We start from the raw sequence: 62,408 nt of genomic DNA, 5'->3' as shown, positions 1-62,408 counted from the left end.
TTTCATTCTCCTGAGTAGACAAAAACCCTGCCCCAACCCTAACTTTGGGGAGTTCTTTTTTTGTCAGGCTATATCTTTTTTAAGACAAACTGGTTTTTGGCGACAGAACATGTAGTATCTTTTAATAAAACAATTATTTTATTTTATTTTCATGCCTGATCAAATGAAAGGAATTTGTTAGTTTCAGAAGTTAGTTTGGGTTGAAAGACTGGCACCTCTTCTAATCAAGGGGTCCCTCCTGTTCAAATCTAATCTTTATCAATTTTGATGGTATCCATAGCTTTTCTTCTTATGTGGAAACAAAAGCAAACCCTCTTCCCCAATGTAACAAATACCCTGGTTTCCATTCTGAGGTCAACACATCCTTAAAGTATACATTTAATTCAGCAAGGTTTTTTTTTCTGTTATCCAACGTCTCTTCACAACTGTTGTTCCTTTTTCACGAGCATTTCAAAATTTTAGAGCATTGTATAATCTACCTGTGAGGGTTTTTAAATTACCCCTTTTTGTTTATTAAGTATATATTTTAAAGTGCAATTAGATCTTCCTATACCTGCTTGTCCTGTAGAGTTGTGTAGACAATGATGAGCAGTTGGATGCTGTACTGGTTGGATTTATGCGACTTCACACACACTAGAGTAGGAAAAAGCCTCCGTTGAGAAAATGCCTCCAGCAGTAAGGCATTGCCTCAATTAGTGATTGATGGGGGAGGGCCCAGCCCGTTGTACATGGGACCATCCTGGGCTGATGGTCCTGGGTTCTATAAGAAAGCAGGTTGAGCCAGCCATGGGAAGCAAGCAGTACACACGCTTCCAAGGCCTCTGCATCAGCTCCTGCCTTGGTTCCTGCCCTGAGTTCCTTCAGTGATGAGCAGTGCCGTTGAAGTGTAAACCGAATAAACCCTTTCCTCCCCAACTTGCTTTTCCGTTGTGGTGTTCATCACAGCAATAACAACCCCAGCTAGGACCGACATATAGGTCAGGAGCACAGCATTCGCCTGTCACATACAGGGCTCTGACCCAGAGAGGATGGGAGAGGGCTCTGAACCTTGTGTCTTTAAGGGAGGGGACTTGCTGGAGGCCAGCATAGCACAGGCATTCGAAGCTTCCTCTTGTGCCAACCTGAAGTCTGCGTCTTCGAGGCCTGAGGACCACCAAAGTAACAATACCCTGGGCCAGTGAGAGAGAGAGGGGGTACAAAAGGCCTGCCTATACCCTTAGTAAATGAGTCTGCTTTAACTAGTCACCTGACTCCCGGAGTCTGCGCTGTTGATTCCGTCCCTTCTCATCCCTCAACCCTCCCACCCCAGGAGGCTACCCGCTTGGACCCTTCCCCTGCAACAGGGACTCTTACACAAGTAAAGGAGCAAGCACCACACCGTCCTCCAGTCCAGTCTAAAACCTACAGGTGGAAACAACTGCTTCTGAAATACAACCGTACTTCCCAGTGCCACCTGGGCACGTCAGCACAAGGCTTCACCTTAGAGTCCTGCTGTGCTGAGGTCTGGTACAGGTGTTACCAGGCTCAGACCAGTGAATCACGCAGGAGGTCCATTAAAAAATTAAAGCTGGCTTTAGAGTCTCCACCACCAGACTGAGGCTGAGTCAGCCGCCGTCCATCTGTCTGCTTCCTTCTTTCCTGCTTTTTTTTTTTTTAAGGTCCTTGGTGGTGTGTCAGGCCTTCCTTCTCGAACGGGTCCCAATTGACATGACTGAAGCCATCCTGAGTCATTACAATCACCACGTCAGCCCCACACCCCGCATTCACCCCTGGCTGTGTGTCTTCCTGCACAGTTCCCTAGCAAACCACCGACAAGATCATTAATCACACTCAAGGCTCCACGGACGTGCCTGACCCCTCCATATTAGGATAAACCAAGTGCGTTCCAGCCACAAAGCAGTTGAGTTTTGTTCTAGACCATTATGTCTGACCACTAGGCCTCAACCCTGGCGCATTAATAAGTACCTGTGGCAATTGGATGGCGCCCCCTTGAAGCAGATATGACTTCAACTTCTTGGACCACCTTGCAGGACCAGAACAGCGATAAAGACGACTTAGGCCATCCCACCAGTACTGGGCATTGAAGCTTGGACTGGCGTATGTCTCTACCAATTGGGCTACCTCTTGTTGCCTGTCCCAATTCCTTTCTCTGCGTCAGTACCCTGACGACGGAACCCTTTATCTTTTCCTCATCGCAGTATGCCATGCTGATTAAATCTTTATTCTCATTGCCTGTCTCTTTCGTTATTTATTTATTTATTTATTTTTGGTTTTTCGAGACAGGGTTTCTCTGTGTAGCTTTGGAGCATATCCTGGCACTCGCTCTGTAGACCAGGCTGGCCTCGAACTCACAGAGATCCGCGTGCCTCTACCTCCCGAGTGCTGGGATTAAAGGCGTGCGCCACCAACGCCAGGCTTCTTTCGGTCTTATGTCGCCCAGACAGGCTGACCTCGAACTTGCTGCATACAGAGCCGAGGGTGGCCTCAAACTCCTAATCCTCCGGCCTCCACCTGCCGAGTGCCGGGATGACGGGTGTGCACCGCCACTCACCGTGGGGATCATCAAGCCCGGAGGGGATGGGGGGCTTCATGCTCGCCCTACCAGCACCACCACGCCCATAGCCGGTTATCTGGGCGATGGGAATTAGGATTCCCGCGGCACCCGACAGACAAGTTCTCTAAGAGTGAGCGGCCCCGCCCACCCATCCCACAGACCCCGCCCATCCATCCCACAGACCCCGCCCCATCCCAAGACCCCGCCCCCTGACTCCCCGACTTACAGGTGAGCTCTCAGCGGTCCCTTCCGGCTCCCGCAGGAAGTAGGGTTCGCAGGCCGGAAGCGGCGCGCGGGCGCAGCGATGGCGGCGGCGGCGGAGGCGGCGGCGGCGGAGGCGGCGGCGGCCGCGGCTGCGGCCGCGTCCGTATCCGAGCCCTGGCCGGAGCTGGAGCTGGCAGAGCGCGAGCGTCGCCGCGAGCTGCTGCTGACCGGGCCCGGGCTGGAGGAGCGTGTGAAGGCGGCGGGGGGACGGCTGCCGCCGCGGCTCTTCACGCTGCCGCTGCTGCACTACCTGGAGGTGAGCGGCTGCGGCAGCCTGCGCGCCCCGGGGCCCGGCCTGGCTCAGGGCCTGCCGCAGCTGCACAGCCTGGTGCTGCGGCGCAACGCGCTGGGGCCCCGGCTGAGCCCGGAGCTGGGGCCGCTGCCGGCGCTGCGCGTGCTCGACCTGTCGGGCAACGCGTTGGAGGCGCTGCCTCCCGGCGAGGGCCTGGGCCCCGCCGAGCCTCCCGGGCTGCCCCAGCTGCAGAGCCTCAACCTCAGCGGCAACCGCCTGCGCGAGCTGCCCGCCGACCTGGCGCGCTGCGCCCCTCGCCTGCAGAGCCTCAACCTCACCGGCAACTGCTTGGACGCCTTCCCCGCCGAGCTCTTCCGGCCCGGGGCTCTGCCCCTGCTCAGCGAGCTGGCGGCCGCCGACAACCGCCTGCGGGAGCTCAGCCCGGACATCGCGCACCTGGCTTCGCTTAAGGTCAGGCGAGCTTGTCCCCGTCCGTTCCCCCCGCGAGGAGAGGGTGGGGGAACGCGTCCCGCTGCCCACCCCTCCGCCCCTCCTTTGGAGGATGCCTCAGCAGCCGGTCGGTCCATCCCGGATCACGTCTCTCAAGACCCTGAGCCTTGCGGGGTGGGGAGGGTGTGTCTCTGGACGTGGGGCGGTTTTTAAAAGTTGTTTTCAAACCTGGGCTTGTGGCGCGGGAAGAAGTCCGAGAACAGGCAGGGAGCCGGGTCCAGTCGTGTGTGATTGCGACCGATCGGGGTTTCCAAGTAGCGGTGCATCCAGCCCGAGAAGGCACACACAGAACACCAGAGGACTGGGGCTGGTAGATTGAGGTCTGTACAGTGTTCGCCCTAACAGCAGCCTTCGGAGAAGGCCAGCCCGGGACGCGGCTTCCGTTCCTCAGAAAGCTGAAGTGCTTACCCGAAAAGCCAAACAACAGTACAACCCCAGAGTTTTCCTCGGGACGGCCTTTTGTGCAAGTGACTGGTTTCTTGTGGTTTGTGGACGCGGGCTCCCGCCAGGCTTGACGCCCACCAGGTGCTCATGAAGTGTGTTTGAGTGAGGGATGGGAAGGCAGAAGATGCAGAACCACTCAGCCAGACCTGACTCCAGTCTGGGCTCTTCGACACACACACACACACACACACACACACGTATGTGCGCACATCCTTGGCAGGGCAGGCCTGTGTGTGTTGCACTTGTCATGCTTGAGTTTATGCAGACATTTCACAATGAAGGTATATCGGCATAGCAAATGTGTCTGTATGTACATATAAAGACTTGGCTGTTGATTGTGTGTGTGCTTGCACACATGTGTCAGAGAAATGGGCCAGCCACTCTGGAGAATGACAGCTGGTTTTTGGCATCTCCTGCAGGAGGCTGTGGGGTGTGACTCCCTGAGTCATCCCCCCTGTGGCTTAGGTGGGACACGGGCTGTACGCTCTGCCCTCCCATGTAGAGGATGCATTGGTTTCCCAGGGTGCTGATAGTGGCTGTAACACGGTGCCCCTCTTTATATCAGCCATGGCCTCACAGGCTGCATGCAGTTCAGCTGCCACTGGGGCCGAGCTGAGTAATGACGGTTGTCTGCGTGTCATCCGTCTTCTTGGAACCCCCCATACCCTTCACCTAACAACTCGAAGCAGTGTTGTCAGGCATCTTAAGGCTTAACCTCTTGCCACTAAACCACATCCCACTGGTTGGGAAAACACAGCCCAGTACAGGCAAGGCCATGGGCACAGAAAGCAGCGGGCTCATCTCCTCACTTCAGGAAGGAGGATCAGAAGCAGGTGCCTTGGCCATTGCCCAGGAGCTGCCACCACATCTGGCCCCACACCAGCTTGAGGGGCTACCAACAGGACCACCAAGCCCTAATCTGAGGGAAAACAATAGGAAAACTCTGGAGTCTGCTATTTAGGCATTTGGGGCAAGGAATGCCAGGAGCTGGTCTCCCCTGTTGACTGTGCTTATTGGGACATGGGTTCATTGCTCTCTCTACCTTAGACCTGTGTGGCTTGGTTTCCCTTTCGGGGAGACCTGTGACCCTAGAGTAATACCCGTTCTCTTCTTCTGGGGTTCTGTGGCCTCTTAGGACTCATATGTGACATCGCTCCGGCCTGCTTCTGCAGTGCCTGTCACCCGGACTTGTGCTCTCCGATTGAGGCTGATGAAGTAAACAGGACGCCACCTTAGTCATCAAAGATGTCCCCTTGGTGCTTGTTCCCGGGCTAGGATCAGTCCCTCCCCGTAGCTCACACAGGGACCGGAGAATCTGGGGTAAGCAAGTCTACCCCGGTCTTTGAATGGAGCTGTAGCCAGAAGTAACCAGATTCACCTGGGGGTCCTGCTAAGCCCAGATTTCGTCCAGCAGCTGTTGCCACTTTCGTGGTTTCTGAGATTGAGGTGGTTGGCCCTGCGCGTCTCCCACAGACGCGGTCTCACGTCTCCCTCACCGCTCTGTTGTCCCTTTCCTAGAAGGCGTCTAGCACAGAGGTGGCTTCAGCTGTCACTGTACCGGTTAGGGTTTGTGTTCCCCTGGGAGCTCTGGTGTCAGATGTGCATCCCATCCTGCAAGGCATCCAGATGCCCCACCCACAGCTTCCTCTAGCACTGGGAGGCTAGCGCTGACACCTGCCCTGCCTCAGCCTGGCGTCGTTACCTTCCACACAGGAGGGCCCCCATCTGTGCTTACCCAACGCAGCTGGAACCCAGGCTCCACTCCCATGACGAGGCAGCCACTTGAGAGCTGACTCAACGTGAGCGAGCGGTCACCTTTCTCACACGGAGGCTTCTCCCTGTGGCACTGTGTGACAGGGCCCATCAGCCTCTCTCTGACTCATCCTTCATCTTAGCCTCTGTCCGCACAGGGCCCCAGGCAGACACTCACCCGGTGTTCAGGCTGTTGCTTCCTGCTCTGTCCTGCCCTTAGCAGGTAGTGTCCCTGAAAAGTGCCCCCCCCTTCTAATGACTCTCTTTGAGGCTGTGCTGGACACTCAACCCTGCCACAATCCCCCTCCCCCTCTTATTGCTCTCCCAGGTCTTCAGTAAGTTGCATTTTAACAGCGGGAGCATGACGAGAGCTGCGGGTCTCAAGAGGCTGTGGGAATGTACAGCAGTGACAGCTAGTGTTTAACAAGTCGGCCCACTTGGGGAGCCCCACCTGGCACAACTGTGTGGTTATTGACTGCAAATGACTGGTTGTTTTCTGTCCATAACTTTCTTCTACACCTCCCTGATAAGAACAGCCGAGAGGCTCTTCCCACAGCCCGTTGGTGGTGGTTTTTTTAACACTTGTTGGGCACTCATATAGCTGTGGGTGGTCAGGAAGATGATTTCTGCTTCATCTGTATACTTCTGATGAATAGAAATAATACTAGGATATTTTTACATTACTCAGACCGACATAGGAGAATTCTCAGTCACAAAGACAACCTTTTGCACAGACAGCTAATTTTAGACTCCAGAACAGATTCAAAGCAGACTGGTTACCCCTGGAGACAAACACATGAGGCCATTTTCCCAGGTGTTCCTTGCTGATTCAAGGTCAGGATAGAAACAACCTCGGTGGACGTAACTTTGCTGCAGCAGGTGACTCTTAGCACGCAGTCGCAGACCCAGGCTCAACGTTCATCCAATTGTTTGCCATCTAGGAATCCTCACTAATTTTGAGCTGTGTGCAAGGCCAAGTGTTGCTTACTGGCAGGTCAGCAAGACCTCCCTAGCCTCAGAGAAACTATGTAACTCATATTATGAGAATGGGTCAGGACCTGAAAATATAACACGAAATTGTCCAGAGTTTGCCTATGGCAGTAGAGACAGGTGGCTGTGCGTGCTTGCGTGTGTGTGTGTGTGTGTGTGTGTGTGTGTGTGTGTGTGTGTGTACGCGCGCGCACTGAGTGAAGGGTGTGGTTGAGAATGATGTAGGAGTGTGTGTGTGAGAGAGAACTGCTGCTACACGGGCCGTGTGGAGATTTGTAGCTGTGGAGGTATAACTGTGTAGAGAGATTGTCAAGAAAGATATTTAAGTTGAAGTAAAAGAAAAACTCACCATCAGGAGAGTGTGTGCTTGTTTCCTTTTCCCCTCAGAAAAGTCTAGCGACCCTCACATAAGAATTTTCTCTAAGCCCTTGCTACTCTGAGGCCTTCTCTTTGCCACCCTGAGCGGATCTGGGAAATGGCCTTTGTGGGAGCTGCAGTACCTGAGAAGGGGCCGTGTGGATTGAGAAAGGCTAAAGACGTTAAGACAAAAGGCAGAGACATATGATATTGTCGGGAGGGCAAATTCAGTCCAGTTTATTCTTCAACATTCTTCAGTACCCAACCAAAAGTGGGGACAATGACAAGAGACTTCTATTATCATGTACAAGGGGCAAACAGACTTACTTCCCTAAATCCTCCAAGTATTTGGTAGCCACACCTGCCATTCGGCCTTCAGGGTCAAGAGTAAATACACCTGAGCCCAAGTCTGTTACTTAGATAGCTACCAAGGCTGAAACATCCTGCAGCTGCCAAGCTTAGTCTTATAGGTCTAAGGACAGTTTTGAACTCTGATCTTGAGGCAAGATGAAATGGACCCCTCTTTATGGGCCCCAACAGGCTTTTCATAGTCTACTTCAGAAGTAGGAACACTTCATTCAACCCAGTGTTTGAGAAGTGTGTTTTCCACCCAGTGTAGTTTGGGCAAAACTTTTTCGGGGAGCACAGAAGCCCCCATGTCCACACCCACAGGACTACAGACAGACTGTTGCAAACTGACCGTCAAACAAGGCCTACACTCAGTCTCTCAGGCTTCCAGAGGGCCTGTTCCTCTGGGCTGGTGACCTCACAGCGTCAGGAAGAGTCTGGCTCACACCCAGCACTTGGTTCCTGAGTGTCTTAGTGGTCCTCTTTTAGAGTGGTTGCTGGGGAACCAGCTAGGCCGAGGCACAGTACAGATCTGAAATGCCCCAGACCCATCTGAGCACCAACATGGCTGCAATGTGGGACCTGCCAGCCCAACTTTTATGGGGTCAGAGTCAACACATTAAAACCTCATGAGCTTGCTTCAGGCTGTGAAGCAGCTGAGCCTTGTGCTTCAACCTGGTACCTCCCCGAGAGGCCTCATCACACCCACACAAACTGAAAAAGCTGAAAGTTCCCGCCCTGCTCTAAGTACATTGGTGGAGGGGCACGCTCACAGAGCCTCTTTCTTCGTCGTGGACACAGGCAGCAGCACCGCTCTTGGTGACTCCTTGCTGCAGGGACATCCGCACATGCAGGACAGCCTGGCCTTTCTATCCAGCCGGCCTCGCTGTGTCTGGCCTCCTCCTTCTGAAGGGCATCTGTCACTTCTTCATGCTTTTCTCCTTTGGCTTTTGTAGCTGCCACCTGCCGTGTGTGTCGGGAGCCCCTCTGTGCTGTCTTCTCTCTTGCTTCCTGAGTTGAGGCTGAGAAGCTCCACCATCCAGAGCAGAGGGTGTTTCAGTCCTTTCCCTGTGCTGTCTGTCATCTACCTGTTTCCAAGGACTCAGCTGCCACCAGACTACGGCTGAGTACTTGCTGCAAGCACCTGCATGGCTCTAGATTCTGAGTGCAGAGGTGAGGTGTCACACCATGGTGACTGTAGACCTCCCAGGCTCTTCTGAAAGATGCTTAGAGCAAATAACAAGGCAGCCAGAGTCCCCACCAACCCTGAGAAATGGTTTTGGGGGGGGTTCGACACAGGATTTCTCTGTGTAGCCCTGGCTGTCTGTCCTATAACTCAATCTGTAGAGCAGGCTGGCCTTGAACTCACAGAGATCCTCATGCCTCTGCCTCCTGAGTGCTGAGATTAAAGGCTTGGACCCCCACTGCCTGGCTTCTGAGAAGAAGTGTTTATGATTGTCAAAACTGCTCTCAAGCCAGGCATACAGCACAAGATATCTGTTGGCAACAAGGCACAGACAGATGGCTCTTGGTAAACACTGTCCTCTGGACAGGGCAGCCGTCATCTTCATCAAAGCAGCTGCAAGAGACCCAACAAGCTTATAGACTGTTGATGTTCCTCCACATTGATCACTGTTGCTCTGTAAGGGACGGCAGACATTTGTTTGTTTCCGCAGAGAAGGAATATTTGACTCCAGCCTGTTGAGTGCGCGCGCGCACACACACACACGCGCGCACACACACACACACTATGACTGTGTGGTGGCTGAAGGACTGCACACTCTTGCGTGGTGTTTGGAACGGCAGTATTTGTCCGTCAGTAGGATATCAGCAGGATTTCTTTTCCACAGATCACTAGACTGTGTGTGTGTGTGTGTGTGTGTGTGTGTGTGTGTGTGTGTGTGTGTGTGTGTGTCTCGTGGACACAGTGGCCCTACTGCCTCCCTCTAGCCCACCTCCAGAAAAAGGAACAGTGGTGAGGCAATGTCCCACTAGTGATGTCACACTTGGTATGGGGAGAGGGTTTGCTGGTGTTTGTTTTTGTTCATTAAACTCAAGAAATAGTGGAGCGCCGTTTGAGGAGCCTATTTCAGATTGGAAGGAGTTCTGGTTTGTCCCCTCGCCTGCTGACAGGTCTGCGTGTTTGATGTGGTGTTGGCGGGCCTGATGCGTTGAGTTGGCGAGGCTCTGTGGATGTGGGGGGAGGGTGCCAGTTATGGCCATGCAGGTAACTCGTGGGGTAGCCTGGCAGTGGCTCCTGGGCCTGGACCACAGTAGAACTCATTGTCCACCTGGCCTGACCTGGACGTGCGTCTCTCCTCCCCTTCTCACCCAGACACTAGACCTGTCCAACAACCAGCTGGCCGAGATCCCTGCCGAACTGGCAGACTGCCCTAAGCTCAAGGAGATCAACTTCCGAGGGAACAAGCTTCGAGACAAGCGCCTGGAGAAGATGGTGGGCGGCTGCCAGACCAAATCCATCCTAGAGTACCTGCGCGCTGGCGGCCGCGGCGGCCGGAGCAAGGGCCGGCAAGAGGGCTCCGAGAAGGAAGACCGAAAGAAGAGGCGTGAGCGGAAGCAGCGTCGGGAAAGCGGGGAGGGTGAGGATGAGGTGGCAGACGCAGCCCGGCTGATGCTCAAGGTCTTGCACGTCTCTGAGAACCCCACACCCCTGACGGTCAGGGTGAGCCCAGAGGTCAGGGACGTACGCCCGTACATCGTGGGGGCCGTCGTGAGAGGCATGGACCTGCAGCCAGGAAATGCACTCCGGCGCTTTCTCAACTCCCAGGTGGGCACTCGGTAGGCAGACTTGGGGGATTGCATGCCGGAGGTGGGTACATGGTGGACAGACTTGGCTGCACCCTGGGATGGGCGTGCATGCAGCAGGCAGATTTGAGGAGGCTGCATGCTGGGTGTGCATGTAGCCGACAGATAATGGGGAGTCTGACTGCTGAGTGTGGGGACTGCATGCTGAATGCACTGCTGGAGCCAGCAGGCAGGTCAGGGACAGGAGGTGCAAGGTGGTCTCCATGCCTCGGTCTCCCTGCTTCAGTGGTAGTGTAGCAGGTCCTGGTTCAGGGTGTAGAAGGTCCATCACCCATCCCCAGCAGATCCCCGGTTTCCAGAGCACACCCTTGTCAAGGATCTGCTGGACCCGGGCTATTGGTTCCCTCACACAGCTCTCACATGTTACCCGACTTCAGACACAAATTAATTGATGATGTTTGATACCAGTAGATAGTTCTGATTTCTGCAGTAAAATGCACAGCTTGTTTTCTGTGAGATCATGTTACAGTTGCTTCTTCTTGCCAAGCATGGTAGCTCACACTTCCAATCCCAGCAGAGGCAAAAAGTTCTCTGTGAATTCCAGGCCATTCTAGTCTGCATAGCAAATTCCAGACCAACCAAGACTACACAGTAAGGTCCTGTCTCAAAAATGAATGAATGAATGTAAAACTGTCCCTTCTCAGCAGCACATTCTCATGGGAGTCCCTGGGTCTGCCTGACTAGACCACTCCCTAAGGTTTCTCCTCTGCCACCTGCCTCCCTTGTGGAATGAAAAACAATCTTTGCATTTTGTGCCTAACAGAGACAGGGCAGCCTTGTGCAAGCAAGGTCGGGGTTGCTGTCTGAGACTTCCCTCAGCAGCTCAGGGAGGAGGCCATTAGTGCCCCACCCCACCCCCACCTCCAGCCTAGCAGCAGACCTGCAGTCTGTCTCGTAGATGGAGTAATAGACTGAGATGAAAGTTCTAGCATTAAAGAGGAGAGAGAGGCTGCTGGTGACCAGATAACTACACGGTTGGGAGGCGGGGCGGTGTGGGAAAGGGGCCACTTTGTGACGGGACGGTGAGCTTGCAGGCTGGGGGGGTACTGCAGGCCACTGGCTTCGATGCAGGTTCCTCCTTGGACAGCAGGAACTCTGAAGCCCATTACTGTGCTCTCATCTGTAGACAAAGCTCCATGATGACCTCTGTGAGAAGAGGACAGCAGCAACCATTGCGACCCACGACCTCCAGGCAGTGCGCGGGCCCCTGCTGTACGCAGCCCGGCCACCCGAGGGCCTCAAGGTGCCAATCGCTCTGCCCCAGCTGCTCTGCGCTTTTCCTTAGGAGACTCACAGGCTGGGGTTGGGGCCTGGGAAGCTTTACCTGGTACTTTTCGGGCAAGTACACAAGGGATGTGATTTCTGCCTTTGCTCTGGGTCACCGTGCATAGCCATGCAAATGCTCGTGATGAGGGAGGCTTTGAAAGGTTACTTCCTGGGCTTACTCCGTAGCCCTGTCTGACCTGGAACTTTCTGTGTAGAGCAGGCTGGCCTTGAACTTGGAGATCTACCTGCCTCTTCACCAAGTACCGGGGTCAAAGGCGTGTGCCACCATGCCCAGCTAGCTCACCAACTTTAACCAAAGATTTTGCTTTATGTCCCACTTGCAGAGCACCTGTAGTGTGAGCTGAATCACCAGGTTGTTGCTCTGGGCTGTGATTTCCAAGCTTAGATTTGGCATAGAAACCCAGAGGGAGGGATTTAGGTGCTGCCAGCTGTTTGCCTAACTCAGCCAGATCAGGCGACTACTTCCTCTTCCCCCCACTGCTGAGCAGTCACGTGTTTTTAGAAACACAGGCATTTATGAGTTCAGAGCTTTGACTGTTGTGCGCCCCTCTCCAGAGGGATCTCTGCAAACGTAGCCAGCCAGTGTGTTACATGTGATGGGCCTCAGTCTCTTGCTTTCAGATTTGGAGACTTGGCAACCCACTCCCCGGCTAGAGAAGGTAGAGAGAGGTGCATAGCATCCCTCATGCTCACGGGTGGCCTCGGTAGCACAGTGAGCAGTGGGCTTTTCTGCCCCCACAGATTGTGCCCTTGGGGCGGAGAGAAGCCAAGGCCAAGGAGCTGGTGAAGCAGCTGCAGCTGGAGGCCGAGGAGCAGAGGAAGCAGAAGAAGCGGCAGAGCGTCTCAGGGCTGCACAGGTCGGTCGTCTGGCAGACAGAGGTCTAGGCACGCCACCCGCTGCAAGGCAGCCCCATCGCTGCCAGCCCTCCAATGCAGCCGGATAGGGAGGGACTCTCCTCCGCACACTTCCTTCTAAGGGAGTGATTACTCCTCCCAAAAGGGAAGAACTCCATGGTGGGGGGGCTGGGGGAGGGGTGGTCCTGCTCCAGGCGGCCATCAGGCTCTCAGCAGTAGGGTCAGGGCTGGCGACCCGAGGCCCTCTGTTGAGCGTCACCTCCTGGGTCTCTGGGCAGACGAAAGTGCAGGGCCGGAGCAGCTCCGGTGTCACGCGTGGGCTCTGGTGTTGCGCCTGGTTCTTCCGCAGAACTTTGCCCCTGCTTGGCTTTATCGTAGCTCACACTGTGCCGTCCATCCCCTGGACTCCCTCCCACAGGTACCTTCACTTACTGGACGGGAAGGAAAACTACCCTTGTCTCGTGGATGCCGAAGGAGACGTGATTTCTTTCCCACCCATAACAAACAGTGAGAAGACGAAGGTAGGCAGCGTCTGAGGCGTGGGCACGTCCTCTAGGCCGCCCCACCGTCCAGGGCCTTGTGACAGACAGACAGACATGCAGAGAGCTGGGACAGGGCCTTGTGACAGACAGACAGACAGACAGACAGACATGCAGAGAGCTGGGACAGGGCCTGTGACAGACAGACAGACAGACATGCAGAGAGCTGGGACAGGGCCTTGTGACAGACAGACAGACAGACATGCAGAGAGCTGGGACCCTTTGCTTCTCGGCATTGCTGACACCTGGTGCCACCCACCTCTGCCAAGTCACCACTGTGCTGTCCCCCAGTCTGTGGCCCATGCTACAAGTTACTAGTGTTGTTTTGAGGCAGGTTTTCACGTAGCCCAGGCTGGCCTTTAACTTGACCTGTAAGCTAAGAGTTACCGTGAACTTGCCATCCTCCTGTCTCCGCTTCCCTAACGCTAGCTAGGATCACAGGTGTGCACCGCCCTACCTGGTGTGTGCAGTGCTCGGGACCTAACCCAAGGCTCCATGCACACGAGGCAAGCACTCTACACCCCAGCCCTGTGTAACTCTGCTTATAGATTTTTCTCCCGAATACGTTGAGCAGCTGGTGTACTAGCACCAATAACCATTCTCTCCCGAAATCCAACTCTTAAGATTAAGAAAACAACATGCAGCTTGTTCTTGGAAGTAACAAGTGCCACTAGCCTGCAGCTCTGTAAGGACATCATGGACAGTCTCATTCTGGTGAGTGGCCTCCAGGGACGCTCTGTGGGTTACTGCAGCCTGACTTGCTCTCTGCTAAAAAGTGATTTTCGTTTGCAGAAAATGGCGGAACTGAACAAAAGCATTTCAGAAAACAAAGAGGAAGACGCACTCTCGGATACGGAACCTGGTGCCAGCTGCGGGCTTTCTGATCCCAACTTGAATCTGAGATCTGGGAAGGATGGACAGTGCCCCCTGGTGGTGGAGCAGGTCCGAGTGGTGGACCTGGAGGGGAGCTTGAAGGTGGTGTACCCATCCAAGGCCGACCTGATCAACACCCCTCCCTATGTGACTGTGGTTCGCTGACGGTCCAGGCCGTGTAACCGGCTCCACTTGCGGTTCCTGGGGGTGTGCTGGCTCTAGATGTCTGTGTGGTTGCTCTTCGTTCCTTTTCTCTGGGTATTTGAAGGTGTCTGCTTTTGTCTGGGTGACTATTGTAAAGTGAGCTGTGTTGTCTTCACAGCACTGATGTGAGTCTGCTGTTCCCATGGGTTACTCCAATAAGCACTGGAAACGTTGTGGATCATGTGGCAGGGAACCTGGGAAGGACGCCGAGCTTGGTTTGACAGTGCAGGGGCAAGCTCCGGTTGAGTGGCAGGCGCTGTATTGAACAGTCCTTAATTTTCTACAACATGTTAATAGCATTCTTTTTTTTTTTTTTTTTAAACAACACCTGTGCAAAGACAGTTGGGAACATCATGTTGTGATCTTAGCCGTTTTAGAGCTTGCTTCCTAGCGTGGTGCTGCTGCTGTGCTCCCACAGCTGTGCCCAGAGCAGGAGGACTGGTCATGGTTGGTGCATCCACTCCTCAGCTACAGAGGTCCCGTAGCCCTGTGTAGTCGGACGGACTTCTGTGCGTGAATGGGAAGGCTGGCTTGTGGTCCGTCAGCCAGTGACGGGAAGGTGTGCCTCACACGTGGCCCTGCAGGCTCCCGTGTCACCGTGCACCCCTCATCTCTCCGTGCGCTGGCTGATGTACTCATGACACACCTGCCACCCCTGGAGCCCAGATGCTTGGTCCAGAAGGGACTTAATGGCCCCATCCATGCCTTACCACCCGGCTGCAGAGGAGAGCCAGGCCCTTCAGCCTCTCCCCACAACACCATCTTCTCTTTAGTGGTCTTTGACGTCAAAGGACAATTTCTGTCTTCTGTAAAACAACAATGGTTTGGGTTTTTTTGTTTTGATTCTGTGCAAGAGCCTTCAGTTGTCAGAACCAGTGAAGCTCTGGGCCCTTCATGTTCGTGTCCTGAACAAAGCTGGCCCCGTGAGACAGGGAGCTGCCTTGTGAGTACACAGTTGTTCATAGGTCCCTCCGAGTGGCCATGGCAAGAGCTCACCTATTCTGTGTGGCTTCACCAAAGTGTGTAAGGGTGGAGCTGCCCCATGCCCGTCTTCTCCCCCACCCACCCACCCCCCAGTCCCTGCTTTTCCCTCCAGCACGGTCCATGTGTGGTATTGAGATTGTTGGAACTGTTTACAGATACAAGCAGAACACCTCTTTGTTCTAATAAAACCTTTTGGTAGCAGCATTTCCTCTGTGTCCGGCAGCCTTCCCACTGTTGTCTCCAGGGGACAGTGCCACAGTCGGTTTAGTGTAGCAGACATTCACAGCCCAAATCCCCGCCTGGTTCTGGACCCCACTAGGGGGCCCATGGCCTTGTGGTCACTTGAGGCAGCTCCCTGCATGATACTGGCCAGAGAGCGCTAGGCTGAAGACACCAGACAGCTGCCAGGGTGGACAGGGAGCACCTGACTCAGTCTGGAGTACAGGGTGTGGCTAGATGCCCACCCCCCGCTGTCATCCCAGGAGTACAGGCCTGCCCAGAGAAGCCTGGGGCCTTCCCTTCCTCTCAACTGGAACCCATATCCCTGACCCAGCCATGTCTGCCTTCTCCAGGCACACACCTGCTCCTGCCCCAAGGGCTAGCAGGCCAGAGTACCCTGCTCTTGACAAGGGCCATACTACGCCTCGAGGGGTCCTAACCTGGGACCTCCCAACGCCTGTCTTATGGCTGGGGAGCAGTGGCTTATGGCTGGGGAGCATTCCACTGTCTTACCTAAGTTGGGGCCTGCAAGTGGGGGCAGAGGTGTTTTAGAGCTGAGGCCTAGACTTTTAGTACAGAGACCCAGGCCAGGTGGAGCAACTCCACTGCAAACTCCCACGCAAGGACCACCAACACTCAGGACAGTCCAGACTGGGAGCTCCCGAGGACGAGGCCAGATTGGCCATGCCCCTCCACTTGTCCATGTGGTAAGGGCAAAAGGGAGGGAACTTCCAACCACCCGGAACCTACTATCTGGTCTCCCTTCTCAGCCCAGGGTGCAGACTTCACCTCAGTATTTTCTAGCAAACGGCCTGCAAGCCTGGAACCATTTCACAGCACACAAGGCATGAGGGGTGGTCCAGGGAGGTTCTACATAGACCACTGAAGAGGAGACCAGAGTCCCCACTATAGCCACAGTATCCTAAAGTGGTGAAGGGCTTGTCCTCACGTGGTCCAGTAAGGAGGGGCAGGTCCAGCCACAGTCTGACCTTAGGTCTATGTGTATTGTTGGGAGATGGCCCAGCCAGGAGGGACACATTCCAAAACAGGGAACCAAACAGGAAGTGCTGTGGAGGAGGATCAGGCCTGGAGCAAGTCATGCCTGGCCGGGCAGCACTGTTCCTTCAGAAACAGCGATTTGTCAACAGGCACCTAAGGAGTGGGAGCCTGTGGGGAGGGCACCCAGCTTTCGTTTTCCCTCAGGGCCATCCCTGAGGTGGTAAGCCAAGAAGGACATGCCTAGTTTGTTAAAGAATGTAATGTTGTATATCGGGTGGCCCATGCCTTTAATCCCAGCACTTGGAGGCAGAGGCAGATGGGTTCAAGTTTGAAGTCAGCCTGGTCTACAAAGTAATTTCCAGGACAGCCAGGCCTACACAGAAACCTTGTCTCAGGGGAAAAAAATGCACTGTTGTATTTGAGAAGGCCTCTGTGCCCTGCACAGAAACAGATCTTCTATATAGGGCCCTGTCTGTGTTCCCTAAAAAGAACAGGTAGGGGGCATGTCATTATTCAGGGTCCTCCCCGCACAATCAGGAATCTGGAAGGCCTAGAGGACCAGGAGCCTTGCTTAGGGCCACAGGGAGGAGTGCATCCCTCAACCCAGCTAGGCATGGGCCTTAGGCTGGAGAAGATCCATCCCACCCAGCCTGGGCCAAAGGAATCCGGGACACCCTGGATGCAGGGCCCAGCCTCAGGAAGCTCCCTGCAGCTGAGCCTCGTTCTCCACCGGGTGTGCACCTGGCGCTGCCCGGGCTGGGTGTGGGTTGCGGATCCACCGTGTGTGGCGGAGATGTAGAGCTGTGCTGCCCCGGGGTCTTCACATGCCCCGGGGTCTGTGTATGGAGGAGGAGTGTCTGTACAAACTGTGTGTGCACATGGGGGGGAACCCCCAGGGGTGGGAATGGGGCAGCATTTATTTGCACTTGTGCACGTAGTAGCCAGTGACATAGCCCAAGATGAAGATGATCCAGAAGAGGGCCACTCCACCCAGGACCTTCATGGCGATCCCCAGCTTGCCCGAGCACAGCTTCTGGGAGAGCCTAGAGCGAGAACCAACCAACCAACCGCCAGTGAGCCCAAGCAGGGGCCGCTGGGAGGTCCCTGGGTGGGCCTGGGTGTGGAAGGAAGGCTAGATCAGGGAATAGCTCGAACCTGAGTGCTCCGCCGGAAGTCGCGGGGTTACCCGCCACTCCCCCCCCTCCAGAGCCATGAGCACTGGGTGGGCTGTCTGGGGGGGGGGCAGGGGGCTGGGGTTGGACAAGGCTGGTGCACTGGGAGCCACGGCCTGGAGGGGTTTTACCTTGGAGAGCATGAGGCCTCCTCTGTGCTGGACATGGCAGTCATGCTGATTTCATCCCGGCTGCTGCTGTCCCACCTGCTGTAGTGGACACCGCTCTCCTGGGACTGCATGCTTTAGGCCTGAAGTGGGGCTACACCACTCAGAGTGGAGATAAGACAGGTATCGGGCCAGACTGAGAAGGCAGGCCCGAGCTGCTGTTAGGGGACGGTCAGCCTGGAAGGAGAGGGTGGGACTTACCAGGATAAGTAGAAACTAGGTCAGGGTCAGAAGGACCGGGCAAAGCAGGAATTCCAACCCAGGGGGCAGGGCAGTGGCCCAGCCCTGACCCTCAGGAATGCAAGCCACTGCTTCTCCCAACTGGGGCCTCTTCTGAGGGTGAGGGGCTCTCCTCCCTGGCAGGCCGCTTATCAAGGGAGGCAGCCAGTGCCGCCCCCAGAGACCAAGAAAGCGTAACTGCCAAGGACCTGATAACTGTCTTCCTCTCCGGCCCCGTCGATAAGGCCTGGAGCTGCCCTCCAGAGAGGCTGGCAAGGGAAGGGATGAGCAGTGGATGGTGGCTGGTACCACCAGTCCAGCCAGCCAGGGAGCTGCCTGGCTGCAGCTGTCCTCAGCCCCTCCTCCACCTGCTGTCCCTGAGGAGTCAAGCAGGGCTTCTGGGGGTCCAGGGGCTCCAGAAGGCTGTAGATTGTAGGTGAGCAGGAAGTAGGGTCCCCTGAGTGCCTAGAGCAGGAAGGTTCCTATCACCAATCTGTCCGTCCCTGACTCCCTCAGAACCAGTCACCCGGGAACAGACAGTGGGTCGGGAGGAGTCACAGTGACAATGTTGCCATGCATGGCGGCCCCCGCCAACCTACAGGCCTGCACTGGACACTTGACTAACCTCATTCACCCTGGCCTCTCCTGTTACCTCTTGTTTACCTCAGGAGAACAGGGCACACACCAGAAGTGCAGGCCGTGCAATAAGGAGAGGGTTAGGTCTCCTGCGTACCAAGCATGCATGCATCCCCTCGCAGCATCCAGCTCCGGGACCCTGTCCCGCAGCAGCTGAGGCAGTGGGAATGCAGAGGACATCCTGGGCAACTGTACACGGGCAACCCAAAGGCCCAGCCAACCAGTGGGCCGCAGAGGACCCGCAGAAGCTCAGAATGCCAGACTGGCTGGGTGGAAGAAGGCGCCATCCTAACAGTCACACGTGTCTTCAGGTGGGGCCCCTGGCTGAGAACCTGGGGTGACAGGTGTCGCTGGGGTGTGGGTTCTGCTGGCAGAGGTGAGTTTAATACTCCAATCCCTCCTTTGCCGCGTCACCAGCTGCGGGCAGAGTGCCGGGTGGGGTGGAATGCAGGGAGAGGGCGCAACCCTTTTCAGAATGAAGAGTAGCCACCTCTTCCCTGCTTATGTGACGGCCGGAGCTGTCACGCCACACACACACACACAGTTTAGACACCCAGGCAACACTAGCCCTAACGGGGCTGTCTCTAAATCTGTATCAAACCCGCCCACATGTAGAATTTGGGACATGAGGGTCTCCCCAGTTCGTTCAAGCCTGAAGTAGTGGGATCCTCTTATTTGCCAAACATCTGTGGCTGGACAGGCCTCCAGACAGCAATGACTCCTTGGGCCCAGGCTCTCCTGGACGTGGTGCACCCTGAGCTGTACAGCCAGTCACAGACACAGCAGAAAGGACCTACAGGGCCCCCTTCAAACCCACAGCCTCCCCTGAAGGGGTGTGCACACAGGAGTCCAACATGCCGTTGCTCATTAGACCCGTTTGCCCACAGAACCCCTCTGAGACCCCAACTTACAAAGGCGAGTCGTGGCGGGGTGGGGGGTGCTGAAGCCTCTGGTGCCCAGGAAGGCTGTCAGGGTCTTGTCAGTGGATCCCACCTTCCCCCAGCAGGGTAAGCCAGGACGCGAGGTAGGGTTGGTGCCTCGAGCCTTAAAGAAGAAAAAAAAAAACAAAGGTGGGGAGAAAAGCAGACAGCTAGAGGAAAGGAAGAAACTGGCCCCAAGGGTGTTCCCGGGTCCCGACAGGAGCTGGGCCGGCAGCTGGGCCTGACAGCCCTTGGTAGTTAGGCCTCTCTAGACCTTCCCACTCCGGAATTTTAGGGCCAGGGAAGTTCTAGCCCCGGAGGACATAGGAGTGGTGGGGGCATGCTGCGAGGCCCACCTCCCCGTGCTGCAACAGGAAGCTGCAATCTCCACTGAGTTGAGTCTCACCTGCGCCCCTCGCCAGGGCCGCCGCGCACACCGGGGACGTGCGTCTCCAACCCCGGGGGTGATGGGGGCGGGGCCCGAGGCTGGGGGGCGGGCTCTGGAGGGCGTGGCTGAGACGAGGGAGGCCAGGCTGGGAAGGGGGCAGTGGACCGGGAAGTCTGGTACAGATGGGGAGGGGCGGACCCCACTCTGGCGGCCCGAGCCGCAGAACCGAGCAGGCCACAGGAGAGGCCTGCAGAGGGCGCCAGGTCCTTTCCCAGCCTGCAGAATCCAGGCCTTCTCCTCCCCAGATGGAGGACAGAGATGGTGTTCCCGGACTGGTGGCGTCCAGGGCACGGGAGGGCGGCTGCAGGATCACCAGAGTGCACGCACAAGACGTGAGAGCAAAATGCCGCAGACGGAGATGAGCTTTGTGTTCAGCACAGACAACCAGGAGGCAGTGGGTTGGGAAGAGCTGTCCTCAGCACCTACCCCACCTACCCCATCCCACTCCACCTTCCAAAGGGGCCCCAGTAGCAAGAGCATGGCCCCGGGCGGAAGTGTCGGGTCCAAAGAAGCAGGAGGGGGACAACCTCTGGCCCCCTGCAAAGTAAAGCCTGGAAGAGCTCCCTGGAGGTGTGGATCTCCCCACAAACGGGCTGTGGCCCTGGAGAAGGAGCTGTGGCATGGGACATGGCCCAGGTAGTTCGGGTACAAAGGATGAGGTCCTGTAAGTAGCAGAGAAGATGAGGCAGTGGCCAGCTCTAAGGTTTAATTTGTGTGTGTGTGTGTGTGTGTGTGTGTGTGTGTGTGTGTGTGTGTGTGTCACAGAGCAAGCCTGACACAGGTCCTGGCTTCTGCCCCAGCAGGCCAGGTCCTGGGGATCCCAGCCAGCCCTACTTGGGAGATAACTTCTTGATCTTGCTGGGCAGGGAGATGTCTGACTGTTGCAGCGGGGGCACCTTTACGCCTTTCTGTTTCAGCTGACCATAGAAGTCACTTCTCTCTGAGATGATTCTCTGGACAAAAAAAAAAAAAAAAACCAGCCAACGGGTGGCCTCCAGCTCCGCACCTGGGTCTCCCAGCACCCTACCCAGAACTTGCTGCAGTGGACAAGCTCAACCCCACTAAAAAAAAAAACAAAAACTCTGCATCTGCAGTGTGGCATCCCTGCTGGGGCTGTGCTGGGACTTCAGAAAAGATGTCCCAGGAGTCAGAGTAGAAGGAGGATATGCACTTGTCCCAGGAGTCCCCCTCACACCCAGCCTTCACTCGAAGGGGACCTTAGATGCCTGGAAACCAGGAGCTATCTGTTTCATCTTGCGCAGAAGGGCCCACAGGATCCCTTCCCAGCCCTGACCCTGTTCTCACTCCTAGCCAGAGGTACAGGGCCTTGGGTGTCTTCTCTGTCCTCCTGTCCCTCTTCCCTCCCCACCAGCAGACACAAGGCCATAGGCCTGTCCCCAGGGTCCTGCTCTCCAGAGGCGGCAGTGACCCAGGCTCACTCCCCACAAGTCACAGGGAAATGCGGGCATGTTGGGTTCACTGGGCGATGCAAAAGAAGGCCTAGACCTTGGGAACAGAGTGGCTGCTGATGAAATGTGACCCTGTGTGGCACACGACCCCAACCAGAGCAGCCTGCTACCTCAGCCATGTCCAGGGCTCTGGTGCCCCCTACACCTGCAGGGTAGGCATGTTCATCCCCCTTACAAAGGGTTGGCCCTACAATTCAGGGAAACACAAAGCGGCTAGGATTAGCACCGAGGGCTTGTGAGTGGTGACTACTCCAGGTCACAGGGCGCCAATGCCTGCACTCCCCCAGGCCCCTCTAAATCTTCTGTTTTGGGGGACTCTAGGTCCATAGGAGTTGGCAAGGTTGAGGCCAAGAGGGAGGACCCTGTTGCCAGGACTCTGGCCCAGCAGCTTCTATGCAGGGAGGAGGCAGAGGGGGAGGGGTGCTCCATCAAGGGAGCTGAGCTGAGCAAAGAAACTCCCAGAATACAGATAGCTTGTCCCTCTCCCTGGGCAGGGATGAGGGGCAACCTAGTGCCTCTTCCTTGAGACTGAGAGCAGTTCACACTCTCCAACTCCACTCTAGAGCTATCCCCAGGGATGGTCTGGTCCCCTCTGGTTGAGCAGGGATAAAGGGCAGTCCTGAAGTTACAGTGCCTAGCTGGGATGAGAACCGGGTTTCCGAACTGAGCCTAGGGCTCCCCTTCTCCCTCAGCTTCTGGCTATAGACAGTGGGGACACAGCTTGGGTCCCCTCACCTGCAGGGACTCCAGGATGTAGTTGTCAGAGAGCTCAGTGGACAAGTTCTTGGTCCCGCTGCCGCCGCTGAAGACGGCCTGGATGATCTTACTCCTTAGTCTCTCGAGCTGTGGACAAAGGTGAGAGCCACCACCCACGGTTACCAAGAAGGATGCCTGGCCCTGCCATGTAAGCCCTGCAGGCCAGGAAGGTCTTTCTTGCTCCTGCTTGTCACGGCTGGAAACAGGACTTGCCTGAGAGCTAGAATGTTCTGGATCAGACTCCAGTTCCTGGGTGGCCCCACACTGAAGTGCAGAAGCTTTGGCATTTACCAAAAACGCTTATTTTTATGTTCTGAAACCAGAAAAGTGCACTTCCTTACCACAAGTCCTGGGGGTTGAAATGAGGGACTCTCACATGCTAGGAAGCTGAGATATATTCCCAGCTCAGGGAGAATATCAGCACAGGGCTGGACAGATGGCTCCATGGTTAAGAGCACTTGCTGCTCTTGCAGAGGACCTGAGCTCAGGTCCCAGCAGCTAACAGGACTCAGGACACCCAACTAGCTGCCTGGAACTCCCGCTCCAGGGTATCAGATGCCCTCTTCCTGCTTCTGCATGTAGGTATATGCTCACAGACTCACACATGCACATACATAAAAAAATACATATTTTAAAAATAGTAGAGTGACATAAACAAAATACTTTTTAAATTTTAGTTTCCAGCTACCACTTGAAGACCCCAGCTTCTCTTTTGTCTGTCTGTTTAAAGATTTATTTATTTATTACTATACAGTGTTCTGCCTACATGCCAGAAGAGGGCACCAGATTGAATTGTAGATGGTTGTGAGCCACCATGTGATTGCTGGGAATTGAACTCAGAACCCCTGGAGGAGCAGTCAGTGCTCTTAACCTCTGAGCCATCTCTCCAGCCCTCTTTTGTTTGTTTCACTTCACTTTTATTTTATATGCATGGGAGTTTTGCCTGCATGTGTGTCTGTGCACCAAATGCCCACAGGGACCAGAAGAAGGCATCAGATCCCGTGGATTGTGTGAGCTGCCCTGTGCCTGCTGGGAATTGAACCCATGGACTCTGGAAGAGCAGCCAGAGCTCTTAATGGCTGAGTCATCTCTCCAGCCCCATCTCAGCCTCCTAACCATCCACCACCCATCCCTTCTCTACAGACTACCAGCTGTTTAGACAACTCTCTCTCGTATCTGTGATGTATGTCCCTTAAACATTGACAATCAAAAAACCAGCCATGGTAGCCAATGTCAAGCCAGCTAAAAACTCTCCTGTAAATGGTGGCCAGCCTGTTGTACTCCTGCAGAGGACCTGAGTGTGACCCTGTCTAGTTACTTACTGTTCTATTGCTATGATAAGACACCATGACCACAGCAACTCAAAAACGGAAGTGTTTCATTTGAGCTTAGGGTTCGGAGGGTTGAAGCCCATGATGGGGGGCAAGGGCGTTATGGCATACACACACAAGAGCTAACCTCTTGACCCACAAGTAGGAGGTAGAGGGGACACTAGGAATAGTGGACTCTTTCGACACACTCCCTAATCCTTCCCAGGCAGTTTTAACAACTGGGAGCCAAGTATTTAAACATTGGAACCTATGAGAGTCATTCTCATTCCAGACTACCACAGGTTACAAGCTCTTAGCACCCACATGGGGTGTTTACATCTCCCTGTGGCTCAGATTCCACAGGGATCAGAAACTTCTAGGCTCTGCAGGCATCTGTACTCACATATACTGGCATTCACACACCTACATGTGCTCACATGTACTGGCACCCACACACATACATGTGCTCACATGTACTGGCACCCACACACATACATGTGCTCACATGTACCTGCAGTCACACACATACATGTGCTCACATGTACCTACAGCCACACACATACATGTGCTCACATGTTCTGGCACCCACACACATACACGTGCTCAAATGTACTGGTACACACACACATGTACTCACATGTACTGGCCCCCATACATACATGTACTCACATGCACTGGCACCCAGACACATACATGTGTTTACATGTACCAGCAGCCACACACATACACATGACTTTTTTTTAATCCCAGCGTGGAGGGGAATGGGCTCCCAAGGTCCCACCCCCGGCTGAGGAACTACTGGCCATTAATGACTACTATGGGAAGGAGTCACTTTTCTTTGATTGGGACACTGGCTGGTTGTTCACCCCTCCCCCCAGTGTGTGACTCCACAGCCGTTCACATGTGGGCAGCATGTGAGCTACTTACAAAATCAATTTAGATAAGATAAGAGGACTTGAAGCAGGAAGGGGATACCCAGGGGAGGGCAGGAAGCAAGTGTTGGGATGACTGAGGGTCAGATGAGGACACCATCGCCCTCTCCCGCTGTCTTTTCTAGCTGAACCCAAGGCCCACTTTCTTTTTTTTTTTTTCTGGTTTGTTTGCTTTTGTTTGTTTCAAGATGGGGTTTCTCTGTATTGTTTTGGAGGCTGTCCTGGAACTCCCTCTGTAGACCAGGCTGGCCTCGAACTCACAGAGATCCACCTGCCTCTGCCTCCCCTGGGATTCAAGGCGTGCACCACCACCGCCCGGCTCCAAGGCCCTCTTTCTCGATTGACAATGCTACCCTTTGCCCTCTGTGTTTCCCTGAGCTCTCTCTCACTCCCTCCTCCACACTCTCCAAGCATCAGCTCTGAACCGCGTGTTGCAACCCGAGGCAGGATGAGCCAGAGCCCTTGGTCTGCTGAGCACAGGGTCTCTGTGGGTGGGTAAGGATAGAGTAGGGTCATGAACCTGAACTCTCATTACCCTGGCCTGAGAGGACTCCAGGACCACACGAGTCTGCTGCTCTGCTTGCTGGATTGTCTCGTTCCGGCTCTGCAGGTCGTCATGCAACTCCTTCCAACGCCTCAGGTGGTCCTCGTTCAAGTCCACCTGAGCCTGCAGCTCGCTGGTTTTGCTGTTCAGCTCTGTGATGGTCTGATCACGCTTGAGGAGCTCCGTCTCCAAGTCGGATACTTGCTGGGGGCGGGGAGGGGGTAACCAGGAAGGGCAGAGCGTTAGCCGGGCCCTGTGTGGTCCTCACCACTCTTCCCAAAAGATGGAGGCAGTGCCCCCTGGGTTCCTGCCACCCAGCCAAACCATTGCCAGAGGACCCCGGTGTGGATCTGTTGAGTGGGGTTGCTGTCTGGGGTAAGAGGCCCAACTCCAAGGTGAAGATGCGTTTGCCTCATCTGACCATCATGGTAAACCCAACCCACCAGGACGGCAGCCCAGCCCAGCCTTGGGCAACGCCCGTGCAGTCACCTGTCGGAGGGTAAGATTTTCCTTCTCAATGAGTCCCATTACCCCCTGCTGTTTCTTTTCCTCCCGGAGGCTGGAGAACTGTAGGCAGACAGCGGGGGAGGGAGGTTTGGAGGCGGTCAGCATAGGTCCCAGGCCCAGGACAGACAGACAGACGCTCATTCTGCCTCCCAGCCCTCCCAGGGGAAGGAAAACTGTGGGTTTCTGCCAGAGTGATGGGAAAGAAGAGGAAAGTGCCCCCTAGGACGCAGAAGCAGAGCACCGGGTGGCATCCAACACTGCAGATCCAAGAAAGCCCACTGCTGAGCTGTTCTCAGGGAACCCAAAGACAGCACAGTTCACACTCTTGTTTCCTGGAAGTGTCATAGAGGAACAATGATCAGTGGCCAGCTGTTACTGAGAGTAAGAGCCATGGACTTACCCCAGGCCCTGGCCTGCCAGTTACCTGGCCTTTCTTTCTCAACACTGGTGAAGACTGTTCAGTTTCAGGCCTGAAGAAGCCACCCTCCTCTCCGGGCGGCGTGCGTGCATGCGGGACACACTCTCAGTCTCCTGCCCTCCAGGCCCAGAACCTGAGCAAGAAACCTTAGCTTGTGAGCCGAGATGTGCTTTCCATTCCCCAGTTTTCAAGGAGGCTTGACCACCCCAAAGACCAGAGGAGATTTCCGTGGAAACTCTCCAGGGGGCCACAGTGCAGTCCCCTGGGTACTCCCTGGGGCAACAAGTTTAACATGAATGAATGGAGACCAAGGGTGGCCCATCTGAAACGGAAGAGCAAGACATTGAAGTGACACAGACACCTTGATCCCAGGGCAGGAAGGCCGAGGCAGGAGGATGCCGTGGATACCAGCCAGCCTGGGGTTCAGACCTAGACCCTTTCACGAGACAAAAACAACAGCAAGCTCCAACTAATGCTGCCTTTGCGGGAAGAGAAGACAGTGCTCTTGTGAAACAGATAAGGGGTAGCCTTGGGGAAAAAAAGGAAAAATAACCGCAGAAGCGTAGATGGGCATTGAAAACATTGAAACAGAAACTCCCAGGCGGAGAGAGCTGCTGATGGGGTCTGAGGAAACCTAAGTGATGAGGAGACAGAAGGTAAGAAGGAAGGACAGGCCACAAGAGGCTTAGTCCAAGTCTCTGGAGCTCCGTGAGAGAAATCAGAAAGGAAGAATGTGACTGTTTGGGCTGGGGAGATGACTGGGTGACTAAGAGCACCCGCTGCCTTTGCAGATGGCCAGTTTCCTTCCCAGCACTGTTGTCAAGCTGCTCGCTCCGGCAGCCAGGCTCTCCGACACCCTCTCCTGGCCTCTGCGAGCACCTGCACTCATACACACATTCATCCAGTCGCAGATGCACACGCACACGTAAATGTAAAAAGTAGGATAATCTAGAAAAGAGCGTGGTGGTTCATTTAACTGTCAGTCTGACACAGCCCGCACGTGGGAAGAGAGTCTCGAAGGATTTGTCTACATCGTGTTGGTCTGTGGGGAGGAGGGATTGTCTGGATGGCAAATTGATGCCGGAGGGCTAAGCCTGAACATGGGTGGCCGCATTCTCTGGCTGGGGGGGCTCTGAGACCATGCAGGAATTGGCAAGGCTACCCAAGCATTAAGCGTACAAGCGTTCCTTCTCTCTCTCTCTCTCTCTCTCTTTTTGGTTTTTCGAGACAGGGTTTCTCTGTGGCTTTGGAGACTGTCCTGGAACTTGCTCTGTAGACCAGGCTGGTCTCGAACTCACAGAGATCCGCCTGCCCCTGCCTCCCAAGTGCTGGGATTAAAGGCATGCGCCACCACCGCCCGGCTCCATCTCTCTCCTCTTAACTGTGGATTTTTAGCTGCTTCTTGCTCCTGCCTTGACTTCACTGCCATGATGGGCTTATGGCCTGGAACTGTGAGCTGAAATGAACCTTTTGTCCCCTCAGTTGCTTCCTCTCAGGGTATTTTTGTCACAGCAATGGAAACAAAACTAGAACAAAGGAGTGAACAGCCATGCAAACGAAGATTCTAGATAGAACACATGACACGCTTCTGGAAGGCCGCCAAGTGCCTGCCATGTGGCGTGTGAGATGATACACCTCCAGGTAATAAGACACAAGCCTGTGAGGTCTCAGGACACCCTGGACAGAGGAGACAGGATCTCAAAGCTTTTCCAACAGACAACCTTCAAGATGCGGGTGACCTCGGACTTCCCGCCGACAAGGCCTAGAAGCTACAAGAACAATGTCTTGACCTTCACAGCAGGGCAATGCGTTTATGGGGGGGGCGGGATAATGACTTCCAATTCGTGGTCAGCCTGATTGTGTAGGATCAAGGCGTGCAGGTGGCTTGTGTTCCCAAAGCTTTACAGACATATCCTTTGGGGGGAAAACAAAACCAACAAGCAAAGAAGAAATACGCTACACAAAAGCATAAGGCCGTCAGGGCTGGAGAGGTGGCTCAGCGGTTAAGAGCACTGGTTGCTCTTCCAAAGGACCCAGGTTCAATTCCCAGAACCCACATGGCAGCTCACAACTCCTCTAACTCCAAGATCTGACACCCTCACGAAGACATACCAAATGCGGGCAAAATACCAATGCATGCAAAAAAATGAAAATAAATAATTGTTTTAGGATAACTGCTTGCACACCCTTAAGAAGAAAGCATAAGGGTTGCCAGCCAACAAAGAGAAGGACGTGGGCGCAGAAGCTCAAGGTCATGTCAAGAATCTCAGCATTGTTTAGTGAATTCTTGTGTGTGTCAAGTAACTGCGGGAATGACGTCAGCACAGTGTCAATGCCCCTGGAGCTGGGGCAGGATGGCGTCAGGGGGGCCAAGGACGGGAAGATCGCCTGCCCTGTTGGACGGCATCATCTGATGCCATCATGGCATTTCCTGAAGAATTTGCCAGGAGACTTAGAAGTCATTGCCATGGGGATGGGGGGTATGAGAGGGAGGCGGCACTTGTGGAGTACCTTAGATAAAAATAAACCTTTCTACTTCACAACATGTTCTGTCTCAGGCATGTGTTAGCAGGAGCGTGAGCAAACCCAGCTGCTAAGCGTACTGTGGATTGTAGATGACCTTAGCCCAGGGATCAGGGACTGGCAAATATTTAGGAAATGACCAGGATTACTACGGCACAAGACATCAGGGACACAGACCAAAGCAGACAGCAGGGCTGGGGCTGTCCACAAAGTCTGGTAGGGATCTTGGCTCAGCTGCCACTGCCAGCTGGTGCCCTGGGATTGGAATTTTTGTTCCTAGGGAAAGGTCATGCTCCCTGAGCTGCTGGGACTACTGGGCTTTGCTCACTGAGCCAGGCTGGGGATGGGGCGGGAGGGGGGAGACTGCTGGGCGCACAGCCACCTTGTTGGTCATGCTCTGTATCTGCTTCTTTCGTTCACGGAGCTCCTTTTCCAGCCGCTCGTTTTCCGTGGTGACCTTTCGCAACTGAGACTCTTGGAAGTCCATTTGCCGTTGTAAAGATGTGATGGCTCCTGAGAGTAAGGCAGGAGGCAGGCAGAGTGAGAGAGAGAGAGAGGACCAGCTCGCTCTCTTGCTCTGCTCCAGGGTCTAGCCCCAGGGTCTAGTCGCTCATCCGAATGCCCAGTCACCCTTCCTGGTGCAACTCCTGGTGGAGAGGGACCCACATCTCCTGCCCCTCCTGCCTGCTAGGTAGAGCCAGCAGAGCTGGGCACCCATGCCCCCCTGGCACCAGCCCCTTGGCCCTTCCTACCTGTGGCCAGGGAATATTTGGCCCTGATGTGTTCCAGCTCGCTCTGGAAGTCCATCAACATGTGCTCATACTCCTCTAGCTGGGCCATCAACTCCTCCTCAAAGGACTCGGTCAGAGAGTATGACTTCCTGGGACGGTGCTCCTCCTCCTCCTCCTTCAGCTCCCACGACTCTTCCTCCTCCACCACCACCTCCTCCTCCTCCTCGGGTCCTTTTGGTTCCTCCTCCTCCTCCTCGGTGCTCACTTCATGCAAAATCCCCCCCTTGCCCATGCTGCTCCTAGATCTGGCAGCCTCCTCCTGGGGCCCCTCGGGCCCCTTTTCCTCCACGACGCTAACTGGTTCCATCGGCTGCTCCTTGTTCTCTGCCACGTTATAGTCGTCCTGCATCTGGGGACAGAGTGAAAAGGGGCTGGGCATCGACCGACCCAGGTACAAGGGGGAGGGTACCCAACTCTGGTAAGCAGCCCCGCCCATTTGTCTTCTCTCTGGACCTGTGCTCTTGATCGGGGGGGGGGAGGGAAAGAACTTATCCGCTGGCCTCATCCGTGATTAGGGGAGGGCCACAGCAGATCAGGGCTGTGTGGGCAGGAGCACTGTGGCTGGGGGCCTCCCTCTTAGCACCCATCCTCCACGGGGAGGATCTGAGAAGTGACGCCATCCCGCCGGGGCTCCAACCTGCTCCACACCTGCATCCAGCGCTGTAGCTCCTCCTCTTCTTTGAACGCGGTCTTCAGCATGCTCAGCCTCCCCAGCTTCAGCGTGGAGGCCTCGAAGGACCGATCCTGTCGGATGCTGCTATGAACCTCTCGGGCTCTCCAAATGCTCCCGTGGGGGCTCCGAGTGATGTCTCCCCCACCCCCGCCTCCCCCATCCTCCTGGGAGGGGACATCGGGCTCTCCGAGCGAGCGCACATGGGGAAGCATAGCGGTGGAGGGCGAGGAAGCAGTGCCATCGAGCAGAACGAGGCAATGGTGCAGAAGTCCCATTTGTTCGGCCTCAGACATCTGTGTGGGCAGCTTCTCCCAAGGTACCCAGGCACCACCCATGACCTCCAGCCTCCTCCCCGCTCCCACTTTGTGTCTGACCTAACTGTAAGTGCAGGTTGTTATCAAGTGTGAAACTCTTGGACCAGTGGGGGGTGGGGGCAGGAACCATTCCTGGTCATATGGACCTGCCTCACTCAGCCCTTTGCCAAAGACTTGAAGGGACACAGGAAGGAGAACCTGCAGCTCCGGGGCACGTCTTACTGCTCCCATAGGCCGCCTGCCAGAAGGCTCACCGTCCTGATGGAACCTGAAGATGGTTCTGTGCCTTTGCTTCTGAGAAGGATTTTCAGCTGCTTCTTCAGGGCCTCCTTCTCCTTCTGGAGCGTCAAGATCTCCTGGTCTTTCTGCTGCATCTGGGTCTCCAGCACTGAGAGACGCTGGAGCTCTTCTCCCAGCCGGACCAGGGAAAGATCCTATGCGGAAACCAGAGACAACTCCAGGGCCACTAGGCAAGGCCAACCATCTCCCATGTCTCATCCCAGCCACCCAGATAACAGTAGCTCCCAGACACTCAAACCCTGGGACAAGCTGTGCAGCTCTTTATTCCAGCCATGCCCTGAGGTTCTTACGGCCTTCTTGCTCTGTCCTGGGAGCAGACCCCCCCAAATCCTTGTGCAAAGGCATTCGGGTCAGGGCCAGAGCATGCAGCCTTCCTGACGTAACTCAAGATACCTGTATTCTTAGTGGTCCCCACACCTAAGCAGCAACATCACCCAAGCGTAACCCCCCCCAAGGGGCTTGTCAGGGAGTCCCTCAGCCTGCCTTCTCAAAAATCTCAACTCCAGAGTGCCAGCCTACAATCCTATGGCCAGAGAGTCTGGGAAACAGAAACGTCATTTAGTGGCTGATCGAAGAAGAGGCAGACTCCCTTGGTTAAGTACTGAGCTGAACTCAAGAAAGCCAGTAACAGAGGGAGGACTGATGATCAAAGGGATTAAGACTGGGCTGGTTTAACCCCAGAAACAGCTGACCAGACAAAGGTTAACTCTTGAATCCCAGGCATCAGACTGGGAATCCAGCATGGGACTGATCAAGACCCCCTGAATCTGGGTGTCAGTGAGGAGGCCTAGGTAATCTATTGAGCCTTGGGCAGCAGATCAGTACCCATCCCAAGTATACACACGGACTTTGGACTCCCATCCTAAAATGTGAGGTGCACTCTCACCCTGAACTCTTGGGGAAGGGTCTAGGCCCTGCCCTATATGAAATGACAGACTATGGACACCCCCATGGAGGGCCTCACCCTCCCTGGGGGAATGAGGGGATAACGGGGGGGGGGTTTGGGGGGAGGGCAAGGGAGGAGGGTAGGGAAAGGGAGAGGGACCTGGAACTGACTTGTGAAGCAACCTTGTTTCTTATCTAAATTTAAACTGGAAAATAAAATAAAAAAAAATCTCAACTCCATCAGTTCTTCAAAATGGAAGACAAAGACGTCTTCAGCAAACAGTTCTTCACCAGCAGATATGAACTCGGGAAGCACAAACTAAAGTGAGGTGCTCAGGCAGGGGGGAAGTTACCCACACAGAGCAGTCCAGAAAGGGGGGTAGCTATACATTTCTCAATTTTTTTGAAACAACATCATAACCTTCTATGTAGCCTGTGGATTGAAGAAGAAACTACTTGAGAAGTTAGAAAACCCTGTGAGTAAATGAAATTGAACGTGCGGCCATTGTCACACCCAGAGATAAATTTAAAACCACAACTAAAGCCTGCTTTTAGGGAGCACTGTTCTTCTAAGACAAGGGTCTGATTATAACCCTGGATGGCCTGGAACTCACTATGTAGACCAGGCTGGACTCCATGTGCCACCATGCCCAACTCCATACTGCTCTTGCAGAGGACCAGAGTTCAGTTCCTAGAACCCAGGCAGGGCAGCTCATAACTATCTGTAATTCCAGCTCCAGGGGGAGCTAACACCATCACCTGGCCCCTGAGGGTACCTGCACACACATGGAATAAAGTCGCACAGGGACACACACACACACACACACACACACACACACACACACACACACACACACGCACGCACACACACACACACGCACGCACGCACCAGAAAGAAGCCAGAACGTAACACTGGAAAATGTGAAAGGGGTGTGGGATTTATTTGTGTGACTGTTACATTTTTTTAACGTTCAAAATAGAATGGCAAAGTGGGACAGCAATGCCAGAGAACACATCTTATTGTTCCGACCATGGTGATTTTAGGCATGTGCACATGTCTCAAAGAAGTCTGAGAACAACAGCGGGCAAGGGGGAGAGGAGGGGTAGCACTGATTCATTTCCTGCTGGGGACTCCTAAGGTGGCGCAGGAGAAAGGAGGAGGAGGAGGAGGAGGAGGAGGAGGAGAGAAGAAGAAGAAGAAGTGGGAGGATAAGGAGAAGAAAAAGGAGGAGGAGGAAGAGGTGAAGTGCTTCTGAATTTTTAAAAACAAGACCAGGACAACCTGGATGCCCAACTTCAACAGAATTCTAAGACAGGAGAGTTGGGTGATCAACTGTCACAAGCATTTTTTTTCTTAAGGGGGAAAAAAGATCCCGCGTGCTATCTTGTACCCAAATCTCTGGGCATTTGCATTTGCTGGCCTCTCACTCAGATAGTTCGAACTCATGCTCACAGGGACTTCTGGGCTGAAGGTGTACAGAATGGCTGGTGGTCACACGCGCTAACAAGATCTGTGCCCAGTTAAAGTTACCACACACCGGGAAAAGGAAGGAGGCTGGGCAGTGGTATGTGTGAACCACTGGATTCCTAGCAGCCGAAGTAGGGTGTTCGGGTGTCATTTTAGGCTACAGCTAGCCAGACAGCAGAACAACGGTCCCCTATGGTGTGGGCAGGTTGCAGGGCCAGGCGTGGGACCCTACCTTCTCATGGATGACTGAGATGTACCAGGGCATTCTGGTTTTCTGGGACCTCTTGACCATGGTTGGGCTGCTGGAGGGACTCGTGGCTGGGGACTCACTCCTCTTCTGTGAGTAGTTGATTTCACAAGCACTCTTGCTGAATGGAAAGAGGTGCCCTGTGGAGGAAGCGGAGGGCAGTTCGAGTCTTCCCTGTGGGCGTGCTGTGGAATCGTCCACGATAATATCCATCCTTCCAGACCTTTCTTCCCTCAGAGGCCAGCGTCCGTCCGGTAAGCTGTCTCCTGCTGCCACACTAAAATCTTAAAGTCTGTCTGTCTCCCCTACCAGGAGCCTAGGTATAGCCCCCGAGACCACCACATCTGCCTGCACACACCTAGAATGTACTCAGGAGGGTGGCTGGGCATCGAGGTTCACGTCCAGACCCCGGAGTGGAGGAATGAGAGCCCAGGAGTTGGGACGGGAAGCCATCTGCCACCGCCCTTGTTGACCCCATGACCCCATCCCTCTTGCACCCCAGAGCCTCACTTTAGACTTTGGGGTTCTTCACCTTCTTAAGCCTGGAGGGAGTTGCTCACTACAGGCTGTTATCTGAAATCATCCCGTTTATCCCACTTCCTAGCGGATGAAAGCTTATTTCTCTATTCAAGGAGGCGGTGCCCAGGGGGATGGAAATAAAGGGCACAGAGAAGGCAGAGGACACGGATTTCAGCTGTGGTTCTGCCAAAGACAAGGAACAATCGTTGTGTCTTCCGGCAGTGAGCGTAGAGTTCTGCCTCAGCCCTGGACCTGGGTATCCAGAGTCTCAGAGTTGTTTTTGAGAGGCAGGCAGTCCCAGGAAGAGACACATTAGGCATCCCTGGGGAGCAGCTTTACTGTTCAGGGTCCCAGAAGATGAAGGCAGAGGCCTCCAGGATCTCCTTACCATCCATACTGGTGGCAGAACCCTGCCTGTCCAGGGGCTGGTCCTCAGTCATCCTCCAAGTTCCAGAGCTGGGACACATGTCCCTGGGCAGATCGGCTGTGGTGGCAGAACCTGGAACATGCAAGGTACCAGAAGGTGACAAGGAAGTTCTCCCTGCCCCAGGATCTCGGTCCAGCCCGGCCTCCAACTCACAGAGATCCGCCTGCCTCTGCCTCCCGAGTGCTGGGATTAAAGGCGTGCACCACCACCGCTTGGCCTGCCCCAGGATCTCTAGGGCCAAGGCTGTCACCTTATCTTCAGACACGAGGCCAGGAACAAGTAAGCCTTCCTGACGGAGGCCTGGGACTGAACCCATCAACACACAGGCTGTCTCTTTTTACCCGTCTGATCCCAATGTATCATCTGAGAAGACTGATGGAGGTACCCGAGAGAGAATGTAGAGACAGACCCTACCGCCTAGATTCTGTGATCCTTGGGCCCACCCCCCAACCATCCCACAATCCCGTTCCCCATCCCCGCCTACCCGGAGAGTTGAGCATGTGCTGGGCTGTGGTTGAACTTCACAGACAAGTTCCCAAGCCCGTGTTGGGGACATGGGACAAAAGCAGGTTAGGGACCCAAGAGGTTTGGAGATGTAGCCTCGACTATGAGCGACGCAGCCCTGGCTGGCCACCGTGGGCCCTCTTAGGCTTCAGCAAGACAAGGAAGGGCAAGATATAAGACTTCTAGGACTCCTTGGGGGTGTTTGCTCCCACTGAGGGGTCTACGGACTTAAGGGCCTCTTCACAGAGGCTTCTAGGAATTCCAGCCCTCTCCTCTGCCACCCCAACACTGTGTTTAACAGCCAAACAGGAAGGAGCAATCGTGGGTGTGAGGAGGCTGGCCTCTGGCATCTTCTCCTTTACAGTTGGCCATCCCCCACCCTCAGCGCAGGCCTCACAAAGACTCTGGGCTCCCACAGAAGACTTCAGAAGCATGAGCAGCAATTGTCACAGGTTTGAAGGGGCTCCAGGATGCAGCGGGTTGCTCCAGTCGCCCTTGGTGGCATGGGGAGGTGGTGGTCTTACCCAACTGAGACACAGATGTGGCCCTGCTGGTGAACTGGGGGCATCCGGGCCGCATGAGGAAGGCCTTTCTCATTTCTTCCATTTCAGACACAAAGCCATTAGGGTTAGTGAGTTTCTTGAGCTGGCTCTGGCAGGAGAAAAAAGATAATGAGACCAGGTTCTTCGGGATGGTTGCAGGGACCCTGTCTGTGCTGTCCCTCACAGCATCCCAGAAAGTCCCACGTTAACAGACAACCCTTAGCCGGGCGTTGGTGGTGCACACCTTCAATCCCAGCACTCGGGAGGCAGAGGCAGGCGGATCTCTGTGAGTTCGAGGCCAGCCTGGTCTACATGAGCGAGTTCCGGGATATTCTCCAAAGCCACAGAGAAACCCTGTCTCGAAACCCCCCCAAAAACAAAAACAAACAAAAAAAGAGACAACCCTTGGCTCAGATTTCAGCACCCAACTAGAAAGTCCTGCCACCACTATCCCTGGCATCCCTGGTGTATGGTGGGTGCAGGTGAACTTTCCATCCAGAATTCCCTCCCACGGGTCTTTCTCTCCCCTTCACCTTCCTCTCTGACACTCAGGACAGACAAGGGTCTCTTTGTTCAAGGTTCAGAGTTGACTCCTTCCTTTGGGCTTGGCTTTCCAGACCGAGCGGGATCCAGGGGGACGTCACCTATCTCCCATACAGCTACCTCCCTGGGAAAGCCTGGGGATCCTGGAGGTCATAGGTCATTCAGGAAGTTGGGCAAGGCCAGTCAGGGCTCTGCCCCACCCAGAAGCTGCAGTCCTCATCCCTCCTGGGCTTGGTGTGGCAGATTGCCCAGAAGCATGCACCAGGCTCTGCTGGTTGACAGCTCCCATGGTACTTTGGGAAAGGAGTGGCGTGGCTAGCTCCAGGGTGGCTGCTGCGCTGGGAAGGTAGAGGTACTCCACCCAACCCCCGTACCACTTTGTGGTAGTAGTGGCTGACGGCCTGGGCCGACTTGCTGGGTCTGCGTTGGTCTCCCGGCGGCTTCCTCTCTGGGCCATGGGAGGTCCTGCTGGAAACACTCTGAAGCAGCGCCAGGCCCTTGCTGATCTGGGGAGATGCCAATCTGAGTTCCTCGGGCAAGTTCTCCTTCTTCATTTGAGAAGACGGAGCCAAAGACAGACGGTCACCCTGAATGACCACTCGGGCCTATTGCTCCTGCGCACAGCGCCGGTTATTGGGGGTGGGGGTGGGGGTAAGTCAACCTTAGCTTGACCCTTTAGAGGCGCCCAAGCCAGAAAAGACAAGCTTCCAAATCTCCTGTCCTACAGACTCCTGGGAGCAGTGTGTGTCATCATAGATGTCTCCATAGAAACAGGGCATGGTCATAGTCTCCTCAATTTTCTGCAATTAGGTAAAAGAAGCTGGGAAGCAGACCCAAACACGGTTCCCACCAAATCTCGAGGTGTCACAGGAGTAAGAGATGTAGTCTGATCTCAAGGGTCAGAATTCTCCTCTCTCATTTTTGTTGGGTGCAGGAGCGGTAATTTTCTTTTATTTTGTGGGCACGTATTTCACTGTGCATATGGACAACATTTCACTCCAGGATATGGCATATTTCAACCACATTATGAGAAACAGCTACCCTCCTTCATAGCAAGAGCACTGAAGACTCGGAGTAGTGGAATCGACACGCCTTATTTTACCAACTTGTAAAGGCGAGCAATCAGCCTAGATGGACATGACCCCTCCTCCCTTTGCGAGTAACCGGGCGGGGCGGGGCGGGGCGGGGTCAATCGTACATGCCATCCACTCTTCTCCTCTTTTCAATGTCTGCTCATGTATTTGTTCCTCTTAAGGCTTATCTGTACCGGACTCAGGCCTAAAGCTCTCAGCAAGGACAGCCTACTTCTTCTCTGGCATTCTGTTTCTGACTGTTTTCTTTGTCTTCCTTCATTCTCTTAACCAAAAAGTTGAAAGTATTCTGCAGCCTCTTCCTTGTTTTCCCTAGTGTTGCTCCTTCAGACCCTACATCAGAGTTCATGCTGCAGGCAAGTGGAGTAACAAGAGGCTGAATCTTGAGTGCATCAGTACTGGGCTTCTCGGGTTCTTTGATCGAACCCTTTCTGACACCTTGGCAGACATCACCTTATTATTTAGAGAGACTGAAGAGCTTTCGGATTCTGCTAGCTCTTTTAGGTCCCAACTGATGAGGCACAGTATTATCTGCCCAGGAATTTCCTTCTCCTCCTCCTCCTCCTCCTCCTCCTCTCTCTCTCTCTCTCTCTCTCTCTCTCTCTCTCTCTCTCTCTCTCTCTCTCTCTCTCTCTCTCTCTCTCTCTCTCTCAACAATAACCAAGTTGAGAAGGCTCGGATTGACACCCACAAGGTATCCAGGAACAGACTTGCCCTTCCTCTCTCCAGCTCTCTTTGATCCGTAACAAGACAGCAGGTGCACTCTGATGCGGGTCGAAATGCCATGTGGGAAAACCTTGTTTGTCATTCTGATTCCAGGCACACAACCCTTCCCCTCTTCACCCGGAACACCCACGCCTACCTCTGCGGCCATGCGCACTTCCCACGGAACACTCGAAGCTTGGTCTCATCACCCACCGCAGTGAGTTTCTGACAGCTGGTGTCAGGGAAGGAGATATTCAGCAGACTGCCTAGGTGCCGCTAAAGAGACCCTACCTGCTGTGAGGACGGGTCACCCTCTGCCACTTACGTTTGTCCTTTCCTCAACCAAACCTGGGCAGCCTGATGAAGGTAACATGTAACCAGACTTGCAAGAAAGCCTGGTTGTGGAGCTGGAGAGATGGCTTGGTGGTTAAGAGCACGGGCTGCTCCTCCAGAGGTCCTGAGTTCAATTCCCAGCAACCACATGGTTGCTGATAACCATTTGTAATGGGATCTGATGCCCTCTTCCTGCATGTAGTCTCTCTATTTAGAAAGAGTACCATATACATAAAATAAATAAACTTAAAAAAAAGAAAGCTTGGTTGTGAGTATTTTTCTACTGTAAACTTCTAGTCTGGCAGACGTAGCCAAGCAGTTTGGGGGGGTGGAGCCAGTAGTTAAACCAGCAGGAATTAGCAGGAGGCTGGGATTTTTGACTATTTGTAGCTGGACCGAACATGACTTAAGGAACCTTTGAAAATGAACTGTTAGATTATTTGCTTTAATTTTTTAAAAAACGCGTATGAGCGTTTTGCCTACGTAGATGCTTGTGCATACACATCATGCCTGATACCCATGGAGGTCAGGAGAGAGTGTCAGATCCCCTGGAGCTGGAGTTACAAATAGTTAGGAGCTTCCATGTGGGTGCTGGGATCCTCTGCAAGAGCAGTCGGTACGCTGAACCTCTGAGCCATTTCTCCAGTCCCCCAGATTTTATTTCTAACGGTTTTCAGCCTCATGCCCTCACTTTCCTCCCCCTCCCCTCTGGCAAGCCCTCTCTCTCCTTTACACAGACAGCCTCTCTCTTCATGTGTACTTATATAAATGTAATTTTATGGATCCAAACATGATGAGGAACATGCGCTCTTTGGCTTTCTGAGGGCAGTGGCCAATCTGGACTGTTTGGATTGACTAGAAGCAGAATCAACTAAACTTTGAACAGCAAGGCATGCCTGTTAGCGGTTTTCTGTCTTGGCTACTTTGAGGTGGGAGACCCATCTTAAGCCTGGGCCACACCTTATGATGGCAACCCACATGAAAGGACATGGGAGAAGGAAATTTTTCCCTTTGCCTGGTTGCCCTCACTCTCACTGGCAAGTCTACGCATCCTTCGGCTAAGGCGCCCCTTTGCTGGTGTTGGAACTCACTTCCTCAGTGGGGGTTTCCAACACTGGCTGAGACCAACGGCTCTCTCAGACTCTTCTAGGACTCCAGCACCAGACTGGGCCTGCTGAGACATCATCCAGCCTCATGGACTGAACGGCTTCTGGATCCTTGGCGTTTCTGTTGGACGACAGCCATTGTTGAACTATCTGGACTACAGCCTGTAAGCCATTCTTGTATGTGTACATGCTTATGTGTGTGTGTATGTGTGTATGTGTGAATACTTTTTAAGCAATTTCCTCACTTTTTTTTCACCCTGTTTGAAATATGATACTACTTTAGCGATTGTAATTAAAATGTTATTATCTTGGTACAAATCCACAGTTTAAAGGCATTTTTTTTTTTTTTTTTTTGGTTTTTCGAGACAGGGTTTCTCTGTGGCTTTGGAGGCTGTCCTGGAACTAGCTCTTGTAGACCAGGCTGGCCTCGAACTCACAGAGATCCGCCTGCCTCTGCCTCCCCAGTGCTGGGATTAAAGGCGTGCGCCACCAACGCCCGGCCTAAAGGCATTTCTTAATATTGCCTATACAACTCTTTAAAAAAATAGGGCTTGAGGGGGCGGGGCAACCTCTTTCAGAGAAGGGCTCATTCTTATTGTCAGTCGTTGCTGTGCTAAATGTGCACATAAGGTAAAACGGCTCTTCAGAGCCATCTTGGCTATGGATTCAGCTTCGGCACAGCTGTGTCCCCACTGACCTTCCCTACACCTTGGGTGTAATGTGCATTCTTCCCTCCAGCCTGGTTCCTGAGCTGCATCAGTCCCAAATGAACACGCAGGATACTATATTAATTATAAAGCTGTTGGTCATTTGCTATGGTTTCTTAATGGCTAGCTCTGACTTAATTATTAACTCATAATTACTAATATATATTTTTATAAGGTCTTATACCAGACTTTCGCCCTTTCCTCCCTGGATCACATGGCGACTCTTTACTCTTGACTACACTTCCCAGAATCCTCCTCAACTCCTAGTCCCCCTGTCTTGCTTCCCTATTGGCCAACAGTGCTTTATTTATCAACCAATAGGACAACATATATACAGAAGGACTTCCGCCATCACACAGGTATGCAGGTAAACCTCACTGTGGTTTGGGTCTGTGGTTCCAACAGTGAGTCGTTAGACATATGTATGTATACACTGGCCATTCCTACTGTTGGGAGCACCTTAGGTAGATCTTTTGGAGCCAAACCTGTACTTTCTAAAGTCTAAAGATTTATGTAATTGGCCTATAGCCCTAACAAGGGAGCCTTCTGGGGGTACTCAGAAGGGAAACCACAAAGGTAGAACATAGAAACACCATGGCCCAGAAAGCTTGTCCAAACTCAGCCAACCCTAACCATCACCTAGGCAATGGCTGTTAGCCCACCCATTCCTCTCTCTCCTGAACTTTTTACCTTGCAAATATCCTGCTCTATGTGCTTAAACAATACCCTGCTATGTGCACACCTGGTATGCAAAGCAACCCTCTCACCCCCTCAAGCCCCTCCTGCGGGTCCGGATATCCTACAACTTATAAAAAGTGCCATTTATGTTACTTGCTGATTTTTTTTTTAACTGGTGGGATTTGGTTTCAGGAAGTATTTTATATTCTACATGCTAATCCCTTAACAAAGAAGATGCATTCTGCATACTTATCTGAAGGTGGGGTTTAAATGACTCCACAGGACATCAACCTGGAGCAAGAGACCTAAGGACCAGGGATGGGGACAAGAGACAGGAAAGAAGGGACACAAGACAATCAAGTGGCAATTTTGTTTTTCTTGGGGCAGTTAATATACTTGGTAGAGCAGGAGACTAGGAGGGGCCTAGGTCCTCCCCTGTGTTTTTAGGCTGAGAGAGTATCCCTCTATGCGGAATGGGCACCCGAAGTCAATTCACATACTAGGGATAAATACTTATCAACTACCAAAGGCCCCATAGAGTGCCCAGGCCTCCTACCTGACACTCACGTTCAGGGGTTTGGATCAGTCCTATGCTGGTTTCCCAGCTGTCAGTCTGGGGTCCTTGAGCTCCCCCTTGTTCAGGTCAGCTGTTTCTGTGAATTTCTCCAGCCTGGTCTTGACCCCTTTGCTCATCACTCCTCCCTCTCTGCAACTGGATTTCAGGAGTTCGGCTCCATGTTAGCTGTGGGTGTCTGCCTCTGCTTCCATTAACTACTGGATGAAGGCTCTAGGAGGGCATATAAGGTAGTCATCAATCTCATTATCAGGGAAGGGCATTTAAGGTAGCCTCTCCACTATTGCTAGATTGTTAGTTGGGGTCATCCTTGTAAATCTCTGGACATCTCCCTAGTGCCAGATTTCTCTTTAAACCTATACTGGCTCCCTCTATTATGGTATCTCTTTTCTTGTTCTCCTCTGTTCTTTCCCTGACTCAATCTTCCTACTCCATTATATCCTCCTCTCCTCTCTTCTTCTCCCCTTCTCTTTCTCCTAGCTCCCTCTCCCCTCCCCCATGCTCCCAATTAGCTCAGGAGATCTTGTCCCTTTCACCTTCTCCGGGGACCATGTATGTCTCTCTTAGGGTCTTCCTTGTTTCCTAGATTCTCTGGGGGTGTGGACTGTAGGATGATAATTCTTTGCTCTATGTCTAAAATCCATATATGAGAGAGAGTGCTCACCATGTTTGTCTTTTTGTGATTAGGTTGCCTCACTCGGATGGTTTCTTCTTTTCTTCTAGTTCCATCCATTTGCCTGCAAATTTCAAGAGTGCATTGTTCCACCCCCCCCCATGAGCAGTACTCCATTGTGTAAATGTACCACATTTTTCTCTACCCATTCTTCAGTTGAGAGGCATCTAGGTTGCTTCTAGGTTCTGGCTATTACAAATAATGCTGCTGTAAACATAGTTGAACATATGTACTTGTATGAATGTGCATTTTTTAGGTATATGCCTAAGAGTGAAACTGCTGGATCTTGTGGTAGACTGATTCTCATTTTCCTGAGGAACCACCATACTGATTTCCAAAGTGGTTGTACGAGTTTGCACTCCCACCAGCAGTGGAGGAGTGTTCCCCTTTCTCCACATCTTCTCTGGAGGACTTCTGAAGTTCAATAGGTTTAGGGTAAGTTCTTCCCTGCCCTTCATTTCCCCAATATTTAAAGCAACACCTAAGATGAGTGTGATGGCACATGCCTGTTATTCCAGCAGCCAGCAAGTTGAGGACCACAAGCTTGAGGCCAGCCTGGGCTACATAAGGGAATCCTATTAAAAAAAACAAGCAAACAAACAAAAAAAGCAATACCCAGAATTGTAGGTCACAGGTACCGTGAGAATGAGACCCTCTTGCTGCAGAGAATGAGAACAAAGAGAAGCCTGGGTTCTGGACTTCTGGGTCTCTGTGCATCTCAGAGGCTGAAGCAGGAGAGCCTTGAGTTCAGCCGGGCCTGACAAGGTCACATGGCAAGACAAGGCTTACACAAAAAATGAGCTGTCTCAACATGCTTCGTAGAGCCAGGACAAAACTCCTGGCCCATCGATGTTTTTGGGAGAGGGGCTTTGTGTTGGCTGAAGGAAATTGGTAGTTTCTTCCCTTCTATCCTAGTTGGCTCTAACTGTCCATTTGATGCCACCTGGAGTCATCTGAAAGGAAAGCCTCAGTTAAGATTGGCCTGTAGGGAGCGGGTTGTTGTCTTGATGTAGGAGGGCCCAGCCGACTGTGGGCAGCATCGCCCTTAGACAGGAGCTTCTATGTGTGTACGAAAGTTGTAGGTATGAGCCTGTGAGGCAGCAAGCAACGCTCCTCCATGGTTTCTGCTTCAGGCTCCTGCTTGAGTTCCTCTCTAACTTCCCTTACTGATAGATATGACCTGCAAACTAAGATGAATCCTTCCCCTCCCAGGTAGCGGTGTCTAACACAGCAACGGAAATAAAAGTAGAATACCTTCCAAGGCAATGTCAAGGACCCACAAATGCTCTCAAAAAATGTTGTAGCCAAATACAAAAACTACAAAATAAATCTCTTTTGTATTTGATCTCTGGACAGATTTTAGTAAGAAGTGGAGCTAATTGCTATTTACAGTGGCTGAGATATGGAACCAACCTGGACTCCCGACAACAGAGGAATGGAGAAGAATTAATGTGATACACATTCGCAGTAAAGGGGGGTTTTTCTTTTTTTTTTTTCCAGCCATAAGGAATGATTGTGGGCTCTTCGGGGAAAATGGATAAATGTGGAGATAGATAATCATAAGTTAGCAAGTGAAGCCAGTCCCAGAAAGACAAACAACTGTGTTTTTCTTTCATCTACATAGAAACATGGAATCATGTATGTCTTTACGAAGTGGAAGTAGATATGAAACTGTCTCGGGGACAAAGGGGAATGATGCAGGGCGGGGGCAGGGAGCAGGGCGGGGGGTGAACGGGGAGAAACATAGGGAGGTGGTCCAAGGCCCATGCTCGACACAGCGTGGGTGCTTGTGAGAAATTATTTCAAAGGAAAGGAAGATAAACCGGAGCATTCTGTCACTTCAGATGGAGAGCGGCCAGCCTTGCCTTGCACGCTTCTCTCCGGACGCTCCCTCTGTGTCTTCTAAGTGCTTCTGCGGCCAGCGTGTGCTGCGGTAGCAATCTCGGGGGGAAAACCCCTGCCCATTTGAAAGGCACATATTGGGGACCGAAGAGATGGCTCAGGCATGGGCATGGCCTAATCGTCCAGAAGGCTTACACCCTTTTCTGGCCTCCACACAGATAAATAAATTATAAAATTATTTGTTTGTTTTGTTTTTTTAGAAAGGGTCTTGATGAGGGGATGTCTTTCTGTATGCTGTGCATGTATGTTTCTCTTACTGTTGATGAATAAAGATGTTTTGGGGCAACGGACAGGCAGGATATAAGCCACGCAGGAAGTATGGGTGGGGCTGCCGGACTAGGAGAATGCTGGGAGTTGGAACTCAGAGAGAGGGGGAGGGAGAAGGGGAGGGGAAGGGGGAGGGAGAAGGAGGAGGGGGAGACAGAGAGGGGAAGAGAGGGGAGGAGAGAGAGAGAGAGAGAGAGAGAGAGAGAGAGAGAGAGAGAGAGAGAGAGAGAGAGAGAGAGAGAGAGAGAGAGAGGGAGGGAGAGAGGGAGAGATGCCACGTAACTGCCAAGACAGCAAGAGGCTTGGGCATCGCTGGTAAGCCTAGGCCACGTGGAGATACACAGATTAATAGATATGGGTTAATAATTAAGAGAGAGCTAGCCAATAGGGAAAGCCTGAGCCATCAGCCAAACAGTTTATACTTTACATAAGCCTCTGTGTGTTTATTTGGGACTAAAGAGCTGCAGGACTGGGAGGGACAGAAACTTTCTGTCTACAGGGTCTCACAGTGTAGTTCTGGCTGCCCTGGGACTTACTATGTAGACCAGGCTGGGCTCCAACTTACCTGCCTCTGTCTCCCAAGTGCTAGGACTAAAGGCATCTTATTGCCACCATGCCTGGCAATAAAATAAATGCTGTTAAAGTCACATATCAGGGCTGAAGAGATGGCCCAGTGGTTAAGAGCAGAGGACTGGGTTTGGTTCCCAGCACCCACATTGTGGCTCACAACCATGCTTATGAGAGTCGCTGTCCTCTTCTGACCTCCTCAGGCACCAGGTGTGCATCTCTGGTGAGCATACGCACATGCAGGCAAAACACTCATTCACACGAAATAAGGTAAAGAAAAAATTTAAGACATCCTATTAAAAGCTCACATATTGTACTTTCTCTGGTTTTTCTTCACTCTGGTCTTTTAGGTTCAGCCTAACCATCAACTTGTGGTCACTAACACACTCAAGTGGACTTCCTGTTCAGCTAGAGAAATGCAGGGTGACAGGTGACACAGAGACTCGATCAATTGCCATTAAATAGAAATCTTTGTCTTGGGACAGACATCTGAATTCGGTAAATGGATCAGAGCTCGAGCCTTGTTACTTCAAGGAGCAGTTAATAGATTTTCTCTAAATCTGGAGGCTCTGTGTGGAACTGGCTTAAATTGCAGACAGATGGCACTGGGTGGGAGTATCCTCTAATAAAGTAGGAGTCCCTGGTGGCTGGCGCTGCGTGTTGTCTTGGGTCTGCACTGCTGCTTGACAAGTTCTCCCTAGGCCCTTGTGAGATGAGGACAGCTGCTACAGGTGTGTGAGCCTTACAGGCACACCCGCTCCCAGACCCGGGGACCCAGGTGAGCTCAGCAACGTGCCTTATACAGGTGTTCTCATCACAGAACGGCAGCCTGGGTGTTTCAGGAATTTCATGAGTGAAACTCGGAACTTCAGGCCCCTAAAATGTCTGTTTTTTGCCAGGAAGCTAGTTTTTCAAAGATATAAATCGGCAAGAAAATCGGTCTATGAGCCGAGGTGATCCCCTGGGAGGAGAAGCTTCACCAGCAGAGAGACGATGGGTCCAGAGAAGGGCTCTAAGGTTGTCACACCAAATCCAGTAGATTCTGTGTGGCAAGTTCCACAGACCGAGGCGATAACTTCAAAAGAAGGAGGTCTCTTGAAACTGGCTGTGGAACTCCCAGGATGAGAAAAATATTGGGCTGTGATTCTCGTGGCAATCTCTGTTTGTTCTTCTATTCCCTTTTCGTATTAACGAATCGATCCTGAAAGCCTGCGCTGAAATGTCAAGCGAGAGGTGTGGGTAAGCAACCTGCCCCAGAGATGAGCCATGACCTCGTCTCTGGAAAAAACCAACGCTTTCCAGATCATTCACATAAGTACAAATAGCAAAAGCTCTCCCAACAATAAAATTTCATATGGTTGTACATGTGTCATTGAGAGTGGGCTTAAGTGTCTGGTAAAGAAAGCTTTTGATAAGAAAAAAGCTCAACATTTCAAAAACTCACAAGAACTAGGTAATAGATGTTAAACAATAACCAACCATAAAAATTGTTAATTTGATTTGAGAAATATGTAGTTAGACTCAGCCGATTCTGTGTTTTGATTATTAACCAAGGACAATTCTGTGTTTTGATTAACCCTGGATGATTTTTATGTTTCGGATTTCTACGTTACTGTGCCAAGTCACAATAATGTCATATGTTTGGGTTTGCTTAACTAAAACATCCCCTGAGAAAGTCTCTCTCTCTCTCTCTCTCTCTCTCTCTATATATATATATATATATATATATATATATATATATATATATATATATATACCTTGCTTGCCAGGCCAGGCAGTGGTAGCTCACGCCTTTAATCCCAGCACTCGGGAGGCAGAGGCAGGCGGATCTCTGTAATTTCGAGACCAGCCTGGTCTACGAGAGCTAGTTCCAGGACAGGCTCCAAAGCTACAGAGAAACCCTGTCTCAGGAAAACAAACAAACAAACAAAAAGCCTTGCTTGAGAACTGCAAAATACACTCAGACTCAAACTGCCTCTGTGTTTCTGTTTGTCACTGCCAAATCCTTACCCACCTAGTCTTCAAGGACCCTCATCCCAGGGCCCCCCCATACCTGGCTGGGGTGGTCCGTAACAGCTGGCACCCTCAACGTGGGGCTCAAAGTAAGTAAGCTTTCTCCCCACTTTCTCTCTTTTTTCCTTAAAAAATACTTTTTCGGGTAAGGTTAGGACCTCACCAGAGTGCTGCAGACTCCTCGATAGAGAAGACATTGAGTTAAGACAGCGAAAAGGTAAGAATCACGGGGTATTCACAGTCCAAAAACAGAGGCTTGTTCCTGGCAGTATTGAGCCATGTATTTGAGGTGTTAAAACCTCAAAGAAGAGTTTGACAGCAATTTTAAGAAGCATTTAGGCAGGATGCTTCCTCCCTCTGAGGGCTCGGACATGTTATTATTAAAAACAACTTGCGTGGGAAAATGCCAACACTCTCTGCCAGGAACTAATCAGACCAATCAGAAAGACAGGGACTGTGCAAGATTACATCAAAGCATGTATAGATGCCTCACCAGCAGTGGTCCAGGGCGTGGCCTATGTTGCAGCTACACAAGGAACAACATGGGCAGCATTTCCATCCCTATGTTCAGAACTTAAAGGAAGGAAAAAAAATAAAAATTTTCATGCTTTTCTTGTGTACAACAAGGACATGTGAGCCGCGACTGTAATAAAGAAGATCAGACTTAAAAAAAAAATAAAGATAAGCCGGGCGTTGGTGGCGCACGCCTTTAATCCCAGCACTCGGGAGGCAGAGGCAGGCAGATCTCTGTGAGTTCAAGGCCAGCCTGGTCTACAAGAGCTAGTTCCAGGACAGCCTCCAAAGCCACAGAGAAACCCTGTCTCGAAAAACCAAAAAAAAAAAAAAAAAAGATGATTAAAAAAAAATAAAGATAAGAAAATTCAACCTCTGGGACTGTGTCCTCGGTGTAAGAAGGGAAAGCATTGGGGAAATGAATGTAAATTGAAATTTCATAAGGATGGAACCCTTCTGAAAGATGAGGAGACAAAAAAAATGGAATGAGAGGCATGCCCTGTGCCCCCCGAAATAAAAAAAGGACAAAATAGGGAGAGAGGGGAAAATAAAAGTGAATTAAATCCTCTGAACCCTGAGTTTATCATCATAAGCTAACCCAGAGCAACCCCAGAAAGTGCAGGATTAGCTCTTACAGTAGACAAATATTATTTACTTTCTCTTTATGAGTGAGTACAGTAAGTAGATACAGGATTTAAAGGGCCACCATCACCTGGCACCTTTGGTCTTATAACAGGGAGAAGCTCAAATTATGAGAAAAATTTTGAAGTACCTCCTGGAGTAATTTACTTCCAGGGAGAAGTAAAAATTGTGATTAGGCCACTGAGAGAAACAATGAGGCTGCAAAAGATGTCATAAAGCATCTTGTTATATGTTTCTCCTCGTTAGGTGTGCCAATAAGAATTAAAGCTGGCAGTGTTGCAGCTTATGCTTCTCAAGCATTTGCAAAGTTTTGCATTTAATGGGGTATAGAACACACAACGGGAATTCCACACAGCCCCCAAGGTCAGGCTATCATAGAAAGGACTCATCAAAATCTTAAGGTACAACTTTAAAGATTAAGATCTAGTGGTCCTGCCTGGTGTTGGTGGCGCACACCTTTAATCCCAGCACTCGGGAGGCAGAGGCAGGTGGATCTCTGTGAGTTCGAGGCCAGCCTGGACTACCAAGCGAGTTCCAGGACAGCCTCCAAAGCCACAGAGAAACCCTGTCTCAAAAAACAAAACAAACAAACAAAAAATCTAGTGGTCTTTACTATTCGCCTCACCAATTATTAAGCTATGCTTTATTTACCATTAATCACCTTAACACAGATGTTAACTGTTTTACTCCTATGCAAAAACATTGCCCCCCCCCCTGCAGCAGACTGTTAATCCTTTGGTGATGTGGAAGGATCTTTTAACTGGCACCTGGAAAGGGCCAGATGTGTTAATCACCTCGGGAAGAGGATATGCTTGTGCTTTTCCACAGAACTCAGAAACCCCGATCTGGATTCCAGACAGACTTATTCGACTCTTCCACCAATAAAGCCTCTACGGAGAACCCAGAAAAGAAGGAAACGAATAGAAGGCAAAGGAAATAATTCGGGAAATGAAGAAGCGTGGTGTCTCTCCTCCACAGGACACATCGCCTCCCCACTGCGCTGTTACCCACCACAAGGACAGATCCACCCACTTGGGGACAGCTAAAGAAACTCGCCCAGAGAGCACACAGCACGTGGTCTCTGATACCAGGAAACCTCCGTCAGCAGAGAATATGTTTCTTTCTGTGCTTGTCCGTGACACAAGGTGGAGATGGCAGGCACCTGGGGCCAGGTACACCTGAACAGGCCAGAACTTGCCTCTGTTGGGCCAGCCCTAATATTGAGCCCCCAGACAAGAGCCCAACCACCAGCAAGGAGCCACCCACAAGATCTTGCACCTGGCTAGGGGCCTGTTCCCCTAATATAGTCCTCCCTACTCCCCAACTTCACCGGGCTCTGGATCTGGCTCACCACCTGAGTTGAGCCTCGGCGCCATTGTGAGCTGGAATAGGCTGGGGATAGACCTTACCACACCGTTTGCCCAGGAAGCCTGCTGGCCTTGGCCACCTGGTGCCAGACCCTTGGTGATCCTCCCAGTCCATAGGAGGGGACGTTCTAGCAGGCAAAGTTCTCCTGGCACCTGGACCGGGCGCCTGAGCTGCCCCAAGGGCCCCATCATCACCTACCTACTTGCTCAATGGAGGAAAAACTTAGAAGTAGCCGGGAGTCCAGATCCCTTCCCCCTTTGTTAGGCACGGCTTTCGGAGTCTTTAGCAACGAGGGAGGGGTCTGGAGGGTCGGGAAGATCAAACCAGGAGGAGAAGAAGAGATCCACGGAGAGCTCAGCCTCACACCTGCCCATCTCAGGAAAGCCTGCCGCTCCATCTAGTGGTCACCAACCTGGTCCAGCCTCAGAACTAACCCAGCCTCTCAGGACGAATCTTTTCCAGCTAAGGTGGTCTGCCAGAATACTTCAGCTGTCATTGCCCAAAGCCACTGGGGTACAAAGCCTCTTCTAGGTCCACATCCAGACTGCAAAGTAGAGATAGATTGGAAGTGAAGACATCTCTCCTCTCCCCTGGAGGAAAGCCAGTGTGGCTAAAATTTCTTCCCAGGGAGAGACATGAACATCTATCCCTCCTCTTAAAGACCCAACCATAAACTGGGGGGTTAGTGAAGCAAAGCTCACGTGTGTGTGTGTGTGTGTGTGTGTGTGTGTGTGTGTGTGTGCGCGCGCGCACGTGCGTGAGGGGTGAGGCTGGAGAACAAAGAGTGCTTTAGGTCCCCTGCAGGGATGACATCATCCCCATGGCTGTGTAGACGGCACCCACTGCATCCTCTAGTTCTTCCTAGGCCCTACGAGGTCACACACAGTTTTGATTGCATTGCGTACAACTGGTTGGAGGGGGTGGGTGGGTACTGAGGTGAGTGTCCTATGATACTCTCTGTCCCCTCCTTCAAGAGAGATGCAAAACAGCCAACAAGCCCAGCTGGGATGAGTTTTAGGAAGCAGGCTCAGCTCTGTTCCTGAAGTTTGCCTCGGAGGATGGTCGTGCACAGCAGCCAGCCCTGTCCCGAGGTCGCGCAGCTCAAGTCAACATTGGAAATGGACAGACACTCCTGACTTTGCACCTGGAGGGTGTGCAGCTCAGTGGGGAAGGAGGTCACCTTCTGTGAGCCTGGAGCTACCTGGACTCCTGTGTTTGCCAACTCTGTTAGTGAATCCTGACTAACCCTACCTGTGGCAGAGACCGACATTACATTCCTCATCGATGTGGAGTGACTTTTCCACCATGGCCGTGTGGGAACAAAAGACCTTGGCCGGAGGCCCACTTCCCCATCAGCCTGGGAGCAGGCGGCTGTAACCGGTGTCTGCCATCGCAGATAAAGGAACACCCTGACCTTGACCTTTCCAATGACTAACCGCCTCTTCCTGACCCCCCACCACCATCACTGGTATCAGGGCATAGAACCAGCCGGGGTAAGAATAAAGCGAAGCCTTCTTGAAGCCTTCTTTCACCACCGACTGGTCTCTGTGTCATCAATCCCGACACCCTCTGCAGATTCTCGGTCCCAGGCTGCGAGGTGCAGGCGCAGCATGGCCATTTCTGGTTTCATCTTCTGGTCCCCAGCTCTCATCGCTGATGCCACGCCCCAAACCAGCCTGGTTTACAGCCATCTTAGGACAGACCAACACATTTTCACTCATTCTTCTCTGGTCCAACCAACCTTCTCCATCCCCCTCCTTAGGAAGACATCATCCCTTTTTTTCCTGCAGATATGTCTGTATGAGGAGTTACACACAGCTGTAGGTGCTAGGATTGGGACCCAGGTCCTCTGGAAGAACAGCGGGCGGTGCTCTTAACCCCTCAGCCATCATCTCTTCAGCCCCAGGACCGTCATATCCAAATGCCAAGTCCAGTTGGGCTTTTTGAGAGTTCAGAGGCTCTTATGAAATCGTTGAGACCCCTGTCCTGAAAACAATCTCTGCTTCACCAGGCAAGCTCTCTCTGACATCTGGTATACCACCATTCCCAGGTGTTCCCCCTAAAAGAGGCAACTGCTCTTAAGGGCTCTGACAGATTTCCGGCAAGTCCCCAACATCCTAAAACTTGAAGCACAGAAAGGCTGACAGTCTCTCTTGGTGAACCCTGGTTAGCAGGCTTCTGTACCCCTACCAACACTCCACGAGAGACCTCTGCTTCAACAGTCAGGAAGTCAGGTGGATCTATAGAGGGGCCCAGGGCCTGAGGATCATAAATGAGACTACGCTCTTCATCTGCCTCTATATCCCTTCTACCCTCTTGGGACAGACGCCTGCCAACACCTCCTGGGTCACACTGCTAGATCTAAAGAGAGTCTTTCTCTCGTATTCCTGTCCACCCAGACTCTCAGTTCCTATTTGTCTTGAAATGGCAGGGTCCCTCTCCCAAAGTTACTCAGCAGTTCCCGACACTGTCTTACCTCAGGGCTTTTAGGTTAGCCCCTGACTTTAAGGACAGACCCTAGCAAGAGACCTGTAGTACTCCAATTTTCACCTTGGAATCTGCCTCCTCCCAAACACACATCATTTAGACACCATCCTAACTCTTCAGAAACAGGTCTCATAGAGATAAACGCCTCCCCTTTCAAAGGCTCGAGTCTCTTCGCAAAAGGTACAGGTCTTCGGACCAGCTACGCCGTATAACGAGTCACACAGTAAGAATCCCATTTTAACTACAGAGACCCAGCCACAAAACGATAACCACAGACCCTCTAGGGAAAGCAGGATTATGCTGAATTTGGATTCTCAATCTAGTTTAGCCAAATAACTAAAACCTTCCTATGATGCCTCTGGGGAACCAGAGGAAGAGCTGTTAGTTTGGACCCCTGAGAGGACATGGGCCTCAGACCTCCTAAAGCTCACCCAAGCATCGGATCTCCCCACCGTATTAAACCCTTTTCATTAACCCAGATTTGGGGGCCCTCATGGTACACGGTAGTTTATCACAGTAAAGTCGTGAGACCTGGCGGTACGGGAGCTGACTGTCTTGCCTCAGGCTCCCAAAAGGCTTAAGATCCGGACTTCACACTCGCGCCCTTCACAGTGGACCCCGGGGACGGAAGAGGCAACTGGGGAGGGAATAAGTAGTCCATTGTGTAAAGAGTGTGAGCGAGCCGGGCGGTGGTGGCACACGCCTTTAATCCCAGCACTCGGGAGGCAAAGGCGGGCAGATCTCTATGAGTTCAAGGCCAGGCTGGACCGACAGCCTCCAAAACAATACAGAGAAACCCTGTCTCGTAAAAACCAAAAAAAAAAAAAAAAAAGAGTGTGAGTGAACCAGTGTCAAAGTCACAGTGGCCTTTGGGCCACAGCCAGGCCATTGCGCCTCACTTGGCCTCACCTGGTTCCACCTTGGCTCGCCTCAGCACGGGGACTCTTAGAACGGCGCCGTTCCTGCAGCGGCAGCTGTGGGCGGGTGGGGAGGAATGTGGGCCCCTCTCCCCACCTCACCTCAGCTTTTCTTATCTTGCTCTAAACGTCTTGCAACCCTTAAACGTCTCAGGCTTCCCTCGGAGCTGAATAGGCTTTTAGAGCCTCATTTTTTGCTAAGACATGTCCACAGGCTGGAAACAAGAAACCCGAGAGACCGCAAAGAGGCCTGGGTGGCGGCGACAGGAGGCAGGAACTCCTCCCTGTGGGTCCTGCTGAGGTAAGCATGCCCACTCCACGTCGCTCGGGGTGTCTGCCATGCCCCCGGATGTCCCCTTTCCAACCCAGGGGTCACAGACACGATGTCAGGGATACAGCAAGTGCTGGGCCAGTGTGAGGCCACACACCCCTGCCTGTCTGTGCTTGCCTCCGCTCTGAGCCGTCTGTGATGCTCCTCGACAGCCTGAGGGATAGGTTAGTCATAAGAGCCAGTCATGGGAACATGTGGTTTTTATTATAGTACAAAAACAAAAATTCCCACCAAAACATAGCTAAAAAAAATAACACATTTTTCTAAGATGACATTACCCAAAACAGCTAATAGTGTCGCTGGACTACATCCATCAATACTGCTTGGAGAAGCATTTCGTTACGTTGGAAATGGACGGTTTTGTTTTGGTTTTTTTGTCTCCTGTTCTACATAGCAACTTTTGATCCTTGTAGGATCCTCAAGCAGGGATCCAGAGCTGGTGCTCCCCGCTGACTGCCGATGACCTCAAAGCATCCCAAGCCAGCGCTGTCAGACATGGTGGGCCGTGGTGTAGGGGCATGAGAACTGTTAGTATCTGGATGCATGAGGCTCCCTGGGACCATACCAGCTGAGGCTGGAGTGGCCTGCTTGTCCAGCCTCAAGCTGCCTGTCCTTGCTCAACTGGTGTCTTCCAGGGCACCCCCAGACTCACTTCCAGAGGACCGCTTCGGTGCTCCTGGGGAACCTGTTGACTGACAGATTGGCTTTCTCTTGCTCTGTGTGCTTTGCAGAACAAAGTTTGTTTCAGACCCAAAGCCTGGCTCCTGGAGAGCTACACAGGCTCCCAGCCACGGCGAGGCTTGCTTCTACGACATTCCCGTTCTGTCAGGTGGTCCTTGGCGGTTCCCTCCAAGCATACTTTGGCACTTGAGGCAAGGTCTGAGGAGACAACGCAGGTCTGGGTCCTCACTGGAGATGGGCTCTTCCCTCCTCGATGTCTGCTGATGAGTCACTCCTCCCGACCCTTCCCAGGAGTATGCGTTGGGGCACTGAGGATGACGGCCCCTCCTGGACAATGCCTGAGACATACTCAGCACTCAAGCACGTCTCACTGGGGCTCATGGACCCAGGAGGGAGGATACATCTGCGTAGTTCCTGAGGTAGTGTAAGGAATCGTGTGCCTCGGGAATGAGCACCTGCCTGTACCGGGACCTGATGCTGGAGGCAGGGAATGCAGTCTGCCTAGCCTCCAGTTTCCTCACTTGTTCAACAAGAAGTGTATCCTTGCCCTCACTTTGTGAGGTGTGTTAGCATATGCCAGATGGCCACACCCTGAACCCAGGTTCAGCTGCTCTGAACCACCTGGGTGCAGTCCTGTGCTTCTGGGAAGACTACGACCCCCCTCAGAGGCTTATCTATCAGCACCTGTCCAGTTGGAAGGGCCTGCATAATCAACCCTGACCTCTGGCAACCTGGTGCCTGCACCCACCCTGAGTGCACCCAAACCCTGCCGCTCAGAGTGCCATAAAGTGCGGCGTGGGTGGCAGCCGCCTGAGTTTGCAGAGCCTGCCAAGATTGGCCATATCTGCCCCTGTGCTTCCAGGACGCAGCCCTGATAGGAAGCCGGTCCTGGTTCTGCTGACTATATTGCCATCCCACGGACATCACTGCCTCTGTCGGGCCGTGCTAATGACAGCCGCCGGGCCTAAGAGGGATGGCCGCACAGAGTCTTGGCAGCCTGTCGGACTTTATTGCAGCAGGGGATCCTTTGTGGTCCTCCACTCCTGCAGGAACTGCCTGAGCTCTCGGTGCAGAAGTTCACAGTTTCTGGCAGACAGAGAGGGCCCCGTTGGCTGAGTGCACACGGGAGCTGTCTCTCCAAGCCCACTTCCTCCTTGGGGTACACCATGAAGGCTGGGGCCCCCAGAAGCTGTCCCGGTTCCAACTCAGGTTGGGCAGCACAGAAGCGTTTCTCTCACAGCCGGGCTTTGGCCTGCCCTCCCACAGCTGGGCTCTCTCTGAGTTCCTTTCCCATCCAACCATCCTAACAACACGGGAGGGCGCTGGGGGCCCTTCCTGACTCGACACTGGGTTTCCTTAGACTTGTTGACAACAGCGTGTAGACAAGCCAGGAATGCACTGGGTTGATCTCAGAAAGGAATGCTGGGCAAGTTAACAGGTGGGGGGAGGAATAAAGCAAGCTGGACCATCAAGTAGAAAGAGTAACATTTTATCAAACATTGACAATTCAAATTTCCATAGTCTGAGACTCAACGCCGTCCCTCTGTCTGCTGAGAGGGGTCCGTGAGAGGGGGCTGTGGCCAGTGTGTTTTGGGGTGCTGGCTGGAGGCTGACGCCAGAAGCGTCCTCTAGTTTGCCAGTCTCCTCTAACCCCCAGGGGACTGGTCTGTGACTTTGTTCCGATCAGGAGACACAGGGGAGCAGCAGAATGGCGTACATTAGGGACAGACCTGCCCCCCCCCGACATCCTGCAGAGGGTGTCTCTGGGCTTCACCTTCAAGACGCAGTTTGGAATCGACCTGCCGATGAGCGCAGAAGACACGGTGGCCCGGCTGCTCGTGGCTAGTGGGAACCAGAAGATGCTGGAATACTTTGTGGCAGAGGGTGAGCGAGAAGAGGCTCTCGCTCTGTCCTGGAGACGGTCGAGTCCTCAAGAAAGGAGGGGCGTAGAGAGTGGGCTCTGGCATACCCACCTACAAAGGGGACAGCCCCCTGTCTTGGCATTTGTCCCATAACCCGCCTCGTGTACATGTAGGTAGGACAGTTCCAGAAGTTTCCTAGGGGCAGTTCATGAGTGACATCCCTTTGGGAATGGCATCTGGCAGAAGGCCCTTCGCTGTTTCCGTGGGCACGGCTGAGGGGTCCTGCTTCCAAAGGCAGTTTCTCCCAGAGGAAGGAGAAGGCACGCCCCTCCCGTCAGTGGCCCTCTGTCTCTGTGAACTCCTCTTTGATGGGTTGCTTACGAGACTTGCAGTCAGGCAGGTCAAAGCCGAAGTCTGCCCACTCGTCGGGGCCCGTCACTCCACCCGGGCCGCCGCGGTTGGGGATAGTGATGGTGTGGCGTACCCGGAAGTGCACAGCTTCCATGACCCGCTGACGCTGCAGCTCGCCAGAGCCGCCGATGGAGATGGTGGCCGCGTTGCTGCTGGAGCGCAGCAGCTGCTGACCGCAGTCATGGCCCTGCTTCAGGTCCTGTAGGCCTCTCCAGATGGTCATACGGTACTGATCAGGGATTTTCAGGGCCCCGAGGTCCTGCAAGAGTGATGGCCACCTTAGGGTTATAAAAGGGAAGCTACAGGGTTGTGTGTCCGTCTGCCCCCCCCACACACAGCTGAGACATCCTACTTGCAAGAGAGCTTCTGCTTTTGGGGGGCCACTGACTTATGAGACCACGGAAACGTAGGTGACAGAGCATCTCAAGAGAGAGACAGCATCAGGGTCACCCGTGTACAGTGTCTGGCCACATGTTTCTGTAGGACAGTTAATGACATGCAGGGGTGCTGGAGGGGACAGTGATGAGGGCCTCTCCTGGGCTGCATGCAGCCTGGCACCTGGATCACACAGTGAGAACAGAGACGGGGGGGGGGTCTAAGAGACCACCTGTCTCCTGGCCACGGGATCCCCCTTGACACCCATTAGTTGGCAGCTGCTCCAGGCTCATCCCTTAGCTTCAAGCACGAGAGTCTCACTAGTGAGGCAAGCGGTTAAAATGTGACTCAGGGTAGAAGGAGAGTAGTTAGCGGTCACACGGATGCGGGTCGTTGGGCTCTGATGAAGCCTTTTTTATCCAGCCTGGGTCCCGGGGCAGGGGACAGATATGGATTGGCCTGTAACTCAGGCTAGGTGAGAGTCTAGGACACGGTTACAGGAGGGGCAGGAGGTACCGAGATGATGTGCTCTGGCGCCTGAGGCTGTGTCCCAAGGAACAAATCAAGGCTGACTGCGTTACTAGGCTGTAACCAGATTGTCGGGGCTTGGGCCAGGGTGTCCAGAGCCCTTCTAGGCCACGTTCAACCCAGAATGTTCTGTGCTGTGTGTGTAGGCTGGTCTTCGGGGCCCGTTTATTCTCTCTAGGCCTGCTCCCCCCTGGCTCCTGCGCTTCTTACTATTGGGTCCTGGAAAAAGCCCAGCCCCCCCCAAAAAAATAAAGGTAGCCTGGCTGGAGCACCAGGGGGCTTTAGCAAGAGAGAAAGTCTTCCAGGCCACCCCCCAGAGACTGGGGCACGTGTCCACCTGCCTCCTTCAAGCCACCTGAGCCTGTTTCGGCTTCTGAGAACTGACTCCGGTACAGAATCTGACTACTTTGTGGGGAAGGCTCTGGGGGTTCCCCCAGCTTAGCCACCCTAGATGGTGCACTCTGCCTGGGGCCAGGCCCTCCGTCCCTTCGGGGAGGTCTGCGGGCTTTTACCTCTATGGTGAGGTTCTGCAGGTGGTAGATGCTCTGTAACCCTTGGGAGGTGAAACATTCAATGCAGTTTGGACACCCCAATCCTGTTAAAAAACTGCAGAGAGAATTTGAGAAAGTAGCATTAACACCTGGTGCCGGGCCGGGTACTCAGGCCTCCCAGGAGTGGCCTTACTGGGAGGGAACTGTCTGTTGCAGTGGGCAAAGCTGCTGGTCCCTTGGAGCAGGTGTGTCCAGCCATCCGTGCCTCAGCCCGGGGGGGGGTCCCAACTCCTAAGGGCCTATGCCAGCAGCACCTGCTGATGACCGCTGATACGGCATGACCGTCTTAGTCTGTCTTCCCTTGGGCCAGGCAAGCAATTGAAGCAGGATAAGGCTCCCCCCCCCGCAGGAGCCACACAGTTAGTAGGAGGCGGGGAAGAAGCACAAACCCAGGTCCAGCCCCAGCCCACGCACCTGACAAGGCTGGGGTCTGCATGATAGGGGGGTGGTGGGGTACAGTGGGATCCCGAAACCATGGTCTGGGAGCCGTGGCCGCCATTCATCTCGCCATTGGTCGGCATGGTGTGGCTGTGGCTGTTGAGCATCCCGGAGCCTGGGCAAAAGAGCATGTCCGGGAATCTGAGAGCAAGCCCCCCCCCCACACACACACAGTGGGAGGTGTCCCAGGTCACGACCCGGTCTGGTAGCGCGACATAGCACCGTAAGGGCTGTCTGAGGCTGAGCAAGGGCTGAGCCCTTAGGCTCAACTCTTTTCCTCAAGAGGTAGAAGCAGAAGGCGGCTGTGTGGCAGGGCACTTAGCTTTAATGAGCCTGGGATTAGCGGCTGGCGCATGGGTGTTGCCAGGTTCCAGGGCCCCTTATGTGGGACACGCCTGGGGGCATTGCTCAGTGTCAGGAGTGTGTCCATTAGTGTCCCCCATAGAGACCTTTCTTTCAGGAGACCCACATTCCAGTCCTCCCAGCTCTACGGCTGGTTCCCCAGTGAGGTCTCATTGAAATGATGGAGAAACTGAGGCACAGTGAAACTAGAGATTGTCCTCAAGAGGGAGGATAGGACAGATGTGTGTTGTTAACCGTGTCACTTCTGCAAACCCGCAGCCACAGAACTCCCAGGATTGGAATGAACATAGCCAGCCTCCCTGTGGCCATCGCCCTCCTTCAGGGTGGAGCTGCAGGGAAGGCAGCCATCAAGGGTTCCCCCCACCAGTCCTGTTCACGATCCTGGTAGATCCACCAGGCCCTTCCTTGGGTCTCTGCTGCCCACCCGAGGCCTCCACTGCCCCAGGGACTCACCCATGGGTCCCAGGTTGGGCCCGGTTGCTGAGCTGTGTGGCGGAGGCTGGCCCACCAGCTGGTTGACGGAGGGCAGCTTGTTGACACCGCCATGTACCTTGTTCATCGGGGAGAGGACAGGCCCATAGGATGGAGGCTGCAGGTGACCCCTGCTTGGAAAACAATAGTGTACATTCATAAGAGGCAAAAGCAACTCCTCCCTCACCCGGCACTTCTGTAGACACCTCTAGATCCTCTAGATGCAGGTAGATGAAGAACACCCCCCCCTCCGCCTCTCAGAGAGCTACCGGGAAATTTTAACACCAGCAACTCCAGCCCCTCCTGCCCATTCCTGCCCAACATTTACGAGACCCACAGGAGGCAGAGGTGTGGTGAAGGTGGGGGCCCAGGGTCCCAGGGCAGGCTAAGTTCCAGAAGGCTTCCTGGAGGAGGAGATACCAGCTGAGAACTGAGCTGCCTCGGCCCTACCGTCCAGCCCTGTGCGCCATACCTCCTGTGCTCTCGACCTTCCCCCTCCCTGCTGGGTCGGAAAATATCCATCCACACTCCCCTATCCAGGTGGCGAGGTTCACTCACGGCCTCTGTAGGAGTTGCTGCTGCTGCTGCTGTCGATAGGAGTCCACCAGAGGCTGCGGTACGAGTTCCATCAGTTCTAGGCTCTCCTTGACTTTCATCAAGATCTCAAAGTTCTCCCGGCCTCGCACCTGAGCGCAGAGAGGCAGACCCTCTTGCCCAGATGCCCGGGAGCCTCCACTGGCTCAGAACCCCTAGTGGGAGGGGGCAGCCGAAGCCTTAGGAGGATCCTGGGATTGTTCTTCTCTAGGAATTCCCTGGTACCCCGAAGTTCAGGGTACACTGGCTTTCTCTCCCCCCACCAGGGCAGATGTACTAAGGGGTCCTCAGGGGTTCAGAGACCCCTGCCCCTTCTTCCGTGCTAAGAGGCTCTCCTCTTCCTCCTCCTGCTCAACAGCTATAGGTCCTAAGACAGGACTCACTCTCAAGGACACAGAAAGCATCCTCTCACAGTAAATCACGATCTCGCCACCAACCGGCGTTCATTGAGCCAAGTAAACACAGGCTATATACCCTTATAGAGTCATGGATTCGATTCCTGCTGACTCTCCACCACGGGAGGGGGGGGGGGGGAGGAGGCGGTCTCCTTGACGTAGAGCCGACCCGGCTGGCATGTTCACCCTCACTGAGTTCAGGCACTGCAGGACCTGACTCTGAACAGGGCCTCCTTTTGAACCCCACCTCCTCCAGGGCCAAAATCTCAATCCTCAGGTGTCACGATGCCACCGTTGGCCGTCTCTTGTGGCACCTGGCATTCCCCAATATGGGCTTCTTGGGTAATGGGAATAAGCAGGCCTTGCCCCACCCACCCCACCCACAGAGCACTCTGATAGCCAAGGGCCCACTCACATGCATGTAGAACATGTCCTCGTCCCCGTGTCTCCTCTTTTTCATATTGGCACCCAGGGCGGGGATGGCGGGGGGGCTCTGCTTGAATGCTGAAAGGCAGTTGGGGGGGGCACGTGAGCCAGAGGGCAAAGGCTGCGGAGCCCAGGTGGACAATTGCCCCGGGTGTAGCAAGGGTACAAGCGCAAACCCAAGTCAGAGAAGCCTGGCCCTAGCCTCAGAGCACAGAGGTTGCGCTCGCCCTGTTCAGCCGGAAGAGGCTTCTAGGCCCCAGGCCACTGAGACCAGGGATGTGAGCCTGCTTGGTGTCTTTCTGCGGCTCAGGGGCACAGCACTCCAGCTCACACCCAGCACCACGTCCAACTCCACCCCGAGGGGTGGCCCCGCCTCCTCCACCCCGGCCCACCCACCACGTTTACTAGCAGCCCCGTTCTTTGCGGCGCTCTCGTTCAGGGCCTGCTGCTCCCGGTAGTGGTCCTCGTCGGCTTTGCGGTCACGGCCAGGACAGGCACAGATGCGGCCCTCGAAAGACCTGCGACCCAGCACCTGTCCGCTGTTGGGTGGACACAGCACAACTGTGAGCTCGGGGTGGAGCTCGGGGTGGGGGGCCCACTCCTGACCATGCCCCTCCCACCCTGCAGACCCCACCCCCAGGACTGGCTTTGAAGTTGAGTGACATCTTTGTGTCCATGACATGCCCCTGTCCAAGACCCCGCCCCCGCCCCCCCTGTGCGGTGCTGGCCCAAGACCCCGCCCCGCCTCTACCGCCCTGTCACCGCAGACTCACTCCCGGGTCTCCAGGGTGATGATGACGAGAATGGGCCTCCGATTCATGCCCCCTACACAGCTGCTGTTGCACATGAAGTTGTACAGGATGGTGGTGAATTCTGTTCCCACCTGTCCGCAGGAGAGGCAGGGAAAGAAAGGGCTTGGCATCAGCACCGGGAGGGGGGGGAGGGGGGACCCCACCTACTAGAGAAGGGACTTCCGGCTGCCGCATCTGGCCCTGGTTCCAGATAGGCATGGGAGTCTGGTCATCTACCCATCTCTATCTGCCCAACCACCCCCATCTATTAACCCTGCCTATGCACTCACCCATCCGTCTCTCTGCTTACCCACCTGCCATCCATGAAGCCATCCGCCCATTCATTCATTCGTCCACTTGCAGGCCTGCCCACTCATCCACAGGTCCAGCTATCCACCCACCCACCCACCCATGTATCCATCTGTCTATCTACCATTCACCTGCCCCACTCTGCCTGACAACGTCTTACCCATTTATCCACCCACCCGTCTATCTAGTCACTCCTCCGCCCACCCGCCGACCCGCCCATCTATCCCCAGGCCAATCCACTTCCATTCCTGCCCACTGGCCCTCCTGTCCACCACCCACTCACTTGCCTGATTACCCACTTCCCCATACACCCATCCTTCCACACGCGCGCGCACACACACACATACACACACACACACGCATACGCTCATTTGAGGTTGCCCTAACCCACCCACTCTGTGTGCCCCCATTAACACTCTGCTGGCTCTGGGATCAGAGAGAGCTCAGCACAGAGTCCACGGTGTGACTGACTCGGCCGTCTCCCATAATGCAGGCAGAGGGGTCAGACCCCAAGGCCCTCCCATGAGTGGGTGTGTGGGTGGGCCTCTGTGCCGTGTGTGTGTGTGTGTGTGTGTGTGTGTGTGTGTGTGTGTGTGTGTGTGTGTGTGTTGCCTACGCTGTGGTCTCATCCCAACGGAAGAATGAGGCGGGAGCCGTCAATGCCAGCCCTTCCCGGACCTTGCTCCTGGCAGCCGCTAGAGGGCAACTGAATCCCGCTTTGTCTGCAAGCCTGAGCAGGGGCCGCCGCCTATGAGGAAAGGGGAAGGGTGCTGCTGTGTGCATGGCCACCCCCGGGGCCAGCACAGGGATGAGACCCAACCGTCTGCAGTCCCCTTTGGAGTCTCCACCCTGGTGCGATCCACCATTATTCCTGTTAGCAGTTTCCCTCCACCTTGGCCTTTGGCCCTAACTGGGCCTCATGTCGGATCTAGAATGGTGATCACCTGCCCTTCTGCTGCCAAAAAGTAGACACCTGCCTCCTCCTGCCTCTCTTGTCTGTCTTTTGCAACCACCACTTCGAGTCTAGATCCCTCACTTCTGGTCTGTGCCCTTTACCTCCAGTCTGAGCCCCCACATCCTCCCTGTACCCCATCATCTAGCCTGTACCCCGTCATCCAGCAGGTGCCACTCACCTCCACTATACCCCACCTCCAGCTTGCGCCCCCCTTCCGAGGCTCCGCACACGGGCCTTCTTGGTCTCACCCTTCGCCCCATTTTTCCTACTCTCCCGAGTTCCACAGCTCCAGGCCCCTGTAGTCTCCTTCTGTGGTTCTCCTGTGGTCTAGGGGCCCTTTCATGATCCCAACCGCCAGCATGGAATTCCCTTCCCTCCGCCCAACACCCCACGCTTGCTGGCTTGGTTTTATCCCTGCCAGTGGGGCCTGGGATGCCCAGGAGCTCTTTCTCACTCCCATGTCTAGGAAGCTATACTGACGTTGGAGGAAACGGACAAGATTGGACTCTCCTGGGAGGGAGGGCTTAGAGGTTGTGCGACCATGGCTTGGAGGTCATGTGACCATTCCTTGCTATATAGCTGAGGACATTGTGTGTGTGTGTGTGTGTGTGTGTGTGTGTGAGAGAGAGAGAGAGAGAGAGAGAGAGAGAGAGAGAGAGAGAGAGAGAGAGAGAGAGAGAGAGAGAGAGAGAGAGAGAGAGAGAGAGAGAGAGACAACTGAACTGAAGGGAGCCCAGTCTGGTCCCCGGCCTACCTGTGGGGGTTCGTAGGGCACAACCACACTTTGCCTGCCGGTGACAGGGTCATCCACATACTGGGAAAGGTTGTTGCCTTCCACTCGGATGAGGTGGCTAGCCGGAGCAGACTGTCCTGCCAGGAGGGGACACAGCTTTAGAGAGGGGTGCATCCTCCA

At 53.5% G+C, this 62,408-nt stretch overlaps 4 protein-coding genes and 1 long non-coding RNA gene across 7 annotated transcripts in view; 2 read left to right on the top strand and 3 right to left on the bottom strand.

The window, feature by feature from the left end:
- The first annotated feature begins 2,844 nt into the window (after positions 1 to 2,844).
- Positions 2,845 to 15,223, top strand: Lrrc47 (leucine rich repeat containing 47). The gene is made up of 7 exons (XM_040734928.1): positions 2,845 to 3,521; positions 9,787 to 10,239; positions 11,404 to 11,520; positions 12,306 to 12,421; positions 12,838 to 12,940; positions 13,583 to 13,672; positions 13,751 to 15,223. Exons 1-7 carry the CDS (start codon positions 2,859 to 2,861, stop codon positions 13,994 to 13,996), a joined length of 1,788 nt encoding a protein of 595 aa, XP_040590862.1. The 5' UTR covers positions 2,845 to 2,858; the 3' UTR covers positions 13,997 to 15,223.
- Positions 15,224 to 17,136: 1,913 nt separating this feature from the next.
- Smim1 (small integral membrane protein 1 (Vel blood group)) lies at positions 17,137 to 18,145 on the bottom strand. Its single transcript, XM_013119946.3, has 3 exons — positions 18,005 to 18,145; positions 17,541 to 17,753; positions 17,137 to 17,280 (listed from the first exon to the last, which is right to left on the bottom strand). Exons 2-3 carry the CDS (start codon positions 17,648 to 17,650, stop codon positions 17,154 to 17,156), a joined length of 237 nt encoding a protein of 78 aa, XP_012975400.1. The 5' UTR covers positions 17,651 to 17,753; positions 18,005 to 18,145; the 3' UTR covers positions 17,137 to 17,153.
- A 1,859-nt stretch (positions 18,146 to 20,004) lies between these two features.
- Positions 20,005 to 36,108, bottom strand: Ccdc27 (coiled-coil domain containing 27). The gene is made up of 12 exons (XM_005079374.2): positions 35,846 to 36,108; positions 34,911 to 35,037; positions 33,844 to 33,954; positions 32,922 to 33,076; positions 30,291 to 30,470; positions 29,698 to 29,793; positions 29,011 to 29,398; positions 28,641 to 28,771; positions 25,300 to 25,377; positions 24,802 to 25,014; positions 22,004 to 22,111; positions 20,005 to 20,752 (listed from the first exon to the last, which is right to left on the bottom strand). Exons 1-12 carry the CDS (start codon positions 36,023 to 36,025, stop codon positions 20,630 to 20,632), a joined length of 1,890 nt encoding a protein of 629 aa, XP_005079431.1. The 5' UTR covers positions 36,026 to 36,108; the 3' UTR covers positions 20,005 to 20,629.
- A 1,277-nt stretch (positions 36,109 to 37,385) lies between these two features.
- Positions 37,386 to 41,637, top strand: LOC121135817. The gene is made up of 3 exons (XR_005872940.1): positions 37,386 to 37,484; positions 38,741 to 38,870; positions 41,595 to 41,637. It is a non-coding gene; the product is annotated as an uncharacterized LOC121135817 (long non-coding RNA).
- A 12,862-nt stretch (positions 41,638 to 54,499) lies between these two features.
- Tp73 (tumor protein p73) overlaps positions 54,500 to 62,408 on the bottom strand; it is a 78,711-nt gene continuing 70,802 nt past the window's right edge. For all 3 annotated transcript variants that reach the window (XM_040735065.1, XM_040735064.1, XM_040735067.1), the window contains 9 exons: positions 62,250 to 62,365; positions 60,214 to 60,323; positions 59,837 to 59,979; positions 59,430 to 59,518; positions 58,584 to 58,711; positions 58,008 to 58,156; positions 57,168 to 57,306; positions 56,715 to 56,808; positions 54,500 to 55,558 (listed from right to left, as the gene is read on the bottom strand). In XM_040735065.1, the coding sequence (XP_040590999.1) occupies positions 55,223 to 55,558; positions 56,715 to 56,808; positions 57,168 to 57,306; positions 58,008 to 58,156; positions 58,584 to 58,711; positions 59,430 to 59,518; positions 59,837 to 59,979; positions 60,214 to 60,323; positions 62,250 to 62,365 (1,304 nt within the window). In that variant the 3' untranslated portion in view covers positions 54,500 to 55,222. The remainder of the gene's footprint in view (positions 55,559 to 56,714; positions 56,809 to 57,167; positions 57,307 to 58,007; positions 58,157 to 58,583; positions 58,712 to 59,429; positions 59,519 to 59,836; positions 59,980 to 60,213; positions 60,324 to 62,249; positions 62,366 to 62,408) is intronic.

The sequence above is a fragment of the Mesocricetus auratus genome, unplaced genomic scaffold (genome assembly GCF_017639785.1).
Source record: "Mesocricetus auratus isolate SY011 unplaced genomic scaffold, BCM_Maur_2.0 Super-Scaffold_100042, whole genome shotgun sequence".
Taxonomy (NCBI): domain Eukaryota; kingdom Metazoa; phylum Chordata; class Mammalia; order Rodentia; family Cricetidae; genus Mesocricetus; species Mesocricetus auratus.
Note: the sequence above shows the minus strand (reverse complement) of the source record. Positions and strands in the feature narration are given on the sequence as shown.

Excerpts from the sequence above, each read along its gene's own strand:
- Smim1 (XM_013119946.3), bottom strand. The coding sequence starts at position 17,650 with ATGCAGTCCCAGGAGAGCGGTGTCCACTACAGCAGGTGGGACAGCAGC. Across the intron at positions 17,281-17,540 it reads GAGGCCTCATGCTCTCCAAG|GCTCTCCCAGAAGCTGTGCT; the intron begins GTAAAACCCCTC and ends TTCTCGCTCTAG.
- Ccdc27 (XM_005079374.2), bottom strand. The coding sequence starts at position 36,025 with ATGAAGAAGGAGAACTTGCCCGAGGAACTCAGATTGGCATCTCCCCAG. Across the intron at positions 29,794-30,290 it reads CTTCAGGTTCCATCAGGACG|GATCGGTCCTTCGAGGCCTC; the intron begins GTGAGCCTTCTG and ends AGCATCCGACAG. Across the intron at positions 28,772-29,010 it reads CAAATATTCCCTGGCCACAG|GAGCCATCACATCTTTACAA; the intron begins GTAGGAAGGGCC and ends CCTTACTCTCAG.
- Lrrc47 (XM_040734928.1), top strand. The coding sequence starts at position 2,859 with ATGGCGGCGGCGGCGGAGGCGGCGGCGGCGGAGGCGGCGGCGGCCGCG. Across the intron at positions 3,522-9,786 it reads CGCACCTGGCTTCGCTTAAG|ACACTAGACCTGTCCAACAA; the intron begins GTCAGGCGAGCT and ends CTTCTCACCCAG. Across the intron at positions 10,240-11,403 it reads GGCGCTTTCTCAACTCCCAG|ACAAAGCTCCATGATGACCT; the intron begins GTGGGCACTCGG and ends TCTCATCTGTAG.